Genomic DNA, 67,611 nt, shown 5'->3' on the forward strand with positions numbered 1-67,611 from the left:
CAGACCCTTCTCTCTGGTATTCCAAGAAAGAGTTCTTGATCTTTTCCATTCCATGCACGTAGTTTTTTTCAATTTCTGTATCATTGACTGTAGTGTAGCATTTGGTGCGAAAATGGGGGGTTGAGATCTGGTCCTGACCGTCGGGGCTCGTTTTAACCATCTTCACCTTAACACACAGAAACCACTTGATCCCGCGATGTTTTTTGAGCAGGGTTTTCAGTTTTTTGATGATGGTCTTTCGTTTTCCTCGCAGGGTGAGCAACAGATCATATTTTTCATTCTTGTTGGGTTTATATTTAAACGTGGTCACATTTCCACCAAGCGCGCATTCTTCAGTCTCTCCACCACCTATTTGTACATCATCCTAGAGAAAAGAATTAGTTCTTAGAAAAAGTTACTCTACAAAGATCCGATATGAAGATAATAGAGGCTTACCTACCACTTCATTATCCCCCAGAATTTCTCCGTCGTATTCTTCATACATCTCCGCCGGTATGTTTGCTAACTGAAATCGAAAAAATTGGTATATAAGACGACTTGAAAAACTATGTATCTTATGGTTAGTAGAGGTATTGACATATTCTGTGGTTTACATGATTATAACAAAAATTAGATTATGAATTATATTCACCTCGTATTCAATAATTTCTGCCTCGGTCATTGTCTTCTGTTTTTTCGTCGGTGGGGCGTTTTCTTTTTCCTCTACTTTCCGTTTTGAAGAGCCACCTCCGCAGACTTGTTCATGTCTTTTTAGGGCATCCTTCCGATTAAACTGTTTCCCGCATCGTTCACAGGTGAATAATCGCCCACTGTGAATAGCCTTTTTGTGCCTTACTAAGTTCGTCTCTTCTGTAAAGGACTTGTCGCATGCGTCGCAGTGAAAAGCCATCCTTTTACTTACTTGCTTGTTTTGATCCACACTCTTCAAAGGTTCGCTTGTAGTGACTAAAAGTCTGAAATTTTTCGATTTTATAGTCCTTAAAATGACTTCTAAAGGCTAGACTCATTAATTCATAACTCCTAACCACCAGTCGCCGAAACACAGGATTTAATCTTCTCCAACAAAAGCTTCCTGCCAACTAAACATTAGTCAGTGATTCCGACAAAGGCGGTTTAGGCGATATAAACCAATTAAAACATAAGTACAGCTTCTCATTTAAGTCTGCTAATTAAACATGTCATTCCAACAAAGGAAGTCAGCTCATTAATTCAAAAACTTCGTTTTTTAAACAAAGGATTTTGATTTGTGTTTTAAAACACCTTTCCCAAACCTTTCCAGGCCCCGATTTCGATCAGAACCTCTACTCGGGCGGTCGGCCGGTCTTCCCATGATGGTTGGATGTAGATCACCCCTCCCCCTACCTCACTGGAACCTCACTTAGAATAGCCGTTACGTCACCTCTGTAAAAACCCTGATGGGGGTGGGGGGTTGATCCACGATCCACATGATCCACGATCCACATGGCGTAGAATTGGTACCTCATATCTACTGATATTAGTGACCGGTATATAGAAATGGTACAGTAAAAACCCGCATAAAAGAACACCCATTTTTGGAGTTGAGGCTGATTTTATTCTTTTTTAATGGGTGTTTACTGAAAAATCAGCCTGAAGGTGTTCTTAAGATGTTCTTAAAATAAATGTTTCTAAAATATATATAGTATTACTATATAGACTACCAAAACATGTAGATGATATCAATGTGTAAGTTCAAAAATGTTATTTAAAAAATCTTGACTGCAATAATAACTGTATCAAAACAGTAGAAAAATGAATTATTGTCAGGTCAGTCTTGGAGTCTGCTACTGGTAACACTGTAATCTAAACCGTCTCCCCAGCCCTCGGTGTATGCATGAGTACTGATGAGGAGGCATAAATATTGATCTTATTTTTTTAAACACTTTTTAATATTTCAGGCTGATTGTGTTCTTATTTACATGGTACTTAAAACGCCCAAATTCAGGCTGGGTGTTCTTAACCCACTTGTTCTTTTATGCGGGTTTTTACTGTACTTCATTGTCCAATGATTTCGCGAGTTATGCACTGGGTCAATAGAAATCCCCACCCACTGAACTAACGCAGCGAGAACAGGTATTCGACACTCATTTAGGAGCGTGAATCCACGAGGAATTTTGATTTATCTCCACTTCCAAATTTTAATAATTCAAACGGCAAATCTTTCTCCGGGGACCGGAAGGGAAATGCTAGATGTCAAACTACATTAAAGTCGAATTCCCCGCCCTGTCCCGGGGATCTGAGGGTGGGGATTTCTATTGACTAGTGTATATAATTATATGGATGCTGGAATTTTTTGTTTACTTATGCATGAATAAATGTAAGCTGACCTGGTGTCACTAGCGTTTCAGAAATTCTACATTTGGGTGACCCAAAGACGTTTACTTATCTTCTTAAATTGATAATTTTTTTCTAATTTTTAGAAACCTTCAGGGTAATAAAATAGCTCGTCTAAAAAAGGGTATTTTTAATGGCGCTGTCAGGCTTCAACACTTGTAAGTAATAGAACATATATATTATTTCAATTAATAGTTATACTAGTGTAAATAGGTATACATAATTGAAAGTTTTCAAACGCAATAAGGCAGTTCATAGTTTAAGAATCTTTTCCAGTGCGCATGCGATTTAGGAGCACTAGGAACAAAGGAAGGTTTAGACAAAAGGAGGTGGGAAATTCTAGGTAAAAACGCATACGAACTGAAAACGATTCTATGGATCCGGACTGGCTTATTTGGAATAGTCCCTTTCACAGTTCCCTGCGTCATCTTGAAAGGTAGCCGCCCTTTGCATCGAAGCGAGACAAACGGTGAGCTTGCAACGATAGAGACGTCTTTTTAACACATTGGACAATCATTCAGATGTCTCTATCGTTGCAAGCTCACCTTTCGTCTCACTTCGATGCAAAGGCACGACTATCTTTCAAGATGGCGCAGGGAACTGTGAAGGGGACTATTAACTTGCACTTGCACACACAAAAACGTCCTTGTTCGTTGGACATTTGGCGCCCAGGATTCGAATATTAAATTCTGAAATTTTAAGAACGTTTTAGAGTAGAGCCAAAATCCTCGAAAAGTCTCACATTGTTTTACTAATTTGCAGGGATCTTGGATTCAATGAAATAACTGATGTTGAAGAAGATGTCTTTGACGAGAACTACAATCTCGAAATATTGTTAGTCACTAATAAGAGTACTACTTGATAAATAGATAAATCGCTTGTAAAACAACTTTGCATTAATATTTTGAGTTTTTCAATAATCTAAATTTAATATTAATATTAAAGAGGTAAGCGGATTCCCACTCTAGTCTGGAACAAGGCCCGGGTAACCCAGAGTGGGACATGTTAGAGTTAGTTCCCCCTTGCCCGCGGGAGGTAGGCTGGTTCGGCAGCTCTGACCCTTGCCGTCATTATGTATGAAGTGGCGCAGAGGGACCACGCTTCCGTTTAAGAATTTCCCATTTTCCATACTTGTCAAACACAAAGCGCTCAGGCGAGGCACCAAGGTACTTTCAAAGGAGTATTCAAATTTGAAATTTGCAACCTCAACTGAATGCTTTGTGTTTGACCAGTGAACCGATGTATGGAATATGGTGAATAGTCTGTTGACATATTTAAATGAAAACAGATTTTATAGAGAAGAAAGAAAGAACGAACGAACGAACGAACGAACGAACGAACGAACGAACGAAAGAAAGAAAGAAAGAAAGAAAGAAAGAAAGAAAGAGAGAAAGAAAGAGAGAAAGAAAGGAGCCTAGAAACCTTTTTTTTTTTTCCATCGTAGGCTATTGAACAACAACAACATAACGCAATTGAGAGGAAGATTTTTAAAGAACAATAAGATACTTCATCAAATGTAAGTAGGGTAGGGCAGGGTAGGGCAGGGCAGGGAATGTTGATGATGTTGGTGATGATTTTTTTTTTCGTTTTAACCATAGCCGTCTTCAACATAATAGGATAACATCAGTAGAAGCTGGAACATTTAGTCATATGTTGTATTTAAACACCATGTAAGTTTATGTTCTTTGTGAATAAACGTTTATTGTTCCTTTAGTCTTTGAGTTAGCATTTTACCCCGAATTTATTCTATTTAAATGGTCGTTAACCAATCGCAACAGGTGAAAAAATCTAAGGGATTTCACAGTTTTCACGGATGTATGGTGTGAACTCTACTTTAAATGTATTAAAAATTTAAAAAAAAAAAAAATTTTTTTTAATCTACAAAGCTTTTCGCTGTCGTATCACAGCGTGGGACAATCACAACAGAGCTAGGCTCCAAATTAAGCGAAAGCCCAGAGATCGAATTAGAATTTAGAAGTTGATTTTTGAGGAGGGAGGAAAACCGGAGAACCCGGAGAAAAACCCTCGAAGCACAGGAGAGAACCAAAAAACAACTCTACTCACATACGACATCGAGATCGGCAGGACTCGAACTCGGGCCGCATTGGTGAGATGCGGCACATTAGCAGCGCACACCAACAGTGCTTCCCATTATTAGATAAACACTAAGAGAGCAAAACTAAATTCATGCATTTTTGGAATATCTCGACCGCATCCCTTCATCTGTCTTTATCAGTCAATTAATTGTTAAATGACAAATCTAATAAATTCACTTTCTTTAACGTGTCAATGAAATATGTTATATGTTATATGTTATATGTTATGTTATAGAAGTCTTAACGACAACAAGATTTTGCACTTGGCTAGGGGTACCTTTAACAACCTTGAGGGCCTAACAGCCGTGTAAGTACAGTAACTCTCCTCTTAAATAGTACACCGTCGCCAACCTTTTTTGAAAGATGTAGACCTAATAAACTCCTTGCATGTGACGTCAAAGCCGCTCAAATCCTTCAAATCCAAGACGGCAGCCCATCTAACAGCAGGGTTCCCGCTTACAATATTATTCTTCCGCTGACCAGTATACTAACAGTATTAATACCAGTATTTAACCAGATGCGTCTTGAACTTGGAACTTGTCTCGTAAATATCTTGTATTTAAAACGAGAAATCATATAAATTACACGCATTTCTGGGGTTTATTACTTCCATTCTTGGTATTTAACTACAATTACATGCTTTTTTCCAGGGAGCTTCAAAATAATAGGTTGAAATATTTGGAAGATTCCACTTTCATTGGGACAAATGTTCTATCAATTGTGTAAGGAAAATTTTTTTGCAAGATAAGTATAACTCATTTGGATATACATAGAAAATTTGAAATAACAAAAGTAATGCCATTTTTAACTCAGATTTTTATTAGATCAAACCGAGCATGAGCAAGTTGAAAAAAAAGGGGGCGATCGACATTAGAATCATAAGAATAAATAGTTTAAAAGATACAGAAACTAAAAAAACTCAGACAAAATCCGAGGTCCAGATGGAGTTGTCATAGAACTCAGATATTTTTCCTGTTTTTTTTTTTGTTTTTTTTACTTCTTCTTCTTTTTCGTTTCCTTGTTCCCTTCCCTTAAGTAATGCTAATCAGCTATTCGTTCTGTTTTTGATATATCTCAATTTATCTCCATAGTTTTCTACATAGTAATCAGTTGACAAATCTTACAGATGGAGTAACGTTTGGTATTAGCAATATCTACCTCTTGTAAGTTATAAACTGCTATGGGCAATCATAGTTAATAGAGGGGACTGGTTTTGAAACCCGGCAAACTTCAAAGGACTGGCCTATTGATTCGCGTTTGAGGTTGAACCGTACCATCACGTGATACTGACCTTGCACAATGAACCAAAGCAAGTATGGCTGAAAATACTCATTCCCTTATTATTTTCATGGCTGAACATTTCGAAAGTGAAAACTGTGAATCCATGACAACAAACTATGCGGATAAATAGGGAGCACATTGTGTCCGCGAAAACGCCCGAGCCAACCAAAACACACGAGCACAACAAAACACACGAGCCCACCAAAACACACGAGCACAACAAAACACCTGAGCCCACCAAAACACACGAGCACAACAAAACATCTGAGCCCACCAAAACACTCGAGCCCACCAAAACACTCGAGCCCACCAAAACAAGCGAGCCCACCAAAACAAACGAGCCCACCAAAATACCCAAGCCCACTAAAACACCCAAGCCAACCAAAACACCCTAGCCCACCAAAATACCCAAGCCCACTAAAAAAAAAAAAGCTCACCAAAACCCCCGAGCCAACCAAAACACCCTAGCCCACCAAAATACCCAAGCCCACTAAAACACCCAAGCCAACCAAAACACCCTAGCCCACCAAAATACCCAAGCCCACTAAAACAAACAAGCTCACCAAAACCCCCGAGCACACGAAAACGAACGAATCCTTCAATATGCCCCGCCTCGACTAGACATTCTAAACATAGTCTAATATTATTGTATTCTTTTTGTTCTTCTTGTTTCTATTCTTTCCTTTTTCCGTATTTCAAGGACAACTAACAACAATCATCTCTCTAATTTAAATATCAGTAATATCAAACGTCTAGCATACGTGTAAGTTTAATTACAAAATTAGATAAAAGGATGTGTTAGTCTGCTACATATTTTTTAGTCTTTCTTTCCAATTTTTACTCACAAAACTGACCCAATTGCAACAATTGTTTGAAGGTAATTAGCCATTCCGAGGTTAAGGAAAAAACTGGGTCAAGTTGACATTGCAGTTCATTGTGGGACTGTTTTAGGGAATTTCTAAATGGTGTAAGTCCCACACAATAAACTGCAATGCTATTTTCACCATCAATATATATAGCCAAGAATAGAGCCCGCGTGGAATGTTATCATACTCCCATAGGTGCGAAACGAAGGAGGGAGACACCCCACAACACCAAGGGCTTATGGTTTCGTATTTAAGCAGAAATATTGCATTTCGGATCATTTCCAACTTACGACGTTCTAGTGCGGTGTAGGAGACAAATTTTGACCCACCCACCTCATCTTCGGCGACGTTTTTTCACATGCTCCTCTTACTCTGCCTCTTCATCGCCTCGGCAGAATATCTTTTCCAATAACTTAACCAGGCAGGGGCGATGATAGGCTATATTAACGGTGAAAATGATATACCTTTTTTACCCAGATTTTCCCCTTAACCTCGAAATGGCTAACAGGAGTGTATCTGTAGTATTCTGGGGGTCGAAGTAGCCTAGTGTCACCGGTAAACATCATTTTTCCTTAGCTCCTTTCTCAACAAGACAGCTTAGTTACCATGGGCAATTAAATGACATTTCAAAATGAGCGATCTTCCAACCCCCAACAAATGCCCTATTTCATCATGTCTTCACATAAAATAATATTTTGTTTACCACTCTTTACATTGTTTCGTGCTGATCAAGACAACAGTCGCAAAAGGGAAATAGGGCAATACAATGCCTCCAATCAGAGAATATAAAAGTACCGACCAATTTATTTGATTGACGGAAGTGTATTGCCCAATTTCCATGTCGCGACTGTCTCGATCAGCGCATAGCAATGAAAAGACTGGTAACGCAAAAAAGTCATGGTCTTGGGAGGGGAACAAAACAGCAACAGCACGAAGAAAACTGCAAAAATTGTACATTTAGAACTTAGAAAACCATGCAATAATAGCCAACAAATGTGCTTGAAAACCAGACATTAACTGAGCTATATCAATTTAGCTGCAGAGTAAAGTTGGTTCAAATCCTTAGTTCTTCTGTGTTATGCCCCCTTGTAAACAAGCCGTTACGTTGAATTGAAACGGGAAATTGAAATCCAGTAGTGTCCTTTGTTTCTGAACAAAATAAGCAATGAAAATTGTGATTTATTAGATTATATAGTTCTTGTAGGTAATAGACGTTTCCCGAATTCGCTTGAGTAAACACAAAACAATGGCTTCAAGTGGAGGTTCGACTTGATGTGTTCATACATTTCACATGATACGATATTTCACCGAGTCTAACCTTGACTTAGAGCAATTGTTTCAATGTCACTCAGGCGAATTTAAATTGGAAAATGTCTATTAGTATAAGATAAGGACGATGTGCTCTTACTCATAAGCCTGTTCTGAATTCGATAAACAGGATGCATTGTCGTCTAGCTTTGGTAAAAACCATACCATATAAGGTATGATGGACAAAAGATGTTTGAACCCAAGTTAGACCAGAATGCACCTTGTTCCCTATCCCAGGCCTAGCTTTGATCGACTCCATATAAGGCATTAGGAACAAAAGATGTTTGTACTGAAGCTAGACCGGAATGCATCATGTTCATTATTCAGAAAATGTCCATGTTCAGTATAAAGAATGTTAACGAATTTTGCTTACTTTATTTGTCTCAGGTTTCTTGAAAACAATAACTTATCTCGGATATACAACAATTCGTTCCAGTCCAAGGAACAAGAAATCATGTAAGTAACACCTGGTTGATTAAACGTCCACTTAATGCATTTGTCCTATAGCATACTATTCGGCTCAGTTAAGAGAAAATTAAGTAAAGAAATGAAATAGAGTAATAATATCGAAAATAATAGGAAACAGCTATAGTTTTTATATCAAGCTATTACAATTTTTTCTTTTTTTTTTTCTTTTTTTGTTTTTTTGCGATGTTGTTTTTGAGTACATCCGAGTGACCGTCGCTTATTAATGCTTCTTCTACTCCCGCTGTTTTTTTTGTCGTTTGTAATCAGAAACTCAAAGATGGGTTGAAGCGTGTCAACAGCCATATGCATTTCTTTTGTACCAAGCTTGCAGTATAGCTTATAACTACCGAGTTCTTAGAATATCGAAAACCACAGTAAAGAAAGTGTTTGATTGAAAGATTCAGTATCACATCACTGAAAATCAAGAAATTTAGCGACAAGTTTTGATATGTTAGAGAAGAGGCCATCTTGAAACCGGGCAAACTCATAATTCCAAATATGGTAGTAAAACTCCCAACATATCAAACTTTCCATATAGAAAAGTTGTCGTTCCGCTCGAGCTGTTTCTTTTACCATATATGGAATGTACTTATCATATTAGGAAATTGGAATATAATTTTCTTCACTAAATAGGCGAATTTCTTGCTCAAAACTGCTCAAATTTACAGTAAATCGAGTGAAAACATCACTAACTATCAGCCATCTTGGTTTTGGCCGAAAAAAGACTGGAAATTGTGTAGGGGAGGGGAGCGTGGTTTGTCACCACAGGAAGCCCGCGAATGACAACAATCGTTTGATATGTATGATTTGCATATCTAAATATTACGGAGCATGGCTATAGGCCCCTTACAATGCGTCCCTAGAGGAATTGTTCTGGGGGACAAAACAATGGATTTTATTTAATGAGTTTCTGTTGTAATCTATAGTTGCCAGTATGATTTCAAGTGCTCTTTTTTTATCATATTTGTATTAACATGATTTCATTAGTGCATTTCATTTTAGTAAGTTTTTTCATCTTTTCACGGTGTATAATTTACCTTTTCATCATTACTGTTTCATTAAGAAACACCGACGCAGCTCACACTAGTTTTTAGCTAGTTATATCTTCTTATGATTTCATTAGTACAGAATCTAAGATTATTATTATTATTACTATATTATTATTATTATTATTATTATCATTATTATTATTATTATTATTATCATCATAACTTGTTAAACAATTTGTTCCAGCTCTCTTTCAAACAACCCAATCACGACTATCGAGGAAGGTGCATTTTCGACATTGATTCATCTTAAAGTGGTGTAAGGACGATAGCCGTTTTATCTTAATTATCCATTGCAGTGATGGTTATTGAAGGTTCCCCCTTTGTTGGATAATTCTAACCCCTGCCATGAGAAAAATCCTTACTTTTTCTATTTCACATCCTTACCTCTTACTTTTGGGGTTTTCGGTTTCTGGAGGTTGTTTAAGCTTAAGGGTTCAATCTGTGAGTTAGCCATGGCCTGACTTAGATCAGCCCAGAGGTTGTTTCAGGGTTCAATCTGTGAGTTAGCCATGGCCTGAATTAGGTCAGCCTAGAGGTTGCTTCAGAGCTCGATCTGTGAGTTAGCCGTTCCCTAACTTTGTACATCCCAGAGATTGATGTTCAGAGTTCGATCAGTGAATTAGCAGTGCCCTGACTTAGATCAGCCCATGGGTTGTTTCAAGGTTTGATCTATAATTAGCTGTGCCCTGACATTGTTCACCCCAGAGCTTCAGGGTTTGATGAGTACGGATTACCATGCCCGGACTTAGATAATTCAATGCCTGACTTAGTTCCAGGATTTGATGAAATAGAAGGTTTAAATCAAATGGGATAACTCATCCAGTCAGTCTTTCTTTTGATTAAATTGTTTTGTTATTCTCCAGGATGTTGTTAAACACCTATTTAAAAACGCCACTTGTCATTTGGTCCCTTAACACAAATATATCTTTTATTGTGTAAGTTTTTAGCTTAACTATCCGGGGGTTTCCGTAATTGAAAAAGGGAATGGCAACTGGTGTAGAAATATTTTTAAAATTAAAAAACAAACCCCATCACGCGAAAGATCACACTAAAGTTATTACGTTTATCGAGCTTTAGAATGTTTGGGAAAATATTGACTCATTAGCAAGCTTCAAACAAATCGTAAAAAAAAAAAAAACAAGAGAGAATCCATGGTTTTTGAGAACGCAGCCGACTTTTAAAAGCTTGCAACTCATTAGGTATTTGGCCTTACTCATTTGTTCTATAACCTCAGAAAGGCTAATACACCTGCAATGAATATAGTCATGTGTTGATGGTATACGCAGTCAATCAGTATCTATAAACTCTATTCTCACACTCTCCGGATCTCTTCTGATTAAATCCATCTTTTATTTAACTATTCAGATCCCAAAAATCAAATGAAAAGGAAAACTACTTTACGTTTGAAATCGCAGGCGTCGAAATTGTAATGAATTCAATGGGTTATGTCTGCAAGCCACTGAATGGCGGAATAATTACATGCGAGCCGTGTTACATTGGGTTTTTCATTGCTGATTCTTCTCGACGATGTATTGAATGTCCACCAGGTACGAAAAAATGTTTTTCATCCAGGGACCGCGGAGCATAGTTTGAAGTGTGGGGTTAATCATCGGAGGGGGAAGGGGGGAGGGGGGCGGGGGTATAGGGGAATGACTTAATACCTTTGAAATTTATTTTTGAAATTAAGGTTCTTTGAAATGCGATTTCCAGTACGCAATTTTGATAGGTAAATGAAATGGGTTTGTGGTATTAAAGCCATGTCAAAGTTTTATGCAATTTATTTATGGCTAAAAACTTAGGGGCCAGCCACTTCGAAGCCTCCCGCATCCGCGGTGCCTTCAATCACATAATGTTATGTTGAACTGTTCTGTTTCAAATTAATGGAAACGTAGATAGGTAGGTTGACGGTAGGCTTTGCCCTAAAATTAAAAAAATGCCAATAAAGCAATCGAAAAATTAAAGTGAAAACAAAGTTTTCCTGTCCATAATATGGAATCCTTGTTGTGGACATTTTGAGATATTTAGGTGTTGTAACTAGATTGATAACAGTTTTACAGAGAGGGCACACATGCACAACACTACCACTTGTCACTACATTTAAAGAACTTGTGTTAGCTAAACATATTCCCTTCAAATAACTTTTATTTATTTGATCAGAACATCTATTTTCAACAGAGACAAGCAGAAAGAGACTATTGAGAGAAAATAAAAGGGAGAGAAGAGAGTGTCCCTGTCTATAGTGTCCCTGATAAGTGTACTACTAGAGGTACGCTAGAAGACTGACACATTAATAAAGCTTATACATGTATGTACACCTACTTGCAAGAACGTTGTCATACGAAAATAGAACATTAATGATTTAGTGGGATTGGAATTATATTTAAAAAAACAAAAGAAGATCACTGAAGCTGAACTTTTTCTTTTGTCTTTTAATGAATTCCTTTCTCACTAAATTACGAATGTTCTATTCTGGTATGACAACCTTCTTGCAAGTAGGTGTATGTATGCAAATAAATTATCACTTGAATTGTAGGTGGATTTTACCAAGACGAGCTAGCTTACACAGGTGTCAAAGTGTATGGTCTGGGCTGCAAGCAGTGTCCAAGTGGTACTTATGTCAAACCTGAAATGGTCCCAGGAAAATCCCAGTCAGACTGTAAATCGTGTGAACAAGGTTCTCTAATATTGCAATTAAAGAACTCACCTTTCTAGAAGCATTGCCATATGTGATGTTAAATGTACCAATCATTTTAGCAAAAGGTTTTGGTCACTTTATGCTTTATTGGTTAGCCCAATAGATTTATGGTTGGCAATTTAGGTAACAATTAATCAAAACATGACCAAAGCAAATTTCATAATCGCACGCACATTAATTAATATCAGATAGTCTTCAACGATAGTAATGTAACTCAATGCATTGTTCATGACAATTTAACCCAAAAATTAGGCAATAATTTTTACTTCCTAAGAACCAGAATATGTTGTTTAACAGGAACAAATCTCAAAGAATTTGCAAAGTTTCGTGCGTGTGGTTGCCTTGTGGATCACTATCGCCTGGACCGATTTGGACCTTGCTATGCATGTACGAAAGGTTATGTGTGTACCAATGAGGGCGTTAACCTAGCACCTGGATTCTACTGGGTTTGGCAAAATAATGACACTTTACAAAACTACCTTGCCTTTAAAGATGACTTGAACATTACTGGAGAAAATTACAAAACAAGAAAATTCAAAGGAAACGTTCCAGATGCTCACGCCTGCCCTTCTGCGCACACTTGTCTCGGAGGAAGCATGGCCTCGTGTGCCACAGGTTATACAGGACCTTTGTGTGCCGTTTGTAATAAGGGATACACTAACGTGATGGCACAATGTCGACCGTGTCCATCTCTTCCATGGATCATAGCTCAAGCAGTTTTATTTGTGATATTCGTCGTCACACTTTTGGGACTCAGTATCTGGAAAAAAAAGAAGGACACGAAAGACATGACAGATCCATCAAGGTCGATTTCAGATATTTTTCTGGCAAGGCTTAAGATCATCATCGGTTTCTATCAAGTTTCTTCAGGCACGTTTGAATCGTTCTCGTATGTCAACTGGCCAGCACCCATTCTTACCGTTATGAAATACGCCAAAGCTGTTCAGTTGAACGTTCTCCAAATAGTCCCCTTGAACTGCATCCATGACCAAATAAAAACAGATGCTTACACGTATTTCTTGACAAGTGTCGTCATAACAGTTGCTGTTGCAGTCACTGGCATCTTGCTGAACACTGTCATTACGTTCTACGCTAACAGGAAATCCTTTTCTAGTACAAGAGAAAAACAGAGAAAATTCGCTGAATATAAACAGAGGAGTAACCGATGTTTGATCCTGATCCTTTTCATTACTTTCCCATCGACGTGCACCAGTGTCTTCCAGATGTTGCCTGCTGCATGTCACAGGATCTGCTCGTATGATGACCAGAACTGTAAATCATACCTCAAAGCTGATTACTCAGTACAGTGTGACACAGAAAAACATCAAATCTATGGGACCCTGAGCACAGTGACATTACTGTATTGCACTGGCTTACCATTGGCTCTCTTCTTGGTTCTTAAACGTGCACAAGTGAAAATAAACAAAAACAGTGTCATCTTGAGCAGCCTTCGTTTTCTGTACGAAAACTACTCACCGAGTTGCTGGTTCTGGGAAATCTTAGAGCTGGTGCGAAAAATATCTTTCAGTGCGATACTGATAATGATGAACGCTGAGAGCCGAACGAGTTTGGGTTTAACTGCAATATTATCAGGTCTGTATTCTGTTTTCTTTGCACTCTACAAGCCGATCGAAGACATGTTTGAGCACTGGTTGCAATTGCTATCCTTGATGGCAAGTTCTGTTAACTTTACTGTGGGGATGTTGATGAAGATTCCTAAAGAGGACTCGGCGTCTGGGATCAAAAACGAGGCTGATGAACTCACGATCACAATTCTCCTCATTGGAACTAACGTTATCGTAGTTATATTAATCACAGGTAAAAATGAGAATAATTACAGTGCGACTACTCCAACCAAAGTCACCTCGACAAATTTTCTACAAATTAGCCAATCAAAAGTAGGAATCTGAACAATAGAATTGTTACAAATCGGACAAATATCCATGGGTTTACACGTCTTAGAAGACTGCCGGCACCTTTGTTGTCGAATATAAACGTGCTGTCGCATAGCAACATAGTGATAAGATCTAATAGTTTCAGCCTGATAATATCTTTGTCTGAAAGAAACAAACTGTAATCATAAAGACTGTGTTTTATACGGTCTCTAATTTACTTTCCTGTCGTATTTGAAGTTGTACATTACTATTTTTCTTTATCTTTGGTGACACAAATCACTAATTTGCGAAGAAAATATATTACAACTTCTTCTTCATCATTTAGTTTTACCAACCGGAACAACGGAAGAATATTTAAATTCAAAATTTACCGCTAATCTATTGTCTAAATACTCAAATTGGATAATTTGTGGAAAATTTGTCGAGGTGGCTTTGGTTGGAGTAGTCGCACTTTAAAATGTTGATTCTGGAAAAAAAAAGAAAACAAAATGGTGGTGTGCACTTCATTTTTTCAAAATTGTTGTCTCATGCGAATTTATGAACGCAGCCTAAGAAAAAGACTGCCTATTGTTTTGTCCCCAAGAACAATTCCTCCCAATGCAAGGAGTTTATATAAGTATTAATTCATATAACATTCCATTATATTCACTCTTAATTCTTTTTGATTTAATATTATCTTTTGAATTAATCAACAGTTCAATATCTGTCAAGTATCGTGGCTAAAATCACCGAGTTGAAGAAAGAACCTCGATGTGACGTATCGTGCTGTCTTGATGTTCTGCAACTGGTCAGCGAAGCACACGGAGAAGCATCGGCCATTTATACTGAACCCGCAAATGTCATGCAAAGAGTAAACAATGACGGTGGCAATCAAGGACTTTCGGATTCTCCAGAGTAGCTTCCAGGAGGTTTTAGACCAAGAGGATGAGCCTGAGGAAATTAATGTTGCGAAATCTGGACAGTGACATATCAAGGCATGACATTTATTTTTATTTTCATATTCATACTTACTCGTAATTGCAGGAACGTCGTCATATTAACAAAATAACAAATAGTGATTAAGGGGGTCTTTAGTGCCTATTTACAAACTGCGGTTCAGTGCTATATGGAAAAGATTAAAATATCCGAGACGTTTTTCTTATGTTTTAAGTGCTCATAAATATAACCAATTTGTGAAATGGATCGTTCTCGACTGATATGTGTGATAACTTTATCATGGCTACGTATTTATGACGTCGCATTCCAATTAAAATTTAAAAAATGAGCGTGCATTTGGTCGGTTTGACTCAGGAACGAAGTCATGCATTTGTTTACTCTACTTTAAGCAATTGGAAAGTTATTTCAATTTAAAATTTTCAACATGACTTGGTAACCAGTAGGTAAATGCGAGTTTTAATACGTGTTAGATAGGTTAATTTAGTTTTCATAACACTAATATTTTTAAGAGGCAATGTCTGTAAAAATCAAACATCTAGCGCCCAAGTTAAAAAAATCGATTTTTTTCATATTTGCTCCAAAGATGTAGAATACCATCCCAATAAACGTACTGATGTTCATTTTGAATAATTTCACTTTTATTTTGAGAAAATCGTGAAAATCGATTTTGGCCGTCGGTGCCCTCATTTCAGCCTAAATCCGAGGTGAAAATGGTAGGTCTGAGAAAGGCGCTCGCGTTTAAAAATGAAGCAAACTAGAGAAGATCTGTTTTTGGAATATGGTAAAGGAAAGATTAATGATTATTTTAAGCTAAAAAATGAATGGGGAAACGCGTTCTAATAAGCGAACAGGAACGTTTTGTAAACTACATTTTTCGGGTTCTCAAATATTCAAATTTCACCCTTAGTTTGCAAAGCGCATTTTCATGTTTACCGGGTGTTCGGATTTATCTGAAATTCCAGCCATATTGCCTTCGAATGTTCAGCAAAATCATATGTAAAATTCATCAGCTTGGGTTATTCAATGAGCGCTTTATACGAAACTCTCGAATTCAGAGAAATTTGCGTTGTTTGAGCTCGGCATCCGACGAAACCTTTTCGAGGCAGATATAAATATATCCTTAATATATTTTCTTGCTGTTCAGTTCTGACATTTGTTTTGATATCATTATTTGTCGATTAAATATTGAGCAATAAATTGTATTTTTTTGCTCTTTTTCGACATTACTTTAAAATGCTGTTACTTATTATAAATTACAATTTGAGACAAGCATGTAAACATACGCGTCGGCACGATCTATATGACACTTATAAACAAGCCCATATAACTTCAGAGTTCTAAAAAGAGTTACATTTATGTCCAGATTTAGGACATTTAGACTAAAAAACACCGGGAGATCCTACCTAAAAGATAAATTGCTTGATTATTGTTCATACCTAGTACTGAATTTCGGCTTCTTTAGTTTTTGCTCGCCGTATAATACTTACACAGTAATGCGTAATTTACCTTTAATCCAACTGGCATTTCAGCAGAGGCCGGGTGACTTCATTTTACATACAGTTCCTTGCTGAGGATTAGAAAATTGTCTAATTTTGCAAAGTATTTTCTTTAGATTCATAAATTTCATTTCGAGGAAGCCCAAGATCAATTTTAACAGCTCTTCATTTTACTTATGGACATCAGCTCCAGACTTCATCGTAAAAATACTAGCTGGTTCAGTTCTGAAATGTAGTAATGGCGTAAATGGAATATCTATTCTCTTGAAAATTCCTGCTGTCATAATCGGTTTTATAAATGAAAATCCAAATAATAAGAAAGCAGTGAAAAGAAAATTAATGTTCTTACTAGTCAAGCGGGTGTTGGTAATCATTGCAAGGGCCGTAGCGAGCCTTTAGTCTCTTTAGTCAAACTTTTGGATCGCCACTACTCCGCCCTCCCCCCCTCCTCGCTACGGCCCTTGCTATGATTACCAACATAGCATTACTGTGTAAGTATTATACGACGAGCAAAAACTAAAGAAGCCGAAATTCAGTACTAGGTATGAACAATAATCAAGCAATTTATCTTTTAGGTAGGATCTCCCGGTGTTTTTTAGTCTAAATGTCCTAAATCTGGACATAAATGTAACTCTTTTTAGAACTCTGAAGTTATATGGGCTTGTTTATAAGTGCCATATAGATCGTGCCGACGCGTGTGTTTACATGCTTGTTTCAAATTGTAATTTTTAATAAGTAACAGCATTTTAAAGTAATGTCGAAAAAGAGCAAAAAAATACAATTTATTGCTCAATATTTAATCGACAAATAATAATATCAAAACAAATGTCAGAACTGAACAGCAAGAAAATATATTAAGGATATATTTATATCTGCCTCGAAAAGGTTTCGTCGGATGCCGAGCTCAAACAACGCAAATTTCTCTGAATTCGAGAGTTTCGTATAAAGCGCTCATTGAATAACCCAAGCTGATGAATTTTACATATGATTTTGCTGAACATTCGAAGGCAATATGGCTGGAATTTCAGATAAATCCGAACACCCGGTAAACATGAAAATGCGCTTTGCAAACTAAGGGTGAAATTTGAATATTTGAGAACCCGAAAAATGTAGTTTACAAAACGTTCCTGTTCGCTTATTAGAACGCGTTTCCCCATTCATTTTTTAGCTTAAAATAATCATTAATCTTTCCTTTACCATATTCCAAAAACAGATCTTCTCTAGTTTGCTTCATTTTTAAACGCGAGCGCCTTTCTCAGACCTACCATTTTCACCTCGGATTTAGGCTGAAATGAGGGCACCGACGGCCAAAATCGATTTTCACGATTTTCTCAAAATAAAAGTGAAATTATTCAAAATGAACATCAGTACGTTTATTGGGATGGTATTCTACATCTTTGGAGCAAATATGAAAAAAATCGATTTTTTTAACTTGGGCGCTAGATGTTTGATTTTTACAGACATAGCCTCTTAAAGTGTAGGAGAAGTAGCCCTATCGTTTTCATCGGTCGACATATACTTACTACCAAACCATTCACGCAGTAATTCATGGGGTTTATCTCCAGAGCAGTATTCTAAGCCATCTATAGTAACGTTTATTGCGTTGTTCTTGAAGAGTTTGTCATATTTTTTTTATAAGTCAGCATATGTAAAGCGTAACCACAAAGGGGCAGGAACTGGAAGCATTTCTTGCATGAACTGAAGAGCTTGCTCACTAAACAGGTCTGACTCGGTTACAAGAGAATGGTTGGATAAATGTTTAACAAAAGCGTTAAGAGGAACTACACGATGCATGCTTTCAAGAAATGCCAATGAAAAGTTACTTGGCAATAATAACTCCTTTAGTTTTTCAAATGTTTGTGTTGTAAAGTGTTCAGACTTTAAGCAAATGTCTACATCTTGCGTCCACGGGATTATAGTTTTCGATCGAATGGCTCCCAGTAATGTACCAAAGCACACACGATACCCGGTCCCTATTTGATTCAATGCATCGACGGTATGCATCAAGATCTGATTTAACGCGGTCTTACAACAATACGGCAACAGAATGTTGTCTACTTTATTCTGCTCTTCTGGGATGTCAGGACAAGAAGAATTATTTGACGAGCATTTGGTCCAAGTAATCGAGTCTTGTCTCACAATTCGCAGAATATTGTGATTATGTCCTAGAAGGCCGTAATCCATATTCACTTGGCGTTTAGTCCCAGATGATTGTTTGTCTATCGATTGGCTTTTAGAAAAAATACATCTATGTGATACTGCAATTTTTAACGTTCCATTTGATCGTAGAAAGAAGTCCAATAGCATAGCTTCACCGTAGGATTGGTTCAGGCCTATGCGGTTGAACACGCTTTGTCTAATGACAAAAGGAAATTCCACCATGTTACAAATCCACAGCTGTAACGGTAGTGGGATTCCTGTGTTAGAGATGGGATCCCTGTGGGAATTGGGTGCCTTTGTGTAGTCCGCCATGTTTGTAGTTATCTAAGATTAAACACCCGTTTAGAGGCCCAAATAGTGTTTACTCGTTATACAGCTTAACGTAACATGGTGTCAGAAGATATTTAGTGGTGGCCTCCAAGATCTACTACAAATTTACAAGCGAAATTTCAAGCTTAAACAAGCCAAAGTGGTTTCTTTTACGAATCGCACGTGGCCAGCAAACGAAGACACGGCACAAAACTCCAACTCTTCTACGAGAACGACACAGATAAGAGGTCGAAAACAAGTAAGATTGTTCCTATTGACAGTGCTATACGATTTTAGCTGCATAATATTTTGTTTATATGTCGGAAAACGAAAGTCAACCGAGCAGTAGTAGTGCTACGCTACAATAACCAGTTATTATGTCTATGCCTACGAATATTCCCTTGCCATCCACACTAGAAGTATCAGGTAACCTTGCAACAAATTGGAAAAGATTCATTCGAGCCTGGCGAAACTATGAGATCGCTGCTAGATTAAAAGATCCAGCTAAGCCTGATGAAAACAAAGTACTTAGAACAGCTACTTTTTTAACTTGTCTTGACTCAGATGCATTGGATATTTATGAGGGATTCAAGTTTGAAGACGACTCGGATAAAAATGATATTGATCAAGTTATCGCCAAATTTGAAGAATATTGCATCGGTCAGCGAAATGAGACATTTGAACGATACAACTTCAACATGAGAACCCAACAAGAGGGAGAAACGGTCGATGCTTACGTTACCGCATTAAAAACACTGGCTAAGACTTGTAATTTTGGTCAGCTGCAGGACGACCTATTGAGAGACAGGATTGTTATTGGAATCCGCGATACTGCAACAAGGAAAAAGCTGCTCAATATGCCGAAGCTCACACTGAAAGAGTGTATCGATATATGTCGAACACATGAGTCTACCTCTAACCAGATGAAAACCAAGACACAACAGGAAGTGAGTGCAGTATCTTCGAGATTTCCCAAACCAGCCAAGCAACAGAACGCTGCTAAACAACGGAGATCCACACATGACGAGAGCAGCAAAGAAATTCAGTGTATGTTTTGTGGCAAGAAACATGCAAAAGATCGAGAGCAGTGTCCGGCATGGGGGAAAAAGTGTTCCTCATGTCACAAGCCAAACCATTTTGCAGCAGTCTGCAAATCCACAAGCAAGTCAAGAAGCATTACAAGACAAGTCAGTATGGTAGACCAGGATAGCTCTGACGATGATGTATTAACCCTTGAGGAAAAGGAATCAATTGATGTAGTAACGTATCGGTCTCACCCAAACCAAGTCTTTGTGACACTTGTAGTAAACAACACTGAAGTACGCTTTCAATTGGACAGCGGAGCAACAGTAAATGTCATGTCTGACCATATACTCAGCAAAATTATGTGGAAATGTCAACCAACTTGAAAGCTGTAATACAACACTGATAATGTACAACAGGTCCGAGGTAAAGCCGTTGGGAAAGAAGAAGCTGTGTGTCCTTAACCCAACCAACAACAACCAGTACACAGTGGAATTTGTGATTGTCAAAGGACAGTGTAAGTCTATTCTAGGATTGACCACGTGTGAAGAACTGGATTTGTTGACAGTGAATCGTCATAACATATCACTAGTCTCGTCAGACCCCGTAAACAGGCAAGGCTTGTCAACACAAGATATAACTAGCGCTTACGCAGATGTCTTTAAAGGCGAAGGAAAGTTAGAGGGCCCATTACACCTGGAGCTTGATGAGACAGTTCAACCTGTACAGCTGCCGCCAAGACGTGTGCCACTCGCAGTTAAAGATAAACTACAAGCAGAGTTAGAACGGTTATCCAACCTAGAAATAATCACGAAAGTAGAAGAGCCTACCGACTGGGTCAGTTCCCTAGTGGTGACAACCAAACGCAATGGCAATGTTCGTTTGTGCATAGACCCAAAGCCGCTGAACAGCGCTCTCAAAAGAAACCACTATCCACTGCCGACGATAGAAGATGTTCTGCCGACGCTGACAGGAGCACGTGTGTTCACAGTCCTAGATGCGAAAAATGGTTTCTGGCACATACCGTTAGACGATCCCAGCAGCTACCTTACAACGTTCAGCACACCATGGGGAAGATACCGCTGGCTTCGAATGCCATTCGGCATTACGTCCACGCCAGAAGAGTTCCAAAGGAGGATGGACATCGCACTAGAGGGCCTAGATGGGGCTAAAGCTATCGCCGACGACATTCTAGTCTTTGGCACTGGACCTACTCAGGAAGCCGCAGAAAAGAGCCATGATGAAAGACTCCAAGCAGTACTTGAAAGGTGCCGTCAAAAGGGTGTGAAGCTCAACAAAGAGAAGATGCAATTCAAACAACAAAGGGTGGCCTACATGGGCCATGTAATCTCGTCAAAAGGTCTACAAGCGGATCCCAACAAGATCGAAGCCATAGTCAGCATGCCCACACCTACAGATAAAGAGGGAGTGCAGAGACTCCTTGGGATGGCAAATTATGTTCAGCGATTTGCACCGGGACTAGCTGATGCGACCAAACCATTAAGAGACCTTCTAAAGAAAGAGAATGCCTTTGTATGGGATCAAAATCACGACAAAGCTCTAGACAAGGTCAAATCAATCCTGACAAAAGCTCCAGTTCTCAAGTATTTCAGTCAAGACAAGCAGTCAGTTCTGCAATGCGACGCATCCAAAGATGGACTAGGAGCATGTTTAATGCAAGACAGACATCCATTTGCTTACGCATCAAGAGCTCTAACGCCTACTGAAAAGAACTATGCTCAAATCGAGAAGGAGTTACTGTCAGTCGTCTTTGGAATGGAAAAATTTTCCGAATACTTATACGGTCGCCATGTTGTGGTTCAGACAGATCACAAACCAAGTCCATTGTGAAGAAAAGTCTCCTAAGCGCCCCAAAGAGACTGCAACGCATGCTATTACGCCTACAGAGATACAATCTAACAGTAGTCTACAAGAGAGGAGCAGAAATGTATATGGCCGACACACTCAGTCGCGCCTATCTGAATAACAGTAAGGTAACACAGGAACATGACGTTCAAGATGTCATGAACATTGACCGATCCAGAACAGAACAAGATGCAGAGGAAATTGATATGTTAAGCTACCTGCCCCTCAGGGATGCTACAATTCAAGAGATCCAGAAATATACAGAGTCAGACCCAGATCTACAAGCCCTGGCAACAATCATCAAAGATGGCTGGCCTGACCGTAAAGATAGGATAAAGCCACAGCTCCAGTGCTACTACAACTTTCGAGAGGAGTTGACCATCCAGAACGGAGTAATCTTCAAGGGAGAGCGTGTGGTCATACCTGCAGCACTGCGCAACACGATGATCAACAAACTTCATGCTAGTCACCTCGGAGTACAGGGCTCCCTGAGGAGAGCACGGGAGGCATTCTACTGGCCCCACATGAATGAGCAGGTCGCTGAGTTCATGTCTAAATGTGATGTATGCAACAGTTACAAGACTGAGCAAAGAAGAGAGCCACTCATAAGTCATGAATGTCCATCTAGAGCCTGGGAAAGTATAGTGGCCGACCTTTTTGTCTTCCACGGAAAGGACTACCTAGTAACTACAGATCGGTATTCCAACTTCTTCGAAGTGGACAGACTACACTCCAAGACAAGTTCAGAAGTTATTACGAAGCTGAAAGCACACATCGCAAGATATGGCATACCAAATAAGCTTATGTCAGACAATGGTCCAAATTTCACGAGTAAAGAATTCAAGCAATTCACTGATAGCTACAACATTGAGCACTTTACAAGCTCGCCAACATATGCTCAATCAAACGGCAAAGTGGAGAATAGTGTGAAAACTGTCAAGCAAATCATGCAGAAAGCACTAGATGCACATGCTGATCCTTACCTAGCGCTCCTCGATTTCCGGAATACACCAACCGAAGGATATGCGACCTCACCAGCACAACGAATGCTAAATCGACGAACCAGAACACTCCTACCCATGTCAAACAAATTACTTCGTCCGAAGATACCAACAGGGGTACAACAGTCACAGAATGCCAACCAAGCTAAACAAGCATTCTACTATGATAAGACTGCAAAAGAACTGCAACCTCTCAAGGAAGGTGATGTGGTAAGAGTAAAACCTAAAGAGTCAGACAAGAAGTTTGTCAAAGCCAAGGTTGAGAAGCAAGTGGATATCAGGTCTTATAAAGTCACGACAGAGGATGGAAGAGCTTTCCGACGAAACAGAAAAGACCTCCATAAAACAGCAGAGGATTACAACGACACTGTGCTCCCAGATCCACCAAAGATTCCTCAACGACAACCTCAGCCTGAATCGGTACCCAGCGGTACCGGTACAACAGCGGCCCCAGCAGCTCCAGACGAAACCAAGGAGGTAGCCCCGACGATTGCTACTTATGTTGCTGATGAACACATCAAGACAAGAAGTGGACGTACTGTTCGCCAGCCGGCGTATCTCAGTGACTTTGTTAAACATTGACTTTGAAAAACTTTAGTTCTTGTTTGTTTGTAACTTGAGTTAACACATTGTAAAAAAAAGGGGGATGTAACGGTAGTGGGATTCCTGTGTTAGAGATGGGATCCCTGTGGGAATTGGGTGCCTTTGTGTAGTCCGCCATGTTTGTAGTTATCTAAGATTAAACACCCGTTTAGAGGCCCAAATAGTGTTTACTCGTTATACAGCTTAACGTAACAACAGCCAAGGCCGAGTTTGCTCTCCAAATCTGTGATATTTACTGCTATTTGGACCAGAAGTTAACATTGTCCAATTTCTTGTCTCGAACCAACATGTTTTCAGTTTAGGGACATGATCTTGGCTTGGACCTCTTTTGAAAGCATGGCAAGTCGCTCCATCGTACTGACGAAAAGAGTCCAAAATTTCGATTAAATGATGAAACCTTTTATAAATGTCGATCCCAATGGCTCGATTCGACTCGACAAAAACATATTCTTTCTGATCCTTGCTTGGGTTATGGTGACCCAATTTTTCTGTAAATTGAATGATATGTAATTGTGCTTCGCCATTGTTTGTTCGTGTAAAAATCGACGGGGTTCTTAGATGAAAATACTGAACAATGATCATCCAGAAAATACCTAGCAATATCAATGACAATAAAACTATTCTAAACCTGTATATCTGACTTAGTGAAGACTTCCTAATGGCCAAAGATGCCATACTGACAACAAACAACAATAGGTCTTGTAATTTAGAAAGAAGAAGTCAGAATGAATTACCGGGGTGGGAAGGGGGGGTGGGGGGGGGGGGTGGGGTGGGTAAGGGATGAATATATACTAGACCAAACAATAATTAACGGCAACAATGATTGTCGCAAGACCAAAGAAATGCGGCTTATTCACCTATTTGGGCACTCTTAGTCCCAACGGGATTAATGAACGCTTTACGTTCAACTAACCTTTTCTTTTGTCTTTTGATTGTTTGTTTTTGTTTCCTTGCCTACCTTGCTCTCATTGGTTTCTTTTGTCTTATTCGATCATATATACACTCTTTTCTACCACTTCTTTCTCTTTTACTCCGACGAAGGACTAGCGTCCGAAACGTCAATAAGTTTTTTCATCTTTTCACGGTGTATAATTTACCTTTTCATCATTACTGTTTCAAACAAATCAATGCTACCTAGTCATGTTGAAAAGTGCAGGTTTACTTTCATTATAAACTCACACCAACTATCTCAATCAAAACGCCAACTATTTAAAAGGGGTTTTTCTTCTCTCGTGATGCCATAGGCAAAGCTAAAGAAGATATTTTATAACTAATCTAGCTTACACTAAACGAGATGTTTTATTTATTTTATTCTAAGTTCTGTCTAATTTATGTCAACATTGTTTTTTTTTACGTTTATGCAAATTAGCAGCAGCAAGTTATGAGAGTGTATGCTGTAGAGAACCTGTCGACAAATCTAACTCTAAATTTCCACCTACTATTGCCTCTGAACACTTCCTATCCAGCTCTGACAACTCTGCATCTGATTACTAATCCCTACTAATCCCTACTAATCCCGTTTTAATTACTTTTGAAACTGATGTTCTAGCTTTATTTATTTTATTCTTAGTTAAAGGAATAGAATAGAAAAACATATGAAAGAAGACAAGATTGGAACAACGTCTGATGGGTTAGTTTCATGGGTTCGATTCCCGTCTGGGACTCAGATTTTTCTGAGTCAGACGTTGTTCCAATCTTGTCTTCTTTTGTTCTTAGTTCAGTGTCCATAATTTAGTTTATCTGTCAATCATTATTAAGTTCATCAGCTTTATGTCGTTCATCATTTTCTTTATGTCCATCGTTCACCATTTTCTTTATGCAATATATATCTTATTCCATTGTAATTTCTTCATTGCCCTGAAGAAGGCAAGTAATGGCTTGCCGAAATATGGTTTTCCCAAACACATTTTACCTACGGTGTACTAGATGTTCATTTGTTTTTAAATGGCTTAATTTCTTTTATTATATAAACTATAGTTGTTTACAAAGACTTCTACAACTGAAAAAAAATCGTATTTCAACATGTACGAAAAAATACGATACTTTTCAACTGTAAAAATATAATCAATCAGTTTTCAGTATTCTGACGTCTTTGCTCTCACAGGCGCGGGAAAGTCACGACGTACGGTCGGCAGCTTTGTCTCGTATGTGGTTGCAAAGATTGTTTACTGGACCGATAATTTTGTTAAAATTATCGAAAATTAAGTTCAAAAACATGGCTGAATGGTTTGTCAGCTTGTTTTCTCAGTCCGTTTTCAAGATATTTCGCTCGACAGCCATAAAAAAGCGAGACTGAACAGTCTAGAGTTGAACTTGATTTGGGTTTGTTTATTAGAGACGTTGACGTGTGGCGTTCACAATTATTTCTTATTGGTAGACTTCAAAACTTTATTTTCTCGAGTTCCCTTAACTTAGCTTCATATGAGTCATATTTCTGCATAACACTATCAATAGCTCATATTTCAGATGTAGGGGACATTATCTCGATTTGAAAAAAAATCGAAGATATTTTTACCGATTTTATTTAAGCCTAAATTGGGCTCCCTGTGCCTAAAATGATGGGGCTCACCGCCTTTAAGTAGTGCGTAAATTTATATATTACAAAAATGTAAACAAATTTCATTTTCTTTATCGTCCAAGAATTAAAATCGAAACAACTATGTCAGCTCTATTGTTTCAAGTACACTTGAGAAACGAATTGTAAGGTTTCACGTGATAAAAGTCTTATTACCTGCTCCAAATGGTTGTCAGACATTGGCCACCATGCGCTCTCAACCTGAAAAATCCCATTGAAACTTTGTGATTCAGATGATGAACACGAGACATAGGAAATAAGGTCTAGTGAAACCAGTCAGTACAAGTCTCAAAAAGCTATTAAACACTCACCGCAGCCACACAGAGCTGTCCAGACCTGTCTCAAATGCTCAGCTTAGACAAAGCAATTTTTTTGGTTCTTGACGCTCGTGAAAAGAGTTCCGTGTAACTAAGTACTATTTCTGACACTGTATTTTTTGCTAGCACGTTGTTGCAATAATAAGCCGATAATGTTAGACGTCCTAATAGAATAGATGACTTGGACATTATAAATACAAAGGTTTTGATCGTAAACGATTTTCTGAGGCTGCTACACCAATCTCGTGATTATTCATTTTGGGTACCTGCTTTCTTTAAGTATAGCACATAATGGATTTTGGCTAATCATTATTAAAAGACGATATATGAAACTGATACATGTCGTGATGTTAATCCAAACGAATTTCTTTCATAATTTCGAGTTTAAATATATTTGAAACGTGACACCTCTGCAATTGATTCTAACCCCCCGCCCCTCCACCCCTTTTTATTTTTATGCACGCGCTCAATGCTTACAAATTTTCTTTAGGGGGGTGGGAAGAGAGGAGGTTAAAAAAAAAAACTTCAAAAAAAAAAAAAAAAAAAAAAAAAAAACCACACACACACACAGAGTCTCTTTATATTTACCTGCTCAATGTTAACGAGCTAGCGTTTTCAGTTTTAAAGTTTTGTCATGCAGACTTAGTTACAAAAAAGAAAGCCAAATATTATAATGATTCCAGAAATATTATTGAACTCAGCAGAAACGAGAAAGAATATGTTTTCGTCGCGTCGAATGGAGCCATTGGAATCGACAATCACAGATACGGTGAGCAAACTCGGCCTTGGTTATGGATTTGTAACACAGTGAAGTTTCCTTTTATTCGACACAGAGTGTTCAACCGCATCGGCCTGAACCAATCATATGGTCATTAAAAATTGCAGCATCGTGAAAATGCGGGGTTTTTTTTCTTCTAAAAACCAATCGATAGACCAACAATCATATTGGACCAAACGTCAAGTGAATATGGATTACAGCCTTCTAGGACATAAACACAATATTCTGCGAATAGACCTATCCCGAATTCGCTTGACTGGTCACGAAACAATGGTTTCAAGTCGAAGTTGAAATTGATGAATAAAAGAATCAAGTCCAGTCTCGACTTCAAACCATTGTTTCGCGGTCAGTCAAGCGAATTCGGGAAAGGTCTATAGTTAGACGAGATTCCATTATTGGGCCATAACGCTCCATTAACTATGAGTCATTAGGCCGTTTGCAGCTCAGTAATCACGTGCTGATTAATTCACTGAGAGCAAATGAATGAACATCTTGATTCCCATGGGTGAAATATACTGGTGAGCAAACAAACTTTCTACAACCTGTTTCGAGAGATCGTAATAAAACTGCATTTCGTAACACACTGGTTACACATCGTTTCATCCAGTTCTTTATAAATAGCTAAAAAGAATCACCAATTTAATATAAAAACAAAAATTTTGCACTCCAGTACAGACATGTGACCGTTAACTTCAAAGGGCCCATGGGTTCAAGAAGTCGCACTGTAACACGAAGAAAATTCGTAAAAGGAATTTTGTATTTCATAAATAAAAAGGTCAATTGTGCCATGCACCAAAATTCCATCTGTGCATGTATGACATTTTCTAATTCTTCGAACTAAAGGTTGTATTTTCTTCTCATTTCTTCGCGCCGTCTGCTAGCTTCACGACGCTCTTCTTGTCTCTCCCTTCGTCTTCTCTGTAACTCTTCGCTTGGTTCTTGAGGAGGAACGAAGATGTTCCTATAATGAGAGTACCAGGAAACGATCGAAACCAGCATATATATAATACCATGTCGAAGAAATATGATTTACTGTGAAGGTATTTTTTAATGTTCAAGAGCGTAGGCAGGTGACGAGGGGGCTTAACTCCCCCTCCCTCCATTTATACGGTAATTTTTATTTGCTATGCTAAGTTGTTGTTTTAGGGGGGGGGGGGGGATTTGTCCGCCTTTCAAAGGCCAAAACTAAATCAATAAATGGCAAATTTTTGAATTTCGCACCCCCTCCCCCCTCCGCCACCCCTCGTAAAATCGTGGTTACGTTCCTGATATCAATTATTTCTTGTAATTTAGATTAGCGAGAAAAGCCAGCAAATCCTTAGAAAATAGGATGAAAGCATCTGGTTAGGAAAGTAGCTGAGCGAGTGAATAGACCATTTTCGAGTGCCAAATTATCGCTGTGTCCCTCGATTACACAATCATTTATACAGGGGTAGCTTCGAAATTGTGCAGAATATTCACGTGTTTCAGGTCCGTTGAGTTTCAAATTGTTGAATATTGTTGAAGAGGAGATTGATACAAGGCTAAGTCTGTAATCAGAAAACACAGCGCGAGGAATTTTGGGATTCGAAATAATATCTGAGATTCCCGTTTTTCCTTCCAGCAAACGGCAAACGTGACCACGTATTCATCGTTTCCCTACATTTCACTTTACCTTTTGGAAACCTTCTCGACAAAGACAAGTATTCTTTTGTTTATCTACTACTTGGAGATTTTTGCGATTCCTTTTCACTAATTTTTTTCACTAAAAAGTACTTTTTAATGGTCAACTGACATTTCACGTTTGCCGTAAACGAGAATCTTAAAAAAAATTTGAGTTTTGGTGGACGTCAATCAAAAGGTTTCCTTAAACATGTCTAAGAATTCTGACTCCGAATTTCAAACGCTTATCTGCAAAGCTATTGGTATTGACTTATCCTATCTTGAAGAAACTCAAACCATAGTCATAGCAATAGCTTTGCAGTCAAGCGTTTAAGATTCGGACCTGGAATCCTGTGACATTTTTGAGAAAATATATCCAGAGCGAGAAATTCACAGCGACAAGAAGCATGAGATAAGGGCAATAGTTTTTGCACACTTTCACGTGTTCACGTGAGTATTCACGCCTGTCCTGGTGTAGAAACACCGTGGTAGAAACCAATAGAAACAATAGGAACTCTTTTGATTGACGTCCACTCAAACTCACATTTTCGTTTGTGATGAAGGTCTAGTTGGTCGCGTGTGACTGGGAATCGCAGTAATATGATAATGATTTAGCTAAAGTTTTCTCAATTTTAGATTTTGTACAAGTAGTCCCGGTTATTTGAACCAGGAAGGCTCGAACATGCAGGCTCGTTTTTGCAGACGGATAACTGCCAACAGATTACTATCAACCGCTGAAAAGTCTCTGGCGCATGCTGATAGCTAGATTTATTTGTAGGTTCTCGACCAATGAGAATTCAGATAGTGAGTACAATGCAATAAGCACATTTACCTGAACGTTTGATTATTTTCTTGCATTAGTGGTCTCGCTGGATCCCTTTCCTTTCTTGCGTTGGAAAATAAATTCCCTGGAGTATCTCCAATATATTCGTCATTGAAAAAGAACCCTGTGTTTCTGCAAACAAGAATTCATGAAGTCAGAAACCAGGAATAATAAACAAGCTAATAATTTGACAAGGAAATACTTTACCTACATGAGAGAACAACGTAATCAGAATACTACATTTTACAGTTCCATTCAGTAGTACTGAAGGCTCCAAAAATCTTCGTCGCAAACCGACACGAAATTTATCACATCGACGAGATCTGAGTTAGCTAGCATCTGTAACACGGGAAGACCGCAAGTGCCTGATGGCTCGCAGCAATAACAATCTACCAAAACATATTTGGATAATACTTCGAACACATATTGAAGACTAGACCCCTTGCAGCCCGTTGGCATGCAGCTTAGTTTGGAGGATATATCAATAGGTTTCCAATTCTCATAAGAATGATATTCCTTTGTGTTTTGTCCTCCAAATTGAGCATTCAAGGGGTCTAATGGGAGATTTGTGTCACGCTTCATGTTGATGCGTGACACACGAATTAACTATTAAGTTGATAGAGTGAAGGCAAAAAATACTAGTCAACGTGTAATAGTCAAATAGACACAAAAGAAAACATTGGAATTAAGGTCTACTAATGTGTGTTAGTCTAATATCTATTTCACAGGTTTAATGACTTCACTCTTTCACGAGCGAAGGTCAAATGCAATAGATATATACTTTAACATAAGGCATTGCATTATCAATTTCCTTACTTGCTTCCATCGGCAAAGGTATAAGATCCATGGCCATGTTTCTTTCCCCATTGCCATTGCCCGTCATATATATCTCCATTCTCGAAATAATAGACTCCTTTACCGTGTCTCTTTCCGAGCTTTGTCTCTCCTTCGTAATTATTGATGTTTTCGTAATCCGAGGTCTCTTCGCCTTGAACACAGCAACAAAAAAATATTCCCATACGAAATACCAGATTGTTCACGATTGCAAGACTAAGAGTAATGTTCCAAACATAGCTAAAAGGATCGAATCCAGTACCAAAACATATATTGAGTAAGATCTTGCAATATAAATATTAAATAAATGGGTTTCCGGCGAGGGTATGTATGATTGAGTCACGTGAGTCTTGAGGAGAGGAAGTTAGATTCCAGGGGGTACTCTTATATATAAAGGAGTTTAGAGGGGAGGGGGGGTTGTCTTTTGAAAATTTTGTCTTACGCTTCAGTAACAATTATAATAATTACAGAGTCATTATATATATATTCTGATCCTTTTGTACATACACTTGTTGCAGAAAGGTTGTAGTATACATTTATACAAATACCTAATTTATTCAGTATATTTAATGATATGCAAAACAGAAAACTCGCTTTATTTATTATTTGTTTCATTCAATGAACGTCAAAATATTTTATTATTGTGTTTCACATCCTACAGATTATAAATTAATTGGTTTTGAGAGTTAATAAAGTAAAATTGCAATATGCATCTCATTAGGTATTTGTATAAATGTGTAAATGTATACTACAACGTTTCTGTAATCGAGTGTATATACAAGTATATCAAAAGTTTATTAGAAATTTTGGGATACCATCTCTGATTTTTTCCCCAGAAAGCCCTAAGTGATAGAGAACCAGAAAAAAATATCAACGATGATATCCCATAAATTCTGATATACTTTTGATATGCTTGTATGTATGTACGAAAGGATCAGAATTTCTGCATATCGCTGTATTTTCTACATAGACGCAAGACATTATGAGGATGTGAAAGTAGAGAATATACATCATATAATGAGTTTTTTAAGTAGAATTAATTCCCGCAACGCTTGAAATCTAAATCTCATTTTAAATATTAATGAAAGGTGCTTTTTTCGAAGCTGTTGAACTTTTTAATGTTATTTTTGAAAATAGTTCACCAAAGGGGCTCTATTGGGGAAATAAAAAGAAATTCGATTTTTTTCAACTGTCGGCCGATTCTCGATTTATACAGACAGTCGCCTCAAAGTTTATTGCATGCTTAGCGCTTATTTGCATATCATACTATGCTTGTTTATTTTAGTATCTTTCTTTCAATTTACTTGCAATGGTAGTCTCCCCCACAGCCGCTTTCAGTGTCTCAGGGGAGAAAGCGTTGCGTGACGACACTGAAAGCGGCTGTGGGGGAGACTATTGCTATGGCGGATCTGAAGAAAATAGTCGGGGGGACCAGACTCCCTTTCGAACCTGAACGTATTTTCTTGGGGTGCTCCCACGTGACTCAAAATCCATTGAAATATAAATGCCAATGCAACAGCAACCGTGTTGGTTGATCGATGTAACAAGAGAAGCTAATCACGAATGCCTTGGTATCGTGTGACGTAACATGCATCTCAAGAAATTACTTACTTCGTTTATCCTATAATTTAGCTTGAAAATTTTGTATTTTCGTGAAAATTTATTTTTACCATGTAAACTACATGAGGACATAGAAGTTAGTGGTCGTCTAAGGGTCCAACAGGTTTTGCATATTATCTAATTCTCAGCGATCTCCCCTGTGCTATATAGATGAAAATGGGAGTCTGCAGTCGCGAAACCGGAATGAACAGCGAATGCGGATAAGAAAAAAAACAACAACTTATATTCCGGATACGTCGACTGCGTAGGGATACAAGAGAGACCGCTTGCCTACGACCTGCTCAGTGCGGCCTTCAATCTCGAAGTGTGTTGGGTGGTGTGACCTCATCTCTTATTTACCATTTTCCATACAGCGGTTCACTGGTCAAACACAAAGCGCTCAAGCGAGGCGCCAAGGTACTTTTAAAGGATTATTCAAATTTGAACCTTGCAACCTCGACTGAATGCTTTGTGTTTAACCAGTGAAACAATGTATGGAAAATGGTGAATATACGCTTGGTGAGACCGCTGATAATAAAATACGTTTGAACTCCCTCCCCACCTCCCTTCTTCTCAAATATAAATGCTTCATACAAATTTTCATCGCAGCAAGTATAAGCTAACAATTCAATGATTAAATCAAATAAAAAGCAATTGTGATGTGAAATGAAGTCACAGCAAAACTGAGGTGTCATTAAGCCTGTGAAAAGTGACCAGTGAAAAATAATTAAAAAAACTGTCCAACACTGGAATGAAAATATAGCATTAATTAGTGATCGTGTAAGTATTATCAACCTCTTATTTGCAATTATTTTTTATTCGTTTTGTGGCCTGGAAATCAAGAGGAAAAGTGACACCTTACTTTTTGAAAATTTTCTCGATTCTCATTGGTATAACATATTCTCTTAGATCAGCTTAAGAGTACGGAAAGATTAGTTCTATAGTTTTTATTTGCAGTTTCCTCATATGATAACGTCAGCGCTCTATTGAAAATTTTTCCATTATTGTATCAGTTGATATAAACTATTAAAGCTGGGCAATCAATGCCACCATTCAAGACTTAGGTCAGTGGTTCAAAGAATCGAAATAAGTTTCTATGGACTACGTCATAAACATGCCATTCTTACATTTTATTGGTGTAATGTTACATCACGAAAGACATTTCATGCAACGGATACGTACGGCTAAAATCCTTCCGCGAGGAAATGCTTCTTGGGCAAGTTTGAAACACCAAGACGAAAACTCCAAGTAAGAAAACTGCTAAAACTGATGAACAAGCGGAGAAGTTGCTAAAACAAGCTTTAGGTTTACGAGTGAGCTAAAGACACGCAAAGCTAATCTGTCAAGATCATTGCTAATATAACACGACAGTATGGTACGCCTTAGCGTGTTTGTTTCGATTTTGGTAGTTACCACAACCCATTTATGTGGAGGAAGTTTGATGAGGTCTTGTCAGGAACTGTGTTGTTTCGCACCTTGGAACAAAACAGTATTTGATCTCAACTTTGAGGTAAGACAAATGAATTGTAATATGATGTCTGCATGCCACAAAAAGTCAAAACACACCAGAACCTTTTGAAATCATAAGCACTGAATAAGAATTCAATCTTACAGAGTTTGGTAGCTGTATGGTTTGTTAAGTTAATGTAGATCATATAATTGGGAGTCTCGCAACGATTTGCCAGGAAAGGAGCTATTTTCTCGCGGCACCTTCCTTAGTCATGACTAAAAGAGTGCATACGCCATTGTTGGCTGTAGTCATGGGAATAACCCCACGACGAACGATACGTGAAAGCGTTCTATCATCTATTCCAAATATCAGCATTATTCCATTGTAAGTACACGAGTAGAGAGCTCTATTCTATGAAAGAGCTAAACTATCAACAGTTATAAAAATGACAATTCAGTCCAAAGCCAAATGTCACTGATTAGTATGCTATTTGTTGAAGTTATTTTAAGTGGCTGATTTACATCTGTTTTTCCAAGAAATTAAACAAACTAACTAGAAACTCGTGGTAAACGTTTTCCTCTTTTCTTCAATATGATTTATTGACTTGACCTTCAAACATTGTGGTAATCATGTAACTCCATTATTTCAAGTAAATGAAAGTCCGGCAATAAATGAGTTTACAGTCTGCATTCAGGATGACGGGAGTCAGGAGATTGTGTGACAGGTGACAAGATGTCATTTCGACTCTCTATACGGATCTTTGAATATAATAGATTTAATGCTATTTTAATCTAGAGCTTTAATCAAACAAATTTATAAATAAATAATAATCTTTATGTGGGACACCAAAATAATATGTTATTTTTCAATCTTTTCAAAACACCATTGCATCTTTCGCGGCCCAACTAAGCCGTTGAGGGCTTAGCCGTTATTCTCAAAGGTCCAAACATACAAATGAGTTTTCTGATGGAGGCGTTTTTGGAGCATCTTATCGACATTAGGCTAAAACGCCTAGAATATTTGCAAGTATATTAGTGTAAACAAGAAAATAATCCTCCAAGGAAAGACAGGTATTCTGGGATGGATACGTTGAGCTCAAAAAAATTCCGACTGAAATCACTTCTTTATTTATCTTTTTTTTTTTTTTTGCTTTCTCTCTTGTAGCTCCAACTTCAAATTCCCTTTAAAAACGGAGCAGCCTATTGCCTTCAATTTTATCAATTTTTTAACTCATCCTATGGGCAGCTCATCACAGTCAGGAGACGGCTAAAACATATATTGAAGCCTGAAACAACTGTCTAGGCTGACCATATTTAGGCATCGCTAATTCACAGCATGACTCTGAATTTATAGATTGTTGCGGGATTTTGCAGAGGGATGAAAACCGGAGAACCCGGAAAAAACTTCCCGGCGGGGTTTAACTATACTAACGTACGACTGTCTTAACATGTGATGACGAGCCCAGACATGCATTAGTCTCCCCTAAAAGAACCACCAAAAATGCACTGCAATGCAAACTCGATCCAATTTTTTCCCCAACCTCGGAATGGCTATTTGGTTTCGTTGTTTTGTTATTGATGTCCATTATTATTTATTATTATTATTATTATTATTATTATTATTATTATTATTATTATCATTGTTTATTTATGTATGCTGTTTTAGCTATTCGGTTTCTTAACTTGTTTTTCTTTATAGTTCTTTGAAACTCAATCCCTTTCTTGTTAATGTTTCTCTCTAAAGATTAACCACTCAAAGCCATATCAGTATCGAAACTTATTTTAATTTTTAAGTTAATAAACACTGCGGAAAGAAATAGAATCCGAGCTTTAGAGTGGTTCTTTCGTAAACCCATGAAACACACAACAGCCTAATACAAATTAGTTGACCCTAATTCCATTGTGTTCTTTTGATGTCATTTCACCTTTACACACTAACTAATGGTATCTATTTCACGGGTTTAAGAGTGAAAATCACTCTTGTTTTTACCACAGGGAGCCCAATTTAGATTAAAGTGAATGGTGAAAATAAAATCGGAAAAATTAAATAATTAATAATTTTTTAAATTCGAGATCAAGATAATGTCCTCTGTGATGCGAAAGAGTAAAAAAATCAATGAAAAATGCACTAGAACATTTTTTTTCGCGCGCGCCTTTGTTTTCCTATATAATTTCCCTATGGTATCTGATGTTGATCTTATGTATATATGGTTTTTACATATTCAGTGATTGGTGTATTCTAAAGTCCTATCAGCTTTTTAAAAGTGACTTGCTACTTTTTGAAAAAAGTTCAAACTATTTTTAAGATAGCGATTTTCTAAAATGAAATTTAATGCTGATTCAAAATATGAAAAGAAAAATGGGGTGTCCCGATTAAGCATTTCATGGATTCCTACGAGCGAGTTTTTGAGGCAGTTTTTGAAGCAAAAATTTCGTCACCGGAAGTTATAATAAAAATCTAAAACTCACAAGATATTAGCTCTTTACAAACTCTATAATTGCACAAACGTCGGCTAGTGTATCATTCTACTGTAATACATAGATACTTTTGTCAAAAAGACAAAGAAATGCATGGATTAGTTATATTTCGTATTTCCAGTGCCTCCAAAATATCTCATAAACTAGTTGCACAAAAATTCCTACAAAAATCTATTTTTTCGCGTGTTAAGAAAATTTACTTTTCTAAAGAATTTGATATGACGGTAGATAAGCTTATGACAAGTTAAAAACATGTATATAGTTTTTCAATAAAATCGTGAAGATTATTCAGCGGTTTTGGATCGTGCATATATAACGTAAGCTCAAATCGAAAGCTCAAAAGTGGCAGTCACCTTAAAAGATGTGACGTATTTCTGGCTTCAATTGCTCACAGAAACCGCTAAAATAAAGAGAAAAATACTCTCAATCGTTTAACCTGCACCAGAAATGATCAAAACTTCAGTGGGCAAAGTATGTTATGAAAAAAAAGAGGAAGAAAAATCTTTATCGAACTGCTGTTTGTCTTGGTGCCGGAAGTCATTTTTCCATACGACTGACGTCACACAGCTCTATTAATTCAATATTTACCCAGTTGTTCGATAATATAAACAATATTGAATGCATTGTTGGAAGTAGAGTAGAAAATTTATTTTATCACCTTCACCCACTTGTTATTCCAAGTAAATAAAAGGGGAATGTTTGAATAAAAACCGCCTGTAAAAATGTTTGTTACTGTACTGTCGTACCGGACGCTATTCCTTCATTGGAGAAAAAATAATTTACTCCGTTTGCTTTTACTCCGACGAAAAAAACGCCACTACTGTTATAAACGTTTTCACACGGTGGTTAAGTTTCCTTGTCGTTCACTTGTTGTATTCAACACACCCACGCAGTCTAACTGCAGTAACCGCTAGTCATTATGACTTGTTGTTACAATCGTTTTTGAGTAAACCGAATTAAAACATCCTCCTCAGTCCTCCTCTTCCTCTCCTCCTCCTCCTCCTCCTCCTCCTCCTCTCCTCCTCCTCCTTTCCTCCTCCTCCTCTTCGTCATCTTTTTGTTTTTGCATTTTTTTATCGCTTATATTGTTTCATCTCATGACATGGCTGCCGCGTGAGCAAAAGTGTCAGGGCCGTAACCAGAACTTTTACAGCGAGGGTGCACATCGAATAAAATCGAAAAAAAGGTAACCAAGAGTAAGCAGAAACAAAAGAAGAAAAAAAAGATGGATGAGCGGACCTTAAGCTTTTATGGGGGAGGGGGGGGGGCACGTGCACCCAGTGCTCCCCCCTTGTTACGGCCCTGAGTGTATTATATCACGGCAATACCATTTACACTTATTTAAGAATCGTTGTTATTCGGAGATCTAATAAAAAATTGTAGAATATGAGACCTCGATTAATTATGGGCTGTGAGCTGTAAATTGAAATATCAATGAAAGTGATAATCGTATTGCCTTTTGATTTAATTAGTTTACAACAAGTAAGTCTACTAAATATGTCATCACCGTTGAGCGATGACCAGAGCTGGCGCATGGCTCTCAGATTACAGATCTCCAACCTGCAACGTTTTTTTAAATAAGGTGTATGAGGGAAAGATCAGAGAATTTGACTAAGAATGACGTATTGCTTTATTTTCATTTTTTTCTGTCCTAATTTTACAGAAAGGAAACAACGATACTACAAACTGCCAAGAATGTCTCAAAAATCACACTTCAGGTAAATGAAATGAAAATAAGAAAAATACATGAACAGTATATGATATGTTTTGGTCAAATAACGAACGGACGGACGTACGGACGAAGAGAAGCGAACGAATGAATGAATGAAAAAATAAATGAAAGTTTTTCCATTTAATGTTTTCAGATGCTAATGTAACTCTGCAACAGTTATGCCCAAAACAGCAGATCAACAGAACAAGTACAAATAAAGAGATTGACATATCATGTAAGCATGCTTGCATATTATTCTTAGAGCTTTTTAGACAACGATGTTATTGCGATTTGAAAATATCAAATAATCACCACTCAATGAGAAAGCTTCTTTAAGTTGACATGGTGTTTAGTTTACTTATATCATCCCTTATCAGGCCCTTATCTAGGAATATGTGGACTAGTGAATAGACCCAGTATAGAACATGCTCCCAGTAAATGGGATCCTTATCTGGATTTGTTGGCTCACAGACCCAGTATTATGGGAGATGAATGTTTCTAATAATAGGCTCCTGATTTGGGAATACGTTGGCTCAACACTCAGTATGGGAGTTGGATGCTTCTAGTAATGGGCTCCTGATCTAAAAATATGCTGGTTCACAGACCCAGTATGGGAGTTGGATGGTCCTATAGGCTCCTGATCGGGGAATATGCTCACTGAGAGACCCAGTATGGAAGATGCACTAATTAGGTATGTTTGTTCTTTAGTTTGTCAGGAAATGTATGAAAAGGCATCAAATGACTTTGCTGGTTTAGTGCAAGGAGTCAAGGTGAATTTTCATCATTTAGAAAACTTCTGGTACATCAACATAACGTGGGATGCACTCAATGGTAAGTAAGACTAAAGTATATAACAAAAATATCAAAAATAGTAATAAACAAAAAGACATTTATTAGACATTTAGATTCAATATCAGTCTGATAGTAAAGCCGTGAATAAAAACCATATCAGTGAATTGATATGATATCACTTCACGGTGAACTGAAAATTGTAAATTTTGCCAATTTAGCGACCCCTAAATGTGTAATAAACAAATTATCACATGTTAAGAACCTGAATCTTTTTTTATTCACTCGTTTTCCATGTGATATCACTCGGCGCTCGCTCGCAGACTCGCTCGTTCGCGATATCATAGCTTGGGCACCATAATGTTTTCTATCTTTGCATGTGCTATTCTGTTGATCATGTGAGTGAAATTCATTTTTATACTTTTTTAAAAATTATTATTATTATTTCTATTTGTCATACTTGAATCCAACTAGAATTTAATATGTACAAAACCAGTAACTAATTTCCTTGCTTGTATAACTTGCTATTTCCTTTCTTCTTGTCTACCTGCTTGCTTGCTCTCTTATTCTCTCATTCGCTTAATTTCTTCGAATGCCTTTATAATATTGCATTTTCTTATTGTTTTCAGATCCTAAAACATCCAAGAATTGGTCTCACTATGTCATTCAATGGTTTACGACATCGCCAACAAGTGTTCACTGCAGTCTTTTACCCAAGGTAGACAATAACAAATCATATGACTGAAATTCAAAAATACTTATATTTTGATGTTGGAACATAATGGCACAGATTTTTTTCGTCATGATTATCTTTTTTTTCTTTGTGCACAGAATAGGACGTTCTTTGTTATCAATGAAACAGAGGATGGATGGAAATACCCTCAAGTGATTAACTTAAATGTAAGCTTCATCTAAACCTTCATCTTCAGCTTTCATCAAAGTCAGAAGTTACCTCTTGGCTCATCAAGTCGTGGCAGCGCTTACTCATAGATGGAAGATGGAATAGGGATTCATTTCACTAGGTTTTGCGGAGGAGGAAAATCCGGACATACTTTCGAATCAGATGAGAACGTTCGCCTCTCTCCGCTGCGACCCGGGTTAAATTCTTAAATTCGGTGTCATATATGAGCTGAGTTTGTTGTGGATTTTCTGGTTTTCCTTCCCCTGCAAAAGTCATGTTCTAGATTCAAATACCATCTTAGGAGGTATTCTGGATAGGATTATCCTTATCTCTTCTTTCGCACTATGATGCCAATAAATTGAAGAACTAGAAAATGCGCGCGCGTACTGTGAGCAGTTAATTATAAAGCACTTGGGGACTGGCAGAACACGAGAGAAGTTTTATGGGAGACGCACGACGCATAGCGGAACACAGCACAGCTAGCAAGTTTTTTATTTCTTTTTATAAAATGCAAAGGGCGCGTGCGTGCTGTGTGCTCACATAAATCACGCGCTCCCACCTAATTAGAATGCGAGATTCATAACAGTTATTTTATAACGTTTCTTAGCGTGCTAACAAATTAAAACAAACAAATCTTCGATTGCACGTTTTATCATAGCTGCCTCTCGGGGAGCGTTGGTGACATTTAACATAATATTTCTAATTGGCATTATTTGTTAACGACACCTAAATGGCCGCCATGTTTTTGCATTTTGATTATTTCGGGAATGCTTGCAACCATCAATAAGAGAGCACCGCAGATTCAAAGAAACAGTAAAAAAAAATAGTCTACAGTATTAGAGCTGAGAATTATTTATTTACTAATTCGTTGAAATTTCTTTCATATCAGGTGTCGACGTACCCATTAAAGAAAAATACTGGGTATCGCTTTGAAATAACAGGTTGGCCTCCGCCATTACAAGGTAGGTGCATGCGCATAGGGACAGCAGTCTCTACATTCGTTGCCGCTATAGTTTGTACGATTGCTGAATATAGTCCCCTTCACAGTTCCCTGCGCCACCTTGAAAGGTAGCCGTGCTTTTGCATCGAAGCGAGACGAACGGTGAGCACGCAATGATAGCACGCAACATTTCCTATCACATGTGGAATGTTAATCAGCTGAATAGGTTCCCGTGGACCTCCTTACTGATACGTCAGGCATCTCGAATAATTGGATGCCGAGGGTTGGGCAATCGTAAAAACTTTATAAAGCATATAGTGGCGAGGTATCATTTTCAAAATAATTTGAAGTTTTGGTTTTTCGCATATTGTTTCAACTACCAGCAAGTTAAGTTGCTTTTTTAGATGTGCTTCTCATTTAAAAGCGTAAAGCTATATCTAACAAGACACCCTGAAAGATGTGGAGTCCTATGAATTATATATCCCATCAGTATTCGTATACATATGTATGCTAATGATTCATCTGCATTTTTAGGCATTAGTAATAAACCTGTGACATTGCCTAAGAAAGGTAAATGATTTTGTATTTGTTTTAGAGTCTTGTATCAATAGACCCCTTGCACTGAGTGCACGAGAGGAATTGTTCTGGGGGACAAAACAATAGGCCGTCTTTTCGTATGCAAAAAATCCATTGTTTTTGTCCCCCAGAACAATTCCTCTCGGGACTCAGTTCAAGGGGTGTATTCTCTGTTGCTTTAGTCTACTTCGACCTTGATGTAGTGTTTAAAAAACGAGTAGGAGTGTTTTATCAGGTATAAAAGCACTCGGCTACGCCACGATCTACGAGTTTTTTGAACTGCTTAAAACACTCATGAACAATTTATAAGATTTTGAGTTAACTGGAGCCACCATACACGTCACGAACATGGATTTTAATACTTCGATAGAGATTTGACGTCACGGGCATGCGCAACCAGATTCAATAGAAGCTCCCACACGTTGGATATTGCGTGCCAAGGCAAAGACAGGCACGTTAGTCAAAGATCATTAGGGTTGACCATGACCTTGACAAAGCTCTATGTCTTCATCTAAACTTGGATGCATACTTCATCCCTGATAATGTCATCCTCATAGTATTCGAGTGATCTTTATATAAAGATCACATGTGTCTTTATATAAAATCACTTGAATACTAATGAAGAGGACTTTATCGGGTATAAAGGTTCATGCACGTGACGTGTATGGTGGCTGCAATTGGACCATAAGCTTATGAATTATTAATGAGTGTTTTAAGAAAAAGCTAAATTATTCATTTATTATTATTTTCAACACCTTAGGCTCAGGTCAAACGTCGTACTTCACATGAGCCGAACCTAATTGAAACAGTGGATAACTAGGTGGTCTTTTTTGATGTAATTAGGTTCGGCTGATGTAAAGTTCGAAGCTGGACCTGAGCTAAGGTCGTTGCCGTAGTCGATCGCAACCGTAACCATCATTTTCATCATTTACTTCTATTATTATCCATTTTATCATCATTATTTACCACTATTATTACCACTATTATTATAATTAACATTATTATTATGATTAATATTGCTCTCTATATTATCAGTTTCATCATCATCGCCACCATTATCATACACCGAATCTAAACATAACTATTGTAATGCATGTGTGTTGAAATAGCGACTGACTAGTCTCATGTTCATGTGCAAACATAAAAGCGTATCCACTAATAAATCATCAGAGCAGATTTCAGTGTTATGACTATGAAAAACTTGGTGCCATCCTTGCCTCGTCCGTAATGTTGTGGAGGATTTTATCTCTTATAATGTGATTGGTCTGGTAGAGCCGTCACCTTGGCGTGACCGTGTCAGCAACGTATTCCGTATATTTGATTGAATGCAGTGAATAAATCTCTTCGGCTCTGACGTAATGTTTTCCCATTTCAGACCACATGTCATTCCCTAGAGTATCATATCTTTGTTTAAGGTTTGCGCTCGGTTGCACATAAGAAGACACATGAATATGGATACAACTCAAACAAAGAATCTTATTCTCAAGGGAATGACACGTTGTCTGAAATGGGAAAACATTACCCCAAGCCGAAGAGGTATATTCTTGCGCAGTGTGATTGGTCTATCGTATGCCTTGCTACTTTCGCGTCGTGAGCGTTCCACAGTCAAACATAGACTGTCTGCATGCTTTATCACCTGCTAATACAAATAATGATAATATTATTGATAATAATAATAATGATAATAGCGTGCAATAAATATCTAATTAACAAAAAGCTAAGAATTAAGATCAAAAGCTAAGAATAAACTATAAGAGATAAGTAAAGAAAAAAAGAAACAAAATAATAATGATAATAATAACAATAATAAAATTTATAATAACGTTAATAAAGATATTATGAATATAAATTACTTATTTCGATAAAAACATATTTGTAAAATGATAATGATAATAATAATAATTATGATAATAATAATAATAAGAAGAATATTAAGAATAAGAATAAGCATGATAATGATGATGAGGATGATAATAATAATAATAAAAATGGTCTATTAACATCTGAAAAAACAAACAAACGTGTTTTTTTTATATATATACGAATGATGTTTATAAGACAATTAATTGCTTCTCGCTCTTTTTTCAAGTTTCACCCGGGGTGGTGGCCGCAATCATCGCCGGATCCTGCGCTGGTCTCATTCTGGTTGCTATAGTGATAGTTGCTTGGAAACTGCGATACCCGGATGGATGGAGAGCAAAGTCATACAGAAACCGTATGAAATCGCTATCAGAAAGTGAGTAACTAAACAAGATACTTAAGTAATACTGTAAGTAGCTTCGTAGTTAGTTGAAAATACTCTTAATCTGAAGACAATTGCCTGAAAGCCTCTAAAAATCTTGTAATAGTCCCTTTTTACATTCGGTAAATACCGCTGGGTTTTATAACTAAAGACTCATTTGTAAGGCTTAGCCTCGTTTAAGAGCAAATCATTTGCAAACGTCTACCGGTAATGTAAAGAATGTGCAGCTTGAACAATGCCAATGTTTTGCAATCCTACGGACTTTAAGTGGTATCTGTAAATAGCTGACTTATAAACGAGTCTAAGTCTGTGCAAGTGAGCCTGTGTTCTTCAAAAACAGCGGTATACATCGAAAGCGAAACTGGCGTATTACATGGTTTCTTTTCACGGCGTTTTCGTCATTTTTAAAACACGTGACATTCTCTAGAGAATAAGCTTGTATTTTTTCACATTAATATGGATGTTATCTTCTCCTGAAAAGAAAAGACCGGGGCGTGTCGAGGTCTCCGCAATAGCGTGGTTAGCGATGTACCATTTTCCAGCCAACACACACGCGTACGCGTTTCATCGTTACAGTGCTAATCGAAAAACCGTGGGCATATTCAAGTTTCTATTGTTCTTTGGCCAATCAGAATTGACTTTCTAACCACAAGATAACGAAAAGATAACAGTAACGCTTCTGATTGGTTAAGAAACATTCTTGAAACATTTCTAGGTGTCCACGGTTTTTCGATTTGCACTGTAAAGCTCCCCGCCATACCCAGCTCGACGTTCGTCTCCCCTCCCCCATCCCTACATCACCGATTAATTCACCATTTTCCATATATCGATTCACTGGTCGCAAACACGAAGCATTCAGTCGAGGTTGCAAGGTTCAAATTTGAATAATCCTTTGAACGTACCTTGGCGACTCGCTTGAGCGCTTTGAGTTTGACCATTGAACCGATGTATGGAAAATGATGAATAATGTGTGTCTCTGCGCGCGTTCGAGTGTACTTTTAGTATCAAGAGGATACTGGACTGAGTTATCGCCTTTTTGCCGCCGTCAATCAAAAATGATCTTTCAGTATCTAACGATTTTTTTGACTTGTACGAGTTCGCTTATTGAAAAGGGACAGAATACAATACATTTTCTGAATATAAATTACATCAGCTGTGTGCTATGTAAGTTCTCCAGTATCGAAAACCACATTAACAGTGCACTCATAGCAAGCATTCGCATCAGATAATCCATTGTTGAACTCCTAGAATTTGTCAATATAATTTTTTTTCAGATCAAGGAAACTTTGAGTACGACGCATCAATCTTGTACAGCAGTTTCGATGAACAATGGGTAACTGAAGAGCTCATCCCATTACTTGAGTCAGAAAACAATTTCAAGTGTTTCATACACTTTAGAGATTATGAGGCTGGTAAAGTCATTCACGAGAACATGGCTGATTCCGTTTACAAGTGCAGAAAGAACCTTGCAGTTGTTTCGAAAAACTTTTTGAAAAGTAATTACTGCAAAACAGAGTTGGACATGGCACTGGAACGTGTGAATCGATGTGGGGACTATTCACTTATTGTCGTAAATTTGGATGGTGTTTCCATTGACCTCCTACCAAAAGCATTGAGGATAAGAACATTCGTGAATCTAACGAGTTCTCAAGAACAAAAGACATGGAGAAACCGGCTTGTGAAGCAAATAAGCGTAGAGGAAGACAGACAACATGGCTCAAAAGTGAATGCAGAGGAGTTGTTACACGTAACTTCAGAAGGATGCCAGGTTATCAGTCATATTAATGACATAAGTTCAGGCAGTACGGAAAGTGTGTAGAGCTTTTAAGTCGTGACGTATTCCTTATAAAATGAAACAAAATACCCCACCAAAATCAATTCGAACTTTAGGCAAAAAATCCTATCGTGACTGAAATTATATTTTTTTAAAACAAAATTGTTTTTCTTTTTTGGAAACACAAGTTGTTTTTCCATAGGATTGACGTCACCCTTAATATCTCTATAAAAACGCAGCTTCTGCTAGGCCATTTGATGCATAGCAGTGGAGTCGAACGACTTGTAGTGTGAGGTCTACGATCTTAATTCAAATGTATAGAGGCTTTGCATCATCACGTGATGGCAGCTATGACAGGAGGCAGGAACAATTGAATCTGGTCTAATCTTATTTATTACATGAGAAAGAATTCAGTTTCCCAGAGGAGAAAGACTCCGGCTATTGTTGTGCCGCCCGTCATGGCTGCCTAGTCACGTGATGGTGCAAAGGAAATATTCTTGTAGGCGGTGGGATGCGTTTTTAGTGAAATATTCGTATCCACTTCGTTTAAATTTCATATTATAAAATAACTGAGATAATACGCGCGCTACGATTAGTCGAAAACCATGTTTGACATGAGGGTATCAAAACACTCTCGAGTCATCCTTTACGAACACTTCAGAATAATACGATTTTTTTTTTTTCGTTTTTTTGGCGTGTTAGTTATTATATATATATATTTTTTTTTTTGATCTGTTAATTATTGCCTTGAGTATTCATGCCAGTATACTAGGTGGCACATTTTATTTGGAGAAGAGAAGAATACTACGAGGAATTTTAGGCAATTCTATTTTTTAGTACAGTAAATAATTGAAACAACTTATAATCAACCCAATTTTCATGATCAGAAGTTTGAATTCTGAGATTTGTAGCTAGATAATTGAGCTTCTGGAACAGATATACGTTACCTAAGATTGGGATGTACAAGAAGTAGTGCGCTTTGCACCTTTTTTAAATGAAAAAATATTAACAAAAAATATTGAAATAATAATTGGAAAATCTTTGGTTGGTAAAGCAAAAAGCATATAAAGGATATTTCATTGAAAAGCAATGGACTACTTCGACGATGAATCGGTATCTTGAATCACAAGGTATTTTGGGTCTCCCAAAGGGGACTAAACAAAGCAAAGATGCGAAAATGAAGACCTCACGACATTTGAGCAATTTCCTAAGATGTGAAACTGTTTGATTATTTTTGTTCATCCCTTGTCAAATTGTCTTGTTATGAACATTAAATGTTAAGTCTACACCATTATTTATAACAAAGCTTTGTATGTTTGCCCCCTGGACGACCAATAATGCCTTTCGATTCAAGATGGCCGCCACTTAATCGAAGTAGTGCAAGTAATCACAAAAAAAACAACAAAAAAACTTTGATTAGCGATTAACCGTTTTTAATTTTGTAACCCGCAACATCTGTGTTCTCATTCACGAGGTCGACTAGACCATTCGACACCAAACTGTTTCGTGTCCTATCTTTCTTATAAATAAGTAAAACTAAAGTTTTTTTGAAAGGTTGTCTTGGTATTGGCGACCAGTTTTTAAACTTTGCGCGTATAACGAGGAGGGTTGTACGTATGAAGTGTAAAAATGTAAATAGTTACTAATTAAAAAAATATAAGTAATGCGTAGGCAGTTGTCGGCAACTGCATATTGCTCGAATGTATTCATCTTCGTGTTCGAACTTTTCTTTGTAGCTAAACACTAGTAGTATACTATCAATGTGTACTGACCAAATATACGGTCCAGTTTCCAAATTCCCAGTAGCTCAGTTAGCCTTCAGTTTGTGCAAAATATTCACATTTCCAGTAAAGATCCGTGTAAATTTTAGTATACATTGTAAATGTATAACAAGTTCATTTTATGTTTACTGGTGGGCTACAATCTTTCAAAAACTGCTTTAAAACGGCTAAAAACCACTCAGAAAGACGATAACTATCATTTACAACAACACAGTATGTTGTATGTTCAAATTTATTTTAAAAATACTTATTGCCCCATACCTTTACTGTAAATGCTTTCTACATACCACATGTATTAATTGCTTAGGCAGCCTGAGATTCACTGCGTACGCCTCAAAGCGCACGACATTTTTACTGACATTTTTTTCTCTTTATCTCCTCGCTTCACGTCCATTTATTCATTTTCTTTAAGCTTGTATTAATTTTTGCACATTAATTAATCCATATTTAGCCATACTATACTCATAAAACTTAACTCAGGTGGTGACCAATTCTAAACTTTAAACTACTTTGGTCACCACACACACATTCAATATTCTCTTTTTTGCTTATCTTACTTATACTTTGTATATATATATAATTGTAATTATCAATTCAATTTATTGTTTTCTTGTAACATGATCGTGCGTGAAGAATAAAAAAGTCAAAAAAAAAAAAAAAAAAAAAAAAAAAAAAAAAAAAAAAAAAAAAGAAAGAAAAGAAAAGAAAAGTTTGCGGTTATTTCAATATTTCCAAGCCCCAAATTAACTATATTTACTTTTGTAAGTAAATCGTTTAGAATTTGGAGCAGAGGAGGTGCGCTTGGAAGTAACATTTTCTTGTACAGGGATTTTCTAACTCTTATCGCTTTACGAAGGAAATAAAAAGAGAATTACTATTTTTTCTTTTCTTTTCTTTCTTTTCATATTTTCTTCTAGACGTCTCCTACGCAGCTGCTAATAGTGTCGGCACGTCACGCCCACTCCTATATAAAAGTACATGAGAAATGAGGCGGTAAGCCGTGTGGGATGGGCTCGGAAATCATATAGGAAAATATAGATATAAAATAATATAAAAGTAGCGACGTAGAGGAGTGAGCATGGCGTGACGACACTAATAGCGGCTGAATGGGAAACTAAATTTTTCTTTTCATTTTATTTCAAAGGATTTGAATGAGGCAATCACGAACTTTTAAAAAGTATTCCGGGAGAAAAATTTGAGGAAACCCTGCTTTGGAATTTTCTCGCTCCACAAAAATCACAGGCAGCCTAAACAATAGCGCAGCGCACTGATTCTAAAAATAGCTTAAAGATTCGGACAAATATTGCATTTCGTTTAACCGCCGAACCGATTTTATTATTTTTACTTAAAGTTACAGTAATAACCCATGTAAATTAAGGTCAACTGCGATCGGCTGTGAAAATTATCTGCTGAAAGTAAACTTGTAAGTTTGTTTGTCCGAATTTCGCCTTTGTCTTCGTTTTTATGATGTCACGGCTACGCTGCGCTATTAGACTTCTTCTCAGGCGACTCTTATATTTTGGAGTCCTTGTGGCAAACAAAAGAGAGAAGACTAGGGGCGAGCCAAAAAGAGGCTGAGGGGGGAAGGGGAAGGGAGGAAGGAGAAGAGGGAAGAGTTGCCACCCCTTCCTCTCTTTTCTTCCTCTTTCTCGTCTCCAGTCCATCTCTTTTCCCTTTGCACCACAGGAAGCCCATTTTACCAAAATCCCATCTCCTATCCGATCCGAAGTGAGCGATTAGCCTGCGGACGAGGCTACTAAACAATGTATCTGTTCTGTCTTTTGAAAAAAAAATTCCTGTAAAATTAAAAAAAAAATGAACAGACTATATAACGACTATAAACGTTTTCAGATATAATCTTTTTGGAAATTTAGGAAATTGTGTAAAAAGAACTTCTTTCAAGAAAATAAAATAAAAATCATTTTCACTCATTTTCACAGTACGTTTTATTTTGGGAACCGGAACCGGAAGTCTGCTTCACGTACGCATGCGCAGATGACGTGCTATCCCAGCAGCCTTAGCGAGCCTGAGCCTCACCTTGAAAGCATCATTGAACTTGATATGTTTACAACAAGGAAGAAGGTTGGGCTGTCGCAAAGTCCGAATAATCTCCAATTTCAAGGTAGGAAAAGCTTTATATTTAAAAAATATTTTAAGATAATGTATCTATGATAAATGTTTTATAAAACTTAGCTTTGTTTAAGGTTTTATTCCGTGAATCTTTCTGGCAAATCTTGAGTTGTTGTTTTGGATTTCGTAACCGGAAAAATCCAAAAGTTCAGTCGCAAGAAAGCAAAAGTTACAACCTAGTAAAGCTTAACTTCAGTCTTTTACTTCATAAACAGAATATTTGCTTCATGAAGAGAATTGCTTATTTTGAGTTAGGAATGAAGGGATTTTTTTGAACGAAATTTCTGCTGAGATACTCGCGTTTTGCGAGAGACGCTTTCAAAATGGCGTCGGTTGTGTGTCCTCCATTGTGCTTTCTTCTCGGGTCTTTTTTCCACGACCTCAGCGCCCAATTAGGCAAGTTTAAAATAAAGTTCCTAAAAAGAGGTTCGATGTATTATTTATTTACATTTATAACGACCTATGGCTGCTACAGGGTGCTTGTACAGTTGAACCAACTCGTGCGTTTTTATCGATGCTCGAAGCCAGATTGAGTTCATTATTCGAAGTTTGATTTACCTCTTGATCGTTGACATTTCAATCCCGGTCGTCAACCTCAGGACATCAAAATGTTTATTTGTGAAAAAATATTTTGAACAAAACATCACACCAAATAATTTACTTCAAAATCGTGGCTACAATTCTCGAAGTATTTTAGCTTTGTACAACAATCCGTGATGAACAAAACAAACTTTTAATCCGAGCAGCGTTTGTTTCATTACTGCAAGCTTCGTAGCAAGATGGAAATAATTTCTTTGTTTCTTAACAGAAATATGTTACTGAACATATAGTACACATTTTATTATTATCTCTTAGTATAGTTCTTTACAGCTATTTTCATAAACATGCGACATCGGTGCTCTGAATTGCACGCTGAACTTTTGTTTTTCGCTGACGCCAGTCAAAAATATGAAAGGTTGGATTGATGACAGCGGAAAAACAAATTTCAGCATGCAACTCTGAGCACCGAGGTCGCATGTTCATGAAAATAGCTGTAACTGTTTTAAGAGAACATGATTAAAGATTAAAGTGTTGTTCCTCACTCTTGGAGATATGTTAATTTTATTAACATGTTTTTGAATTTATAGGCATATGATGGCATGAAGTTTTAGTCAAGTAAAGGCTAGAAACATAAACAGAATGAAGTAAGTAGCTTACATATATTACATTATGCTTTATGTGACAATGACAATTTATGAAATACCTTGAAATATACTTGAACATTAAAATTTATGATAAAGATGAAATCATTTTATTAATCATTGACTAATTACATGGTAAATAAGTATTGTGAATATATGATGGAAAAAAATAATAATTAGATTATAAAAATAAAAAATAGATTATTTTGGTAAACTGTTCATGTTTTGATTCTGCTATTCAAAGCAGCATGTTCTGTAATCGAAGATCAGTTCTAAGGGATAAGCTAGTTGCGAGATTACAAATATATTGACATATCACTTAGTTTATAATTTTCCCATTGTCAAGATACCTCTAAGTCGTAATCTTTTCTGTGTTCTTAAACAGATGACTAAGTAATCAACACATTTGTCAAAAGAAAATGGTGAATTGCTGTAGCTCAAGAAAAAACGTTCAGGCGATACTCATGAATGTTCCTATTGTAGTTTTCATCTTTAACTATCACTTTCTTTCTTTTCTTGAGAGTTAGCGGGCAAAGGTCCGTGATGGTAGCCTTGTCAGCCATTGAAGGCTTCCAGTTCTCCATGGTCTTCTTCGATGGTTGGGTGTTGCCACACTGAAAATACTCGCAACTATCATTCGCTCTTTCCAAACACTTGAAGAAAGGGTGTCTAAAGGTTTGCTGCTTTACTGTGGGTGCACAAAAGAGCACAAAAATTCCGTTGGTCTTATATCTCCCTTTTCAGAACTCAGACCGACGTTTTTTTAATAGGTGCATACCTCATTACATTTAGAACTCCCATTTTCTAGATATAGTTAATAACTAAGCTTTCGCCAAGCTATTCCTGATAGAGAAGATTTTCCCCTCAACCCTCCTAATTTTCCTCTGCCACTGTACCCCAAAATTCAGCTGAGAAAAATAAATAAATTTCATCAAATTTCGTTATTTACCTTCTTACTCCACACAGAAGGCTTCCTACAATCTGCATTCTTTCTTGCAATGAAAAATTTAGCCATCTTTTGGCTAAAGTAAATGCAGCCATGGCCTGGAATACACTTGGTGCAGAACTCCTCATCCCTTATAATTATATACAAAGAGTTGTCTGTTTTCTTGTTGTTCAACATATTTACTCCGATGGCTCTATCCATGACTTTTCTTAACTTAACTTTCTTGACCTTAATGATAAGGATTTATTCTTGGGGATTTAAGAGGGTATTCCATAATTACTGGACTGTGGCCTCCGACTGTTAGCTTTAAGCAAAAGGTTCATTGATATTTTAAAAAATATGGACGGTCTAAACTTTTAGGACAGCAAGGAAATGTCTGATGTTTTGCATCTTCTTCATTAATTTCAACTGAGCAAATGAAGCATGTTCGTTTCTGATTTTCTTTACTAAAAATTAAAATAAATTTGTCTTACAAAAAAGTTATGGTCTGGAAAAGTGTTGTTTACAAATACGCATAAAGACATTGTGGCGAGCCTGTTCTGGACTAGTTCCACCACATGCAGTTTTCTATCTCTTCAATATAGATGAATGAAGATTATTACTTCACAGTTGCCTCTGAAGCAACATGGCCACAGAGTACAAAACATTGTGGAAAGCTCTCTCACCACCAATGTGAGAAATATTGCTGCCCTGAAATAAGAGCAAATATTGACAGTTTAGTAAATAAACTTCAACCTTACTGTTATAGGGATTGGGTTGAATACTAGCATGCTCTAATTGATGATTAAATGGTGTATGTTGCTTCATTCTTTAATTCCTGTATCATATTTCTATTGAAATCGTTCCAGTAGCTGACCAGTTCCAGTCCAGTACCAGCGAAGGAAAACATAAGTAATTATATAGGCAAATTAAAGTCACTCTATGTTTGGAAGTTAATGAAGAATATCAGTCCTTGGCCATCTTACCTAGTTGGGCAGGCCCTAAAGCCCACATAGTACATAGTGCATGTAGTAGCCTTCATCATTCATTTCTTCACAACTTTCCTTTCTAATCAATCCGTTGTGCGTCCTTTCCTCATCTGCATGGTTCGCCGTTACTACACGTTTATCCCATATAATGACATTCACCTACTTGTCTGTTTTCTTGTTGTTCAACATATTTACTCCGATGGGTCTATCCATGACCTTTCTTAACTTAACTTTCTTGACCTTAATGATAAGGATTTATTATTGGGGATTTACGAGGGTATTCCATTGTTACTGGATTGTGGCCTCCGACTGTTAGCTTTAAGTAAAAGGTTTATTGATTTAAAAAAAATATTGATGGTCTAAACGTTTAGGATAGCAAGGAAATCTCTGATGTTTTGCATCTTCTTCATTAATTTCAACTGAGCAAATGAAGCATGTTCGTTTATGATTCTGTTTATTGCAAATTAAAATAAATTTGTCTTACGAAAAAGTTATGGTTTGGAAAAGTGTTGTTTACAAATACGGATAAAGATAAATGTACACTGCAAACAGTAAGTGTAAGTTTCTAATACTTCATCATTAACTACATTGATTTTTTGGCACATAATGCACGTTCTTACTTTCTGAGAGAAAAAAAAGAATTAAGAAAGTTCTTTGGTAAAGAAGAAATTAGAAAGAACTAATTATTTTTCAAGTAACGCTCAGTCATTTTGGCCATTTTCTCTTTAGCTAATCTCTTGTAGTCACGTTTCGCCTCTCCAAGGTGTCCAGCACCTCTTGAGTGCAGTTGGCGGCCCCTGTCGCCACTGTGAGATTGGTAGCTGTATAAGAGATTTGAATGTACTGACGGAAGTTCCAGGTCAGAGTGTAGTTCTTCGTCCTCACTACTACCTTCATTAGAACTTTCACTTCCACTATCACTTTGTTGTCCATCATTTTGATGAGATGGAATATAATCATCATCTTAATCCTCAGGAGGCACATCCTCTTGTTTATCCTTACTATCAATCCAATCCAAATCAGAACTCAGGTCATAAACATATGTAAACCTATTTGCGAAAACTGGGCTTAAGGAAATTTGCCTTGTCCTTGGCTATTGAAAGCAGCATTTTCTGTAATCAAAGATCAGTTCTAAGGGATATACTAGTCGTGAGATTACAAATATATTTACATATCATTTAGTGTAGAATTGTGTTAATTAAGAAACTAATAACAAACCAATTAATCTACCCGACAAGTCTTGACTATTTACTAACACAAAAGTCATTTTGAGCTTTGGCAAAGGTCGACTCGGCTTCAGGTGGCTTCTGCCTCTAAAGATTTAACGGCTTTGTAAAGTACAGTTTAAGCTCTTTAAGAAATTCTTTCATGGTGGTGGGGAGGTGTTTAAAGTCTACAGTATACGTCTTACAGTATACGTATACAGTCAATTCAAAAGACGTTGTCGTCGACCAGCTCAAGCCTACGCGACTGGACCGAAAGGAATATGGGTAAGAATCACTGAAGCGGCTTAAATATTCGTTCTGAATAAATTGTTCTCGCTAGTAATAAGATAATAATGGCGAGAAACAATCCATCAAATGCATGTCTTTGGGTTTAAGGAAACAAAAAAAAAGTACTTATGATTCAGTTCACAATTTCGAATATATGAAGGCATTTAAAAAACGTCTCCTACAACACTTCCCGCTCGCCTACGAAGGTTCGTGCTGTAAACCAGGCATAACTAGTCAGATAAAATTATGGAGTCAACTTGGCTTCAATGATTACTACCCAGAGTTCCTTTCGGTCCAGTCGCGTAGGCTTGAGTTGGTCGACGACAACATTTTTTGAATTGACTATAGGTCAAGTGGCTTGCTTGGGAAGGGCTTTAGAGATTACGGTCTTATCCATCAGGAGTATTGAGTAGGGCAGTTTTTGTGGTTGTCTGTATGGTGGGATGTTCTTGTGGCAACAGTTGGGGGCTACTGGATGGTAATAGTACTTGAAGAAGAACTTTATTTGTACCCATTATAACATTTTCTATTTGATACATTATTTATGTTAAACAAATTGAGGGGTACCAACTTCCAAAAATAACTAGAAAGCTAAAAATGCTTGGAAGTCTTGGAAGTGCTTAGTACTTGAGAGACGAAGGTCTTGTCCATCAGTGAATTGCCAAAAGTACAAATAAAGATATATTTAGATTAATAAATACATTTTATTAATCAAAAAACATTGCAGCCGAAAGAGGCTGAATTATGTCATGATAACAAAAAAATAGACTAAATAACAATAATATTAAGATGAAAACGAGTAAAATACCGCCTGATGATTTTTTTAAATGGGTTTCTTGAATATGCTGGTTATGTTTGATGCTGGCAAGAAAGGGAGAGCCATTACCTTTCTTACAAACTGGAATGAACCATTGTCTTCTCCGTACTGATTCTGAAGACCCAATTCTTGAACCTGCAATGAGAAATAAATAAAGAAAAAAATGGATGTATGAATGAGTGATGAAATAAGTAAATAAAAAAAGGGGGGAATTAGTTTAATGTTCTTCTCTTCGTCTTGCAGGATCTGTTGGTATTGGGGCACCTGCCCAAGAACGTTGGTTCCCACTAGGCCAGGTACCCTCCCCTGCATTACTGTAGTGGCTGACGTGTCCTACGTGATGAAGATGCCACACCCAGGGACCATCACTCAACCGATCTCCACTGTAGCGACAATATAACCAATGTCAGGGATCTCCAAACCATTAGCTCCTCGCAGCTGTAGCACTTGTGTTCTGGGGCTCAGATCTCCAAGGGCTGGCTGTAGCTTCTCCCTGAAGAACCACTCGGTGACAAGGGTAACCATGGAGCCCGTATCCACTAAGCTTTTCACTGGTACTCCACCAATCCTTGCCACCACTGTGGGGCTTGTTCCGACAAATTTTTCATTCTGAAAGAGAGAATTAGAGCCACTACAGTTCCCCTGGAGAGCTGGAGTTTGACTCCTTCTGTAGTGCTGCTGGTGTCTTGTCTTTAGGGGGCTTGGGGCAGTTTGGCCGGAAATGTCCCAGCTCCTGACAGTTATAACATCTCCTTGGACCATGTGGGGGACCTCGTGCTGGTGTTGGGCTTGCAAACTTCATCGTTAGTTGAGCTAGCAGCTTCTGCTGCTCATCCAGCAATTTTTGTTGCTGCATGAGCCTCTCCACCAGGGCCTTCTGTCCTGCTGTGAGCTCTTGGATAGCATCTACTTGATGGCTCTCCATGCACACTTCTCTGGTCGCTGCATGGCGATGCGCTCGATCCGTGTCTTCTGAACTACAATGGGCCTCTTGTCTCACCTCGTAGAAGGTCTTCTCTGGATGCTCCCTGCAACAGGTTGTCGAGCAAGTTCTCAACGAATGTATCACACAGGTGCTGGTCGTTGTTTTCTAGGGCTCCTACATGTACTCTGGTTATGTGCTCTGCCATCGACATCAGGGCATGGGCAAATCCTGGATGGGCTCCCGGTCTCCTTGTTTTCTTGCAAAAAACCTCTGGAGAAGCTGGGTCTTTTGTGAGCTTCTCCCAAAAGACATCTCTCAGTATCCTGAAGAAGCTGTCCGGGTCTGTCCAGTTATGCACTGGCCTTAGTCGTACTTCATCTCATGCCGCACCTTCCAAACTGTGATACAGGAAGTCCACTGCATCTTGACCTGTTAACTTCTGGGCAGCCACTGATCTCTGTGCATCTGCGATCCAGTCTTCAAGCACCTTGTCTCTACCACCAGCATACTTTCTTAGCTTCTTCTCCCTCGGGACAGTCACTTTCACCACTGGTGCAGGAACAGGTTGGGCAGGGGCTCCCCCTTCAGCTCCAGCAGCCTGTATCTTATTCAACTCTGTCAAAAGGTCTGCACTCTCTCTGGCTTTGGTAGCAGCTGTCCGAACCATCTCGACTGTTTCTTTTTGCAGATCAACTGTTGCCACTATCTCATTCCAGTCCAGCTACAGGTTCTGGGCGGCAAGATCTTCTTTGCAAGAAGGGTTTTTAACATAATAGTATTGAAAGCAGTATAATAATCTACCTGCTTAAATCAAAAATTCTACAATACATTCATGATGTGCGTAGCAGTTGCAACAGTTTATTATACTACATTCGTAGGGTTTTGAATATTAAAGTTACGCTTGTCGCAATAGCAACAAAGTTCAGGTAATGGCGGAGGTTCAGGTATGTGACTCAGCAGCTGTTCGAGAAGGGTCACATCCTCTTCCAGAGTGGTTTCTTCTAGGTCTTTGTCTGTTTTTTCATCATCTCCACCAGTACTTGTTTCTGTAGATGCCCTGCTATTTTTTTTTTACTTCTTAGCTCTGGGTGCTGACTATAAAAAACTTTTGATATGGTGGTCAGGCACAATAAATCCAGCAAAATGGTTATCTTCACCATAAAGATGTTTTGTTAAACCATCATGTGGTATTTTAAAAATGGGATATATGTTATCTTCCTCCACGATCTGTAAACAGGCAGCGCAGGTTTTGTAATTTTCTTTCCATTCCCAGAAGCAAGGATATAAGTGAAGCATTCTTTCACAGCAAAAATTACGGTAGAGAATTTCCCCAGCAAAATTTAAGCATTTTGAACAGTGGTGTGATACGATGAAATTTGTAGTCTTTTCCAACAGCAGCTACTGCGCAGGTCGTTTTAACATACTACTCATAAGAAAAAGCATAGTCAGAACACGCCGAAAACGACAAAATGATGTTGATAATCATTTCAATTTCTCCTTGCTGTACACCAGGTATCAATGCACTTCAATTTACAGTCATTTAAATACTATGTATTCATTTATCAGTTCCTACCAGCATGTATTGGCAAACAAAGGTACAACTAAATTGGATGCACCTGAAGTCTCCAGCGTCGATGGGATGGCTGAATTAGGCACCAAAGTTAAAACAAATTAATGTTTTGTGACTTTCCAACTTAAGAATTTGAATTCTTATCTTTTTGATGGTCGTTCTTTTTCTTGGGTCAACTCGGCCATTGAAGTACTATTAATATTATTTTTGTATGCGGGCTTTTCTTCTTCTGTTAGTTTTGACCACTCTTTGAAAGCAAGGAAAAACAGCTTGAAGCTGGTCCATCAACATCTCAGCTGGTCATGAGATGTTAATGCCTATGTGCATTGCTTCTCCGCCCATCTTTATTTCCTCCCAGGAAGAACCCCTTGAAGCAAAGGCAAGTTTTTTTCTATGGGTTTTTTTGAACTACAATATAAAAAATTCATATTTCTACTGTTCCAAAAGACCCAACAAGGCAGAAAAAATATTTTAAAAGTGATAAAAATACTAAAAAGAAAAAAAAAAACTTAAAGAGCTAAAGATATTTGGTGTGCAGCCATTGAGGGGCAAGTTGTGGTGAACATCTATCATTTAACTCAAAAAAAATACGAATCAAAAAACAAGGCTTCAATAAGGTTGTATTATGCAATTATAAAGTATTATAAAGTACATGAACAAATTAAAGCCTACCTGTTTATTATGGTTTCATTCTGTATTTTATACATGAATAACATCATGTGGTGAACATCTATCATTTAACTCAAAAATAACACGAATCCAAAAACAAGGCTTCAATAAGATTGTATTATGCAGTTATAAAGTATTATGAAGTACGTGAACAAGTTATTGCCTACCTGTTTATTATGGTTTCATTCTGTATTTTATACATGAATAACATCATGTGGTGAACATCTATCATTTAACTCAAAAATAACACGAATCCAAAAACAAGGCTTCAATAAGATTGTATTATGCAGTTATAAAGTATTATGAAGTACGTGAACAAATTATTGCCTACCTGTTTATTATGGTTTCATTCTGTATTTTATACATGAATAACATCATGTGGTGAACATCTATCATTTAACTCAAAAATAACACGAATCCAAAAACAAGGCCTATAAGATTGTATTATGCGGTTATAAAGTATTATGAAGTACGTGAACAAATTATTGCCTACCTGTTTATTATGGTTTCTTTCTGTATTTTATACATGAATAACTTTTATTCATATAAATATTGGATTTTTCTAAGATTAGTTATGAGAGCACTCTATGGTATTCAATTCATAAGTTATTTAAAAAATAAGTACTAGTTTTATACTTACAACTTTGAGGGCTGAGATTCCTTGAATTGGCCATCAGTATACTGGTGTACACCCTAACGACAAGATCGTAAGATTTTGATTGATCACAAGAATTCCAAGTTAAAGATTTCCACCGTTCCTTGTCTGGTAACGAAAGAATGCAATGAGAAAACCAAGACATCGCAAAAAAAGGCTCTTTTTTTAAGGCCATATTATAACTGTTTTATTGGAAAACCAGTTTGTTAAATCCGTCCAACCCCTCCAAGGGTGAACTACAAAAAGGACACATGGATATGAAATCATCCCGTCCATTTGGGATGGGGATTGTCGACCTGAATCTTGAAAAAATTAATGTCAATAATGTATGTATAAATATAAATTCTAAGTATAAATGTAATAGATGTAAAAGAAAAAAAAGATAAGGATTTATGCTTGGGAATTTACGAGGGTATTCCATAGTTACGGGACTGTGGCCTCCGACTGTTAGCTTTAAGCAAAAGGTTTATTGACAATAAAAAAATATTGACAGTCTAAACTTTTATGACAGCAAGGAAATGTCTGATGTTTTGCATCTTCTTCATTAATTTCAACTGAGCAAATGAAGCATGTTCGTTTATGATTCTGTTATTAAAAATTAAAATAAATTTGTCTTACAAAAAAGTTATGGTTTGGAAAAGTGTTGTTTACAAATACGCATAAAGGTAGTATTTTTTTGGGTCCTTATTCTTGTGGGTTTTTTTATTATATATATTTTTTACTGGAAGTGCCTTTGTCTCTGGCTCTTGAAGGCCTCCAAGGTTCTTACCAGCACTTGATGCACAGCAGCACTATTTCTATAGGCGGGGTAGACATGGCATGGGACACTGCAGTTGATGAAGGATAGTTTTATCCCAGAACATGGGAGATTGCAGCTGCTGTTCGTTGGCAGGAATCGCTGGGGCATCCTCTGCACCTCATCGCTCTCTCGCTCCGTTGCAACCAGCTGCACATTCGTCTTTTCAGTCAATGAAGCCTAATAATACAAAATACATCAAACTTACCATCTTCTTGTTGGTGTTTTTTGAATCCTGCCATTTTGGCTAGAATGAAATTGCTGAAGCAAAAAATAAACTTTTTAGCTAATATTCTAAAAACGCTTATGTAAGCTTATATGGAAAAAGAAGCGAAAAAGGGTGCTTAATACTAACCTTTTGGCTACATCGCCCTCCAAGCAATCGGAATCCTAAACGCAAAGAAAAGAAAACGTTATTCTGACGATAACACGGGTCTCGAAAAGAACGAAAAATTAACAAAATAAACGTGTAAGAGGGTCCAGATGTAAAGGGACCTACAGAGACAGCTAGAAGACGTCCTAATAACGCCGCAGCCAATCATAGAGGCCAGACTGACAGCAAAGCTAAATTTTTAATAGCATGGTTACGCGAAAAGATTGTATCAAGGTTTTGTAAATATAACGCGCTTAAAGGTATGACAGCATAGAGAGATGAGATAACACAAAAGTCCTTGCAGGAAAGGTTTTTCTTTATATGTATATATATATATCTCATATATGCATTAAAATACCAATGACCTTGTCTGCGTTTCATGTAAAGCCTAACATGCAGAAAAGAAATAACGATGGAACAAAATGTCCCAAGACCATTGAAACGTTCCAGACAATTGACAATACACAATTTAAATGCACTTGAACTGTCTAGACAAGATTATGAGCGAAAATTATAGAGTGCAATACAAGATAGCTAAAGCTAAAGAACAAATAAAACGGAACAATTTTTTTTGTAAGAACCATAAGTATAACAACGTTCTGGCATGCTTGGATAAGCGGCGCCTAGACCTCTGAGGTTCCCCGAACGACTCCTCAAACGTGGATTTCCGTTTGGACTGTTTGGACTATTGGATAGCGTTGAAGCTGCGAGCCAAGCATCAATTGTTTGCTTATCACATACTTGTGTGACAGATAGCCATAACAGGCTACTAAGTTGGAGTTTAACTTTGCTTAAATTTATTATTTAACCACATTAAAACTAACAGGACTTCTTTATTATACAATAAAATATGATATAATTGGGAAAAAAACAGGTTATTGTCTACCTGTTTGTTATGGGTTCTTTCAGTATTCTATACATAAATGAGTTTTATTAATATGAATATCCAATTAACATCAGGGATCTGTCGAGGATAGAAACGATTCTCATTTATTAAAGGATTTCCTTAGGTGCTCACTTGATATTAGAAGTTCTGTCTCTTTATAGTTGTTGGTAAGGTCATTTAAAGTTCTGAGTTAACTATCAGTGAAAAAACGATTAATTTTGTCACTACCTGTATATTCCAGGGTAACTGTGACGCATGCTTAACAAACAAAACGACCGTTTGAGGTATTTTTTTTCTCCCTGACCAACCAGCCCACGAAGGGTCCGAAAAAAACCTCTGCTTGCAGGGTATTTGGCAATTGACTCATATTGATCTTTTAAAATAATTTTTTTCGTTTGAAGTCTTACCTGCCTAGTTGAACTAGGAGTTTTTCTAGGAGTATTTTTTATTAACAACCAGTTTTACAACCTTTAAGACTTCCCTCAGATGCTTCATCTGTGTCACCTTTGCCTGTTTTATCCGTAGCTAAAATAGAGCAATCGATTACCGGAGACGTGTACGAAATCATAAATAAATAAACACAAAATTGACTTGATTAGCATTTACTGAGACTTAGTAGCACGTCCTTGTTCATAAAAGGAAGCATAACGCTGCTTCTTGCGCGGTCTCAACTCTACAGCAGCGATTTCCAACACCCACTCATCGAGGCATGATACTGGATGTCGTCTGCCAGAGGATACAAGGGACTGCCCATGAGTATGCGAAACATGATAATATGAAACCAATAACAAGGCTTCAATAAGGTTGTATTATTCAATATTACATTGTCGTCTCTACCACCAGCATACTTTCTTAGCTTCTTCTCCCTCGGGACAGTCACTTTTAGCACTGGTGCAGGAACAGGTTGGACAGGGGGCTCCCCCTTCAGATCCAGCAGCCTGTATCTCATCCAACTGTGTCAAAAGGTCTGCACTCTCTCTGGCTTTGGTAGCAGCTGTCCGAGCCATCTCGACTTTCTTTTTGCAGACCAACTGTTGCCACTATCTCATTCCAGTCCAACTACAGGTTCTGGGCGGCAAGATCTTCTTTGCAAGGAGGGTTTTTAATGTAATAGTATTGAAAACAAGTACAATAATCTACCTGCCTAAATCAAAAATTCTACAATACATTCATGATGTGCGTAGCAGTTGCAAAAGTTTATTATACTACATTGGTAGGGTTTTGAATATTAAAGTTACGCTTGTCGCAATAGCAACGAAGCTCAGGTAATGGTGGAGGTTCAGGTATGTGACTCGCCAGCTGTTCGAGAAGGGTCACATCCTCTTCCAGAGTGGTTTCTTTTAGGTCTTTGTCAGTTTTTTCATCATCTCCACCAGTACTTGTTTCTGTAGATCCCCTGTTATTTTTTTTACTTCTTAGCTCTGGATGTGGACTATAAAAACTTTTGATATGGTGGTCAGGCACAATAAATCCAGCAAAATAGTTATCTTCACCATAAAGATGTTTTGTTAAACCATCATGTGGTATTTTAAAAATGGGATATATGTTATCTTCCTCCACGATCTGTAAACAGGCAGCGCAGGTTTTGTAATTTTCTTTCCATTCCCAGAAGCAAGGATATAAGTGAAGCATTCTTTCACAGCAAAAATTACGGTAGAGAATTTCCCCAGCAAAATTTAAGCATTTTGAACAGTGGTGTGATACGATGAAATTTGTAGTCTTTTCCAACAGCAGCTACTGCGCAGGTTGTTTTAACATACTACTTATAAGAAAAAGCATAGTCACAACACACCGAAAACGACAAAATGATGTTGATAATCATTTCATTTTCTCCTTGCTGTACACCAGGTATCAATGCACTTCAATTTACAGTCATTTAAATACTATGTATTCATTTATCAATTCCTACCAGCGTGTATCGGGAAAGAAAGGTATAACTAAGTTGGACGTACCTTAAGTCTCCAGCGTCCATGGAACGGCTGAATTAGGCTCCAAAGTTAAGGCTGTTGCTGTCTAAAAATATCACATTGATAAATTAATTAAAACATTAATGCTTTTTGACTTTCCAAATTAATAATTTGAACTCTTATCTTTTTGATGGTCCTTTTTTGTCTTGGGTCAACTCGGCCATTAAAATACTATTAATATTATTTTTGTATGCAGCCTTTTCTTCTTCTGTCAATTTTGACCACTCTTTGAAAGCAAGGAAAAACAACTTGAAGCTGGTCCATCAACATCTCGGCTGGCCATGAGATGTTAATGCCTATGTGCGCTTGATGGCCTCCAAGGTTCTTACCAGCACTTGCTGCACAGCGGCACTATTTCTATAGGCACGTTAGACATAGTATGGGACAATGCACGGTTAAAGTTGATGAAGAATAGTTTTATCGCAGAACATGGGAGATTGCGGCTGCTGTTCGTTGGCAGGAATGCAGGAATCGCTGGGGCATCCTGCACGTCATCGCGCTCTTGCTCGGGTGCAGCCAGCTGCACATTCGTCTCTTCAGTCAATGAAGCCTAATAATGCAAAATACATCAAAGTTACCATCTTCTCGTTGGTGTTTTATGAATCCTGCCATTTTGGCTAGAATGAAATTGCTGAAGCAAAAAATAAACTTTTTAGCTAATATTCTAAAAATGCTTAGGTAAGCTTATATGGAAAAAGAAACGAAAAATGGTGCTTAATGGTGCTTGACTCCAAGCAATCAGAATCCTAAACACAAAGACATTAAAAAAACGTAAAATATTGTGTACCTGTTTGTTACAGGTGCTTTCGGTATTTTAGACATTAATGAGTGTTATTCATATGAATATCCAGCTCAACATCAGTGATCTGTTGGGGATGGAACTGCCCCTCTTTTTTGGGATTTTCATAAAGGGACTCTGTGGCACCTGACAGATCATAGCCTAAAATGTACATCAAATCTTGTCGATTTTGAAAATCGAAATAAATATATATCAAAGAAGAATTTCACTCTGATACCATTGACTTTAATACTTTTGCTTTGCCTAAATCTATTATAAAAGCGCTTTTGCTATCAATCAAAATATTATTTTTCAGATCATTGTGTAAAAACCAAGCAGAATGTCAAAGTTTGATTTCCCTCCATTACATCTTGACATACTTTTATCCAATCGTGTTTGGACATCGAATTCCTCATGTTCAAATTGACTTCTTATCCGCTTCTCTCTGTAACACGCTTTGCATAGCTTACCACTAGGTTTCGCAAGAGAATCTAGGAAGAGTGGCTTACCGCAAGCACACGCATACATAGGTAAGCGTGAGAGTGCAAAATATTTATGAGAGTAATCGATAGCAAACTTTGTTGCCGACTCGACCAATTTCTCTACTTTTTCTGCTGGAATGTCAGTACCTTTAAGCAGAGACAATTGTCATTTGACAAGAACCCCACCAACGCAACTTTTGCACTCGTCAATGGCGCTTTAGAAGGCAACAAGGTTTTGCCTAGAATGCTCTAGCACCGCGTCAATGATTTTAACTTGGGAATCTTTGATGATATCGTCAAACTTTGATTGAAGCTCTTCAATGTCTTAACCTTTGGCTAAGATTCTTTTGATACTAAGACCAGAAGGTACTGTGTTGTTATCCTTATGATCTAAATGTTATAAATGTTAATACCTATGTGCCTTGCTTCTCCGCTCATCTTCATTTCCTCCCAGGAAGAACCCCTTGGAGCACAGGCAAGTTTATTCTTCGTCACAATCATGCATTTCATTACTGTTTTTCCTATGGTTTTTTTTAGGTGGCGAAAAATCTGTTGCATCCAGGTGTAGGACCTGAGAAAATAGACAAAATTTGGGATCAGGGTAAAAAATTCAAACAATCAGCAAGAAAAATATAAAAGAAAACATTTATTCCAAATTCCAAAGCCATCTTAAGATGAGAAAAATACAACATTATCACTTTCAGTTCCCAAACCAGAGTTTTAATGCGCGGTTGGCGGCTTCCAGTTTTCTTTGTTGCAAAGGTGTTGTCCCACCGTAAGCATTCACAACTTTCCTCAGCTCTTTCTGAGCACATGTAGAAGGGATGCCCAGGATTTTTCTCTGAACTTGACACGTAGAGGTAAGGTGGCTTACGAGGTCTGCACTCTGGGATTTCTTAGAACTCTGAAGCGTTGGTTCAATTTTGCTTCGAATATTTGGAGATACTAACGGAAGTCGCTCACCTGATTAAAAAAACGCACTTGGACTCTTTACACTGGATGTATTGTTCGTCTTTTGGGCTCGTGAAGAGTTCAAGCCCTTGCACATCTCTGCAGAAGCAGTTGTACTTATCCAATACCATTTTTCTTTCTTTCAATCAAGAACTATGAAGTAGCACTTACCCCTTGTCTGATGAGGTCAAAATACGACAGGACGAGCGGGAATGCTTTCTTTTATAATATTCACTACATAATGCACGGGATGACAACATGGGGTTCTCGTATCCTATGCTTCATGCTCACGAGTGTTTTTTCTGGAAAACCAGTAAGACTTTTCCAATTCGTATTCCTCTCTTAAGTCCGGTCTAATTAATTACTGTATACTATTTCCAGATAGTGCAATATAGGCAGAGTCTGGGTCTATCTCACATTACTCGAAGTCACTTCTGTCTAGATATTTCTCTATAAAATTGATATAAAATTCTAACATTCTTAGTTTTGCATATTGGTATACGAAAAATCCCATCTAACGGTTAATAAAGTTCGATATTTTTCTTTCAAGACTGCACTTCGTATGTCATTTCGTCTATAGGATCTATCTGTCTAAAAATGGAGAATTGATAAGTTGGCTTGCTTTAATTTATTTGCAAAATTTAATGTCTCAGTGCCTTTCTTGGTGTGTGATGTTTTTCCGTAACTTTTTCAGCTTTTCAATTGCAACTTTTGTCAGCCTTCCATTACTCCCTTTCACAGACCTGCCATCATCCATCTTGGTACTATTCTTTTAGAATTCATAGAGTGCCTTTTCAAGTGCCTTTTGGACATGGCCTACATAGTCCAACTTGAATACACGATTGCATTCGACTGTACCTTGAAGATGTTCATCTTCCCATGTGTCGTATACTGGTGACTCTTTCCAGGCAAGGCACTTTTTGTCAGTTTTATTCGCATAGCAGGTATCACAAGCACCATAAGCATTCCAAACAGCACTGTAGGCTTTTGAGTCACCATCAGTTATCATCCACTTGTCGCTGACACTGGAACCTTGGCTTCAGCCCCACAACCACTTGGCACATTCCATTTCCATGCTTGGGCTGGACCCCTTATACGAGCCTTCACAATGGTGGTCTGTAAACCACTCATCACTTTTTTTCTAATCTTGCTTGCATTTGGGAGCAATGGCTGCAAACCGAAATCATTCTCAAGTGAGTAACCATTCCAAAGTGTAATGATTTCTTGAATTCCGGTTTCGCAATTGTGAAATTTGCTAAAGCATTAAATATGAGGCCGAGGTATTCGTAAAGTTTAACATTTTCTAAGATTTTGTTTTGTACTGAAAAATGGTCAGTCTCGCAACCTCTAGCGACCCCTAATATCGCACCGTGCATATCGATGGTTACGCTGAGTTGGTACGTAAGGTTGCCATAACAACGGCCCATAAACAACTAAACACACGAATATCGAAAGTTTCACATAAGCATTCTTTTTACACTAGGGGAATACTCACCAGACTTTTTAAAAAATCAGCACAAAATGCGTTTTAACAATTTGGACCTTTTATAAAGCTAGGAGCTTTTCTTTTGGGTGGTTGCAGCTGAGTACTCGCGATCGGCGTTCCTGTCGAGGATGACTATTTGGGCTGTATACAACTGGCCCCTCTTTTACGTTTGGCCGTTTCATTGCCTATCCATTTCTAAAATTATTACTTTTGTAAGAGCAATTATCAGTAACTAACACAAATCTCAAAGCTCATAATTACAACACGCCATGATCTGTTACAGCCAACCATGCCAGCTGACAAAAGATGCATCTGTAGTGACGAAAGACTATAATCTTTAAATTACTGTGTCTATAGACTAAGTAATTGACCGTTGGTAAAGAAATATTCTTCGATTCAAACTTAACTTTACTCTTTCTTCGTCAAGATTGAATTCTCCGGCGGCGCTTTTAATTTGTTCTTGGTAAGCGGCAGCCTTACTTATCTTGCCGTTGTTGTAAAAACGTATTAAAACAGTTCGTTGCTGGTCTGTTATCTTTTGATAGCTTTGCGGACCACTCATGGTTAACAGAAATTCGTTTTATCTTGAAATTTATGTAATCGAAGGAGTCTTAGGCCCCGTCCACACATATCGGGAATTTTTTGTATCCGCAATTTGTTTTTACGGATACGGGTTGCGGCCACACATGTCCTCAAATTTTTGGGACCGTATCCGCAAATTCTACGAAAGCGGACACGTGTGGACGGTGAAAACGATTCGAATAAGCTGCGTGTGGACGCAAACATTTTCATATCCGCAAAAAAAAATTTGCGGATACAAAAATTTCCGGATACGTGTGGACGGGGCCTTACCAAATTCCACAGACTTTTCCTGAAAATCCCTGTAAATGGTTTTCACAAACCCTGTAAAATCCCTGTAAATGTTTTTCACAAACCCTGTAAAATCCCTGTAAATGGTTTTCACAAACCCTGTAAAATCTCTGTAAATGGTTTTCACAAACCCTGTAAAATCCCTGTAAATGTTTTTCACAAACCTTGTAAAATCCCTGTAAATGTTTTTCGCAAACCCTGTAAAATCCCTGTAAATGTTTTTCACAAACCCTGTAAAATCCCTGTAAATGTTTTTTGCAAACCTTGTAAAATCCCTGTAAATGTTTTTCACAAACCCTGTAAAATCCCTGTAAATGTTTTTCACAAACCCTGTAAAATCTCTGTAAATGTTTGTCAAACCCTGTAAAATCCCTGTAAATGGTTTTCACAAACCTTGTAAAAGCCCTGTAAATGTTTTTCAATTCCTGTAAAATCCCTGTAAATGTTTTTCACAAACCCTGTAAAATCCCTGTAAATGGTTTTCACAAACCCTGTAAAAGCCCTGTAAATGTTTGTCAAACCCTGTAAAATCCCTGTAAATGGTTTTCACAAACCTTGTAAAAGCCCTGTAAATGTTTTTCAATTCCTGTAAAATCCCTGTAAATGGTTTTCACAAACCCTGTAAAATCTCTGTAAATGTTTGTCAAACCCTGTAAAAGCCCTGTAAATGTTTGTCAAACCCTGTAAAATCCCTGTAAATGGTTTTCACAAACCTTGTAAAAGCCCTGTAAATGTTTTTCAATTCCTGTAAAATCCCTGTAAATGGTTTTCACAAACCCTGTAAAATCTCTGTAAATGTTTGTCAAACCCTGTAAAAGCCCTGTAAATGTTTTTCACAAACCCTGTAAAATCCCTGTAAATGTTTTTGTCAAACCCTGTAAAATCAATGTAAATGGTTTTCACAAGCCCTGTAAAATCGCTGTAAATGTTTGTCAAACCCTGTAAAAGCCCTGTAAATGTTTGTCAAACCCTGTAAAATCCCTGTAAATGGTTTTCACAAACCTTGTAAAAGCCCTGTAAATGTTTTTCAATTCCTGTAAAATCCCTGTAAATGGT

The 67,611-nt window shown here is 37.5% G+C and overlaps 6 protein-coding genes and 1 long non-coding RNA gene across 7 annotated transcripts in view; 4 read left to right on the forward strand and 3 right to left on the reverse strand.

Moving 5' to 3' along the window:
* LOC148912856 (uncharacterized) overlaps positions 1-1,143 on the reverse strand; it is a 2,738-nt gene extending 1,595 nt beyond the window's left edge. The window contains exons 1-3 of the mRNA XM_089026249.1: positions 632-1,143; positions 440-505; positions 1-364 (exon numbers count right to left, since the gene is read on the reverse strand). The exon at positions 1-364 is cut by the window's left edge and continues 17 nt beyond it. Of these exons, the coding sequence (XP_088882375.1) occupies positions 1-364; positions 440-505; positions 632-889 (688 nt within the window). The 5' untranslated portion in view covers positions 890-1,143. The remainder of the gene's footprint in view (positions 365-439; positions 506-631) is intronic.
* A 1,977-nt stretch (positions 1,144-3,120) lies between these two features.
* LOC116303185 (uncharacterized) lies at positions 3,121-15,274 on the forward strand. The gene is made up of 14 exons (XM_089026324.1): positions 3,121-3,186; positions 3,797-3,868; positions 3,951-4,022; positions 4,684-4,755; positions 5,099-5,170; positions 5,540-5,611; positions 6,430-6,492; positions 8,291-8,359; positions 9,605-9,676; positions 10,284-10,355; positions 10,786-10,967; positions 11,954-12,094; positions 12,413-13,933; positions 14,706-15,274. Exons 3-14 carry the CDS (start codon positions 4,003-4,005, stop codon positions 14,906-14,908), a joined length of 2,559 nt encoding a protein of 852 aa, XP_088882450.1. The 5' UTR covers positions 3,121-3,186; positions 3,797-3,868; positions 3,951-4,002; the 3' UTR covers positions 14,909-15,274.
* A 2,800-nt stretch (positions 15,275-18,074) lies between these two features.
* On the reverse strand, positions 18,075-19,086 carry LOC116303184 (uncharacterized). The gene has a single exon (XM_031712682.2). The coding sequence runs from the start codon at positions 18,912-18,914 to the stop codon at positions 18,075-18,077; it is 840 nt and encodes a 279-aa protein (XP_031568542.2). The 5' UTR covers positions 18,915-19,086.
* A 202-nt stretch (positions 19,087-19,288) lies between these two features.
* On the forward strand, positions 19,289-20,320 carry LOC116303183 (uncharacterized). The gene has a single exon (XM_031712680.2). The coding sequence runs from the start codon at positions 19,289-19,291 to the stop codon at positions 20,318-20,320; it is 1,032 nt and encodes a 343-aa protein (XP_031568540.2).
* A 7,376-nt stretch (positions 20,321-27,696) lies between these two features.
* On the reverse strand, positions 27,697-30,705 carry LOC116303179 (uncharacterized). Its single transcript, XM_031712678.2, has 3 exons — positions 30,355-30,705; positions 29,548-29,670; positions 27,697-28,035 (listed from the first exon to the last, which is right to left on the reverse strand). Exons 1-3 carry the CDS (start codon positions 30,555-30,557, stop codon positions 27,912-27,914), a joined length of 450 nt encoding a protein of 149 aa, XP_031568538.1. The 5' UTR covers positions 30,558-30,705; the 3' UTR covers positions 27,697-27,911.
* Positions 30,706-33,127: 2,422 nt separating this feature from the next.
* LOC116303182 (uncharacterized) lies at positions 33,128-47,491 on the forward strand. Its single transcript, XM_031712679.2, has 10 exons — positions 33,128-33,481; positions 37,562-37,616; positions 37,764-37,844; positions 38,318-38,440; positions 39,028-39,116; positions 39,230-39,298; positions 40,189-40,261; positions 40,774-40,809; positions 42,905-43,051; positions 44,332-47,491. The coding sequence occupies exons 1-10, from the start codon at positions 33,344-33,346 to the stop codon at positions 44,874-44,876; spliced, it is 1,356 nt and encodes a 451-aa protein (XP_031568539.2). The 5' UTR covers positions 33,128-33,343; the 3' UTR covers positions 44,877-47,491.
* Positions 47,492-48,638: 1,147 nt separating this feature from the next.
* Positions 48,639-57,321, forward strand: LOC116303186 (uncharacterized). Its single transcript, XR_016119140.1, has 3 exons — positions 48,639-48,734; positions 49,870-49,926; positions 54,391-57,321. It is a non-coding gene; the product is annotated as an uncharacterized LOC116303186 (long non-coding RNA).
* Positions 57,322-67,611: the final 10,290 nt, after the last annotated feature.

Source organism: Actinia tenebrosa, unplaced genomic scaffold (assembly GCF_029948245.1).
Source record: "Actinia tenebrosa isolate PJP-AT-01 unplaced genomic scaffold, QUT_ActTen_1.0 PGA_scaffold10__47_contigs__length_13832649, whole genome shotgun sequence".
Lineage (NCBI taxonomy): Eukaryota > Metazoa > Cnidaria > Anthozoa > Actiniaria > Actiniidae > Actinia > Actinia tenebrosa.

Coding starts and splice junctions, on each gene's coding strand:
- LOC116303184 (XM_031712682.2), bottom strand. CDS start 18,914: ATGGCGGACTACACAAAGGCACCCAATTCCCACAGGGATCCCATCTCT.
- LOC116303182 (XM_031712679.2), top strand. CDS start 33,344: ATGGTACGCCTTAGCGTGTTTGTTTCGATTTTGGTAGTTACCACAACC. Junction 33,482..37,561: donor TATTTGATCTCAACTTTGAG/GTAAGACAAATG, acceptor CTAATTTTACAG/AAAGGAAACAACGATACTAC. Junction 43,052..44,331: donor TATGAAATCGCTATCAGAAA/GTGAGTAACTAA, acceptor ATTTTTTTTCAG/ATCAAGGAAACTTTGAGTAC.
- LOC116303185 (XM_089026324.1), top strand. CDS start 4,003: ATGTTGTATTTAAACACCAT. Junction 12,095..12,412: donor CTGTAAATCGTGTGAACAAG/GTTCTCTAATAT, acceptor GTTGTTTAACAG/GAACAAATCTCAAAGAATTT. Junction 13,934..14,705: donor CGTAGTTATATTAATCACAG/GTAAAAATGAGA, acceptor ATTAATCAACAG/TTCAATATCTGTCAAGTATC.
- LOC116303179 (XM_031712678.2), bottom strand. CDS start 30,557: ATGGGAATATTTTTTTGTTGCTGTGTTCAAGGCGAAGAGACCTCGGAT. Junction 29,671..30,354: donor ACCTTTGCCGATGGAAGCAA/GTAAGGAAATTG, acceptor TCTTGTTTGCAG/AAACACAGGGTTCTTTTTCA. Junction 28,036..29,547: donor GAAAATAATCAAACGTTCAG/GTAAATGTGCTT, acceptor CTCTCATTATAG/GAACATCTTCGTTCCTCCTC.
- LOC116303183 (XM_031712680.2), top strand. CDS start 19,289: ATGTCTATGCCTACGAATATTCCCTTGCCATCCACACTAGAAGTATCA.